Source organism: Scyliorhinus torazame, chromosome 1 (assembly GCF_047496885.1).
Source record: "Scyliorhinus torazame isolate Kashiwa2021f chromosome 1, sScyTor2.1, whole genome shotgun sequence".
Taxonomy (NCBI): Eukaryota; Metazoa; Chordata; class Chondrichthyes; order Carcharhiniformes; family Scyliorhinidae; genus Scyliorhinus; species Scyliorhinus torazame.
Window position 1 is genome coordinate 165,558,559 of NC_092707.1, and position 72,089 is coordinate 165,630,647.

Consider the following 72,089-nt stretch of genomic DNA (forward strand, 5'->3'; position numbering starts at 1 on the left):
TTCAATAGGTTGTGAATCCCTGGATGTTTAAATGCCAGTCCTGAACCCCCTGCAACCATGTCTCTGTGATGCCTACCACATCATACCTGCCAGTCACAATCTGGGCCACAAGCTCATCTTACCTTGTTCCGTACACTGCGCGCATTTAAATATAGCACCTTTAATTCTCTATTGACCGTCCCTTTTTGTTTTCTTAGTGTTCGACCTTGGCTTACTGAGCCTTTCCATACACTGTGTCATATTTTGTGGGATGGGGACTATCGTAACCTCTCCTGAGTTTTGTCTTTTTGTGCTTTTTTGTATACCTAAGCAGCTACGCTTCCCACTGATTACTTCACCTCTTGGTTCCCTGACTTTCCCTTCCCCCCCAATCTTTAGTTTAAAGTCCTATTGACTACCCTATTTATTCTTTTCGCCAGAACACTGGTCCCAGCTCGGTTCAGGTGGAGACCATCCCAACGGTATAGGTCTGACTGTTGCATGACTGTTGTAATAGGAGTGATTGAGTCAGTTAGGATTATAGTCACTGTATTTTGGAAGAATAAGGGGGTTCTCAAAGAAACCTATAAAATTCTAACAGGACTATGTCATGATATCCACATTAACATATCATGGTGCAATCACACACACACACTGATGGACAGGTAGTTGGACCAACCAACACACACACAACATCGCAGCCAATCACCAGTGAGAGCACACGCACTATAAAACAGGGAACACCACAGTTCCCGCTCATTCTACCAGGAGATAGCTCAGAGCACAGAGCTCACAGCGTGCCACTCAGACATACACCATGTGCTGAGTGCCTCTCTAAGATAGTGCTAGGGCCGGGTCCACAGGTTAACTGGTGAAGAACGAACCACAGCCAGAAGTTAATAGTTATTATTGTACAGAATAATAAAACAGAGTTGTACCATCTACAACCGTGTTCGCTTGTGTATCGGAACACCCAACACAACATGATACCAGGACTGAAAACTCGCCAGCGACTGTGAGACCTACCTGCACCTCTTCAGAAACCCGCCACCCTGCGCCATGGAAACCATCAGCCCGCCGCAGGCGCTCCGGATCGCTGGAAATCTTGGCGTCACCTGGAAGCTGTTTAAACAGCGCTTCCAACTCTTCCTAGAAGCCACAGACAGGGAGAATGCATCGGACACCAGGAAGATCGCCCTCCTCCTCTCCATGGCGGGGCAACACGCCATCCACATCTACAACTCCCTGACATTCGTGGAAGGCGAGGACAAGATGAAGTACAAGACGGTCCTGCTAAAATTTGAGGAACACTTCAATGTGGAAGTTAATGAGAGCTTCGAGAGGTACCTCTTCCAGCAGCGCCTGCAGGGTAAGGATGAGCCTTTTCAATCTTATTTGACACACCTCCGTATCCTTGCGCAGTCCTGCGGCTATGAGGCGACCTCCGACTCCATGATTCGGGATCAGATAGTTTTTGAGGTCACCTCGGACACCCTGCGCCAGCAGCTCCTCAAAATAAAGTACCTCACCCTAGCCATCGCCATCGAGACCTGCGTCCTCCATGAAAACGCGACCAGCCCATACTCCCAATTCCAAGCAGCCGAATCGGCACGGCAGGGGTCCTACGAGCCCGAGCGGGTCCAGTCGATCGAGTTCCTCCCGGCCAGCGGCCCGGATGAGGGCGGCCATTTTGTGCGCTTTCCGAGGCCTCCCGCGCTTGTACGTCGATGCAATGCGCATGCGCGGTGGCGCAACGAATGCCATGTCACGACGTGCAGGAACTGTGGATCCGCACACTTAAAGCGGCAATGTACGGCCAAAGCGCGACAATGCCTCCGCTGTGGCAGGATGGGCCACTACGCTGCCTGCTGTCGAGCAGATCAACCTGCCAACTCTCCGCAATTCCGCCAGCTTCGCAGGGACGTGCGGGCCATTCAGCCCCCATACACCATTATTAATGGTGGCATTATTAATTAGAGATAGTATAACAGCTGGAGAAAGGCAGTTCGAGGAGTATCAGCCTACTGAGGTAGTATGGGTTGAAGTCAGAAATAGGAAAGGAGCAGTCACCTTGTTAGGAGTTTTCTATCGGCCCCCCAATAGTAGCAGAGATGTGGAGGAACAGATTGGGAAACAGATTTTGGAAAGGTGCAGAAGTCATAGGGTAGTAGTCATGGGCGACTTTAACTTCCCAAATATTGAGTGGAAACTCTTTAGATCAAATAGTTTGGATGGGGTGGTGTTTGTGCAGTGTGTCCAGGAAGCTTTTCTAACACAGTATGTAGATTGTCCGACCAGAGGAGAGGCAATATTGGATTTAGTACTGGGTAATGAGCCAGGGCAAGTGATAGATTTGTTAGTGGGGGAGCATTTTGGAGATAGTGACCACAATTCTGTGACTTTCACTTTAGTAATGGAGAGGGATAGGTACGTGCAACAGGGCAAGGTTTACAATTGGGGGAAGGGTAAATACGATGTTGTCAGACAAGAATTGAAGTGCATAAGTTGGGAACATAGGCTGGCAGGGAAGGACACAAGTGAAATGTGGAACTTGTTCAAGGAACAGGTGCTACGTGTCCTTGATATGTATGTCCCTGTCAGGCAGGGAAGAGATAGTCGAGTGAGGGAACCATGGTTGACAAGAGAGGTTGAATGTCTTGTTAAGAGGAAAAAGGTGACTTATGTAAGGCTGAGGAAACAAGGTTCAGACAGGGCATTGGAGGGATACAAGATAGCCAGGAGGGAACGGAAGAAAGGGATTAGGAGAGCTAAGAGAGAGCATGAACAATCTTAGGCGGGTAGGATCAAGGAAAACCCCAAGGCCTTTTACACATATGTGAGAAATATGAGAATGACTAGAGCGAGGGTAGGTCCGATCAAGGACAGTAGCGGGAGATTGTGTATTGAGTCTGAAGAGATAGGAGAGGTCTTGAACGAGTACTTTTCTTCTGTATTTACAAATGAGAGGGGCGATATTGTTGGAGAGGACAGTGTGAAACAGATTGGTAAGCTCGAGGAAATACTTGTTAGGAAGGAAGATGTGTTGGGCATTTTGAAAAACTTGAGGATAGACAAGTCCCCCGGGCCTGACGGGATATATCCAAGGATTCTATGGGAAGCAAGAGATGAAATTGCAGAGCCGTTGGCAATTATCTTTTCGTCCTCACTGTCAACAGGGGTGGTACCAGGGGATTGGAGAGTGGCGAATGTCGTGCCCCTGTTCAAAAAAGGGACTAGGGATAACCCTGGGAATTACAGGCCAGTTAGTCTTACTTCGGTGGTAGGCAAAGTAATGGAAAGGGTACTGAAGGATAGGATTTCTGAGCATCTGGAAAGACACTGCTTGATTAGGAATAGTCAGCACGGATTTGTGAGGGGTAGGTCTTGCCTTACAAATCTTATTGAATTCTTTGAGGAGGTGACCAAGCATGTGGATGAAGGTAAAGCAGTGGATGTAGTGTACATGTATTTTAGTAAGGCATTTGATAAAGTTCCCCATGGTAGGCTTATGCAGAAAGTAAGGAGGCATGGGATAGTGGGAAATTTGGCCAGTTGGATAACAAACTGGCTAACCGATAGAAATCAGAGGGTGGTGGTGGATGGCAAATATTCAACCTGGAGCCCAGTTACCAGTGGGGTACCGCAGGGATCAGTTCTGGGTCCTCTGCTGTTTGTGATTTTCATTAATGACTTGGATGAGGGAGTTGAAGGGTGGGTCAGTAAATTTGCAGACGATACGAAGATTGGTGGAGTTGTGGATAGTAAGGAGGGCTGTTGTCGGCTGCAAAGAGACATAGATAGGATGCAGAGCTGGGCTGAGAAGTGACAGATGGAGTTTAACCCTGAAAAGTGTGAGGTTGTCCATTTTGGAAGGACAAATATGAATGCGGAATACAGGGTTAACGGTAGAATTCTTGGCAATGTGGAGGAGCAGAGAGATCTTGGGGTCTATGTTCATACATCTTTGAAAGTTGCCACTCAAGTGGATAGAGCTGTGAAGAAAGCCTATGGTGTGCTCGCGTTCATTAACAGAGGGATTGAATTTAAGAGCCGTGAGGTGATGATGCAGCTGTACAAAACTTTGGTAAGGCCACATTTGGAGTACTGTGTACAGTTCTGGTCGCCTCATTTTAGGAAGGATGTGGAAGCTTTGGAAAAGGTGCAAAGAAGATTTACCAGGATGTTGCCTGGCATGGAGAGTAGGTCTTACGAGGAAAGGTTGAGGGTGCTAGGCCTTTTCTCATTAGAACGGAGAAGGATGAGGGGCGACTTGATAGAGGTTTATAAGATGATCAGGGGAATAGATAGAGTAGACAGTCAGAGACTTTTTCCCCGGGTGGAACAAACCATTACAAGGGGACATAAATTTAAGGTGAAAGGTTGAAGATATAGGAGGGATATCAGAGGTAGGTTCTTTACCCAGAGAGTAGTGGGGGCATGGAATGCACTGCCTGTGGAAGTAGTTGAGTCGGAAACATTAGGGACCTTCAAGCAGCTATTGGATAGGTACATGGATTATGGTAAAATGATATAGTGTAGATTTATTTATTCTCAAGGGCAGCAAGGTAGCATTGTGGATAGCACAATTGCTTCACAGCTCCAGGGTCCCAGGTTCGATTCCGGCTTGGGTCACTGTCTGTGCGGAGTCTGCACGTCCTCCCCGTGTCTGCGTGGGTTTCCTCCGGGTGCTCCGGTTTCCTCCCACAGTCCAAAGATGTGCGGGTTAGGTGAATTGGCCAATGATAAATTGCCCTTAATGTCCAAAATTGCCCTTGGTGTTGGGTGGAGGTGTTGAGTTTGGGTAGGGTGCTCTTTCCAAGGGCCGGTGCAGACTCAAAGGGCCGAATGGCCTCCTTCTGCACTGTAAATTCAATGATAATCTATGATTAATCTAGGACAAAGGTTCGGCACAACATCGTGGGCCAAAGGGCCTGTTCTGTGCTGTATTTTCTATGTTTTCTATGTTTTCTATATTTACACCGAGTCATACCCTGACAACGTGCTGACCGGTGATACCGATGACCGGGAACCCTTCCGCATTGCGGTAATAAACAAGAACGGATGTCCCCAAGTCAGACCCACCAGCCGATGCCAGTGCACAGCATTAACCGGGCGATGAATGGTGTGCCACCCTAACGGTCAACCCGAATTCGTCGCCTACCTAATAGACTGGACTTATGAGCCTGTTTGCACATTGGACTCACGGAATTGTTTTGCAATACTGTTAACGTGTTTCTTTCTTGTCGTTCCAGAAGTTCTCTTTCGATGTTTGATGATTGCACTTGTTTTGTTTGTGGTACAATCTCGTTGCTCTATTGCACCTGACACCTTCATATGTATATAGTTTAGCCTCATGTACATGTTGTAAATATTGCTCAGATGCACTCAGTACACACTCAGACATACACCATGTGCTGAGTGCCTCACTAAGATAGTGCTCGGGCCGGGTCCACAGGTTAGCTGGTGAAGTACGAACCACGGCCAGAAGTTAATAGTTATTATTGTACAGAATAATAAAACCGAGTTGTACCATCTACAACCGTGTTGGTTCGTTTGTGCATCGGAACACCCAACACGAGAGACTAGACATGGTGGACGCAGGAAGGATTTTCCTCATAACGGGGTGTCCAGAACCAGAGGTTGCAGTCTAATGATACTGGGTAAACCATTTAGGACAGAGATTAGGAGAAATTTCTTCACCCAGAGAGTGGTAAGCCTGTGGAATTTACTACCACAGAAAGCAAATGAGGCTAAACTTTGTGAGCGAGATTCTCCATCCAGCGACACCAGAATCTTGAAATGCGATTGGGTGGAGAGTCACGTGTGAGCCGAAAATCTTGGTTGGAGCCGGGCTCGTGACAAAATGCCATGCTCTGGAGCCTCGACAGGGGAGTGAGTGCATTCTGTTACGCACGTACAATAAACGCCGTTGACATATATCATTCAAGGGCCCGATCCTTCTCTGGGTTTCCTGCGATATCTCGCCTCCACCAGGAGGAAGTATCGACGGTGGGGGTTAAAAACCAGGTGCTGTGGCTGCTGAGGGAGACAGATGAGGTGGGGCATGTTCCCAGAGGTGTGCCCGTGGGCTGCCGGTCCTGCCGCAGGCATGGCTGGCTGGGGGAGGGAGGGGCAGGGGGAACGGCTGTCAGGGCCGTGGCGGGGGGCGGAGGGGGGGGGGGGGTGAGGGGAGTAGCGGGGAGTGACCAGGGAATGGGCCGTGGGCTTGGTGTGACTCCCCCCTTGGGACCAGAGTGTCCAGGCACGCACTGCCGTAGCCTGCATCATCTTGCCCACTACACTGAATGCCCAACGTGGCTGCGCAGAGTGACACCGGCTGTATGCGGGCCCCCACCCCACCCCACCATCCCCAAACGCCACTACCCCTGCACTCCACCCCACCGACCCCTCCCCCACAACTGGGCGGCATCCACCAGAGGGACATCTTGCGTCCCACCCAAGGGGGATGTAGACAGCAGCCCCTACAGGAGGGTGCCGGATGGAGGCCATGGAGACTGCCGCCGGCATGGGTAGGGCCAAGCACCACTACCCCTACCAGCAGGGATGGATGTCTGCCAGCAGGAATGGGTGCCAGGTACCGATGGGGCCAGAGGTGTGGAACAGAAGGTAAAGTGCCATGAGTAGCGGCCGGGTGGTGTGGGAGAGGAGGGGACATTTGCGGGCAGGGACTGCAGTGCATGCCAAGGCCACCATGTAGCTCATTGGACCTGGTTGGGCACGGGGATGCGCACCATGCTAACATGTCTGCTTTTTCGCCCCCTGTGGACAATGGACTTCAGAATCCAACCAGGTCACTCATTCTAGCCGCCGTAGCCCTGGGGGATGCACTGAGTGTGTACGAGCAGCAGCTGCTCAGGGAGGACCCTGCAGCAGTGGAGCCCGCCCCAGAAGAACAGAAGCAAGCCAGTAAGGATGGGGTACCTGAGAAGGATTTGGGAAGGAGGTGTCCCATTAGGCCTCGTGTGTCCCGGCAGCGCCTGTCCTTCAAGGACCTGCCAGATCGGGCATGCCGTCGAAGACTCCTGCTGAGCAAAGGGTCAGTACGACATATCTGCCAGATCATGGCGCACTTAGAATGGTGTTGGGGGGGGGGGGGGGGGATCGTGCCATGCATGCATGGGAAACTGCAACACAATAGGGTCTCACTTGTTTTCACGATGCTGACCTCCACCTCGGCGACTGCCCTCTCTCCAGACCCAACGACCAGGTCCAGTGCCACCCCTGCACAATGGTGAGGGGCTGCAGGTCCGCCAGTCCTGCTCTGTTCTTCTCTCACTCCCTGTGGTTGTGCGCCGCCTTCTCCTGGGGTGGGGGGAGGAGACAGCGCACAGTGTTAGGCAATCGAACATGGGAAGCAGAGGGGGTGGACAGCTGGTGGCCTTCGTGGTCAGGGCACCCTGTCATGGTGGCCGTTGTGGGTGCTGGCATGTGTAGCAGAGTGGGGGCGAGCACACTGCTGGCAGCTGGTGCTGGGTGGCCCTCCAGGTGTGTGTGGTGGAGGGGGTGTTATGGGTGTGTGCGATAGGGGTTGGTGCCAGGGGCAGAGGGCTGACTACTCACCCTGGCCGCCCTGAGGAGAACGTGCAGCTTCTTCCTGCACTGCTGGCCGGTCCTGGCGGTGGAGCTAACAGCACTTAAGGCCTCTGCCACCTGCGCCCAGGCCTGGTCTACAGCGGTGGACGACAGCATCCTTCCCACCCTGGGGAACAGGGTGACTGCCTCTTCTCCATGGCACCCAACAGGGTTTCCAGCTCGACGTCTGCAAACCAGGGTGCTGCTCCTCGGACTGCCATCTTGTTGGCTGGGATGAGCGTGTGTGGGGAGCGTAGTGCTGATATGAGACTGTAGCTTGTCAGCCTCTTGAGTGGCAATCCGGATTCCGGCAAATCGGACTCCAAATCCCGCCGTGAATGTTTTCAAGAAGAAGTTAGATATAGCTTGGGGCAAAAGGGATCAAAGGAAATGGGGGTAAAGCGGGGACAGGTGATCATAATGAATGGCATATCAGGCTTGAAAAAGCCTGAATTCTGGCCACCTCCTGCTCCTGCTTTCTATATTTCTATGTTTGTATGTAAGTATATTTCTATAAATGTCTGTGTCCTCTTATAGCTGCTGCATTTTAGCTTGTGTTATGCCTTCAGGCAATAAGAAAAAGGAAATTTCACAAGAAAAGAGGACACGTGAAAGTAAGGGGCAATTTTATCGTAAAATAAAACATCAAATTGTTCTGAAAATACTCAATGGTCCCTTCTGACATTCATTGGATCTTTTGGAATTCAATCTCTTCTAAAACAAAGTTAATTATAATCAATCCTCACTTCAAATAACCAGAAAATCCCATTTATAATGACTATTAATCCTGTTACAGCAAACTGCAGAAGTTTATAGTATTAGCATCCACCGGAATTAACTCAGGCCATCAGCATTGACTGGATTAAGTTCCAGCATTAGTGCAACAATGAAAACTGAGATGAAACCATATATTTTCCAGCAGTTTGTAACTGATGAGTAAACTTGAGAAAGTCTGTTTATGATCCTTTGTGATACAAAGCCTTGTAAGGAGATTGACGTGGTCTTTACAAATACGTTATAAAACATTGCAACTTGTGAATCAGACCTTCCAACTGTCATATCTCTTGTGTGGTGGGTACATTTGTTTTTCCAGTTGCTTCATTTTTATCCCCAATGGTATATATTACTGATATCAGATTTAACACACTGTTCTTTCCTCTGAGGTTGCAGCTTCTGTTGCATAGTAAACTTGCATGTTCATGATGCAAGAGATTTGTGCTGTGATGGAGCAAGTGGAAATCAGTCTGTACAAGTCCCCTTGGGTGACACGATCTACCCTTTCTCATATAGCTAAGGTAGTATCCTCCTGCCTTCCAATTTTCTCAACTATTTCATGGTCTTCAAATAGTGCATACAGGGTGGTAAAATTGATTCCTACTTTAGAGCAACAACTACCCTTCAAAAGTTATTAATTGCTCTGAATAATTTTGGTTCATTCTGAAATCACGAAAGGTGCTCTTCAAATTCTTAAGTCTTTCTATCTGTCCTTCTGCCTTTTCCATAGTACACGTGAGGTCTTCCCTTCCTCTATGGCTTCAATTGACTCGGTTACGTCTCTCAGACCTAGATTAGGGGCGCAATCTAACCAAATTGCAACAAAGTCCCATGATGAGCGCAGCTTCGGGAAACATCATGCTATCCAATGGGACTTGATTGCAATCTGGGAAATATCCCGCCGAGGCCACACTTATCTCGTTTCCTGCATTGAGGAGCTCCGCACGTCGTAAATCCTCAGTGCAGGAAGATATCAGGATGCCATTTTTAAATGGCATCCCGATCTCGCAACTCCCTGACACGCCCTCCGAACCACCCCCAAAGCCCCAACTCCTCGAGAAAGGGGTCCTCAGGCCCCATTGCCCCACCTCATATGGGCTGGGCACCCCCAGGCCCGATCCCTGGCATCGGAAAAATGCCAGCCTGACACCTTGGCAATGGCAGGTTGGCACTTTCAAGATGCCACCTGGCACCAGGAATGTCAGGGTGCCACCCTGCCCAGAGGGCAGCCACCAAGGAGCCTCCGATTCCCTGGGAGAGTCCCCCAAGTGTCATTCTGTCTGGTTCCTATTTGTGGAGGCCAACACTGAATCGCGCTCACCTGAGGTCTCCAAGGCAAAGGGGTTAATTCCCAGGGCACTCAGTAGATCAGGCGAGTGCATACTGGAGTGAGACTAATATGCAGATTTGCTGGATAGTGATCCGGCTCACAATGGGCGGGACTCAGATTGCGATGTGTCATGATAGATGTTACAAGGTGAGGCAAGCCGGGTAGGTCCCGGAAGAGGAATCTCCCAGCATCTATCGACCGCGCCGTGCCTTAGGTTTCAGAAGTTCATGGTATCCCTTTTCTCCGTTCCCTCTGGATTTTTCTTTGCTGCAAGATGTTGATAGTGGTTTTATCAAGTTTTCATTGGCCCCGATATGGCTTTGGATTGAATGGCTGATTGTCTGGAGATTTGCAGAATCTAATTGCACAAATTCAGTTTCAAAATAGAGGTGCATTTCCTCCCACTTTCTTCGATCCCTGAATATGTGGGAGTGCTTATTATTGAAGCTTTCAATGAATGTTCCTGAGAAGCCAAAAAGTAACTCTTCAAATCACGTTGTAATCCTACTCCCCTTTCCGCCAATTTTCAGCCTCCCGTTTTCAATTTGGCCAAAATGCTTATCCTGTGGAGCGGACAACAGTTGATTGTGACATGTTTGGATGATTTGTATAGATATGAAATCATTATTTAGAAACATATTTGAGGGCAGAATGTACTGAATTATACTCTTGTTTACAAAACTGCTCCCACTCTGGAGGTGGCCGAGGTAGGGTGCTCTTTCAGAGAGTCGGTGCAGACTGGATGGGCCGAATGGCCTCCTGTACTTTAGGAATTCTGTGGTGGTTCTATTCTAACTAGAGACCACAGATTCAAATTAATGGGCAAAAGGAGTAGAAATGATGTGAGGAATGATTGGTTCACCGAGTGGATGGGTAAAGTCTGGAACAAACTTCCTGAGAGGGTGGTGGAGGCAGGTTCAATCGAGGGGTTCAAAAGGGAATTGGATTGTTATCTGAAAAGAAAGAATATGCGAGGTTAATGGGATAAAGCAGGGGTAAGGACTGCGTAGAATGTTCTTTCAGAGAACCGGTGGAGACTCGATGGCCCGAATGGCCTCCTTCTGCACTGTAAAGATTCTGTGGTACTGTGACTTGTAGATAATACTGGGCCATGCATGTTATGCATGTCTTATTTGTCATGTAATGTTTTCGGCATCCATATCATGTTAGCCTGCATTACATCTGATTGATTTTTAATGAAGTGAATGGTATATATTTAAAATTAGTCTGAATCTGACTACTTGTGAACTATGCTATCTTCCTGACTCATACGTTAGAAGGATACAAGTGTTTTTGTAAAGTCGATAATTGTTTTTTCCATGGCATACTTTAACTATTCAGCAAAAAATACTGGTTTGGCCTCCCTGATCGCCCGCCATAGAATCCTGTTCGGCTGGCGGTCAGCAGCGTCACCCAAAGCTGCAGACTGGCTGTCCAGCCTCTCGGAATCTCTCCAAATGGAGAAAATCAAATTCGCCATCCGAGGTCAGACGACGGCTTCCACAGAACGTGGGAGCCATTCACCCAACTGTTCCAGGACCTGTTTGTGGCCAACAAACAAGCAGAAGAATAGCCAGGTAGCCAAGAATCAGGGGAAAGTAGCCAAAGCATGAGAGGGAGAGATAGGCCGCGAGAGGGGGGGGGACAGCTGAACCCAAGAGGAAAGAAAGGCGAACCACAGGAGGTGGGGGGGGGGGGGGGGGGTGGGGGGGAGAGAAGGGACAGGGAACAAGAGAGGAGAACCAGGTGGGGGGGGGGGGGGGGGGGAGAGAAGGGACAGGGAACAAGAGAGGAGAACCAGGTAGGTGGGGGGGGGAAGGTAAATGACAGCCGGAAAGAGGGCACGGGATACGATAACAAACTTGGCATCCCCAGGAACAGAGAACAAGGAGAATACAGGCGAAAGACAGGAGGAACGGTTGAAGCATTTAAAAGTTTATTGGATAAACATATGGATGATAATGGCATAGTGTAGGTTAGATGGCTTTTGTTTCGGTGCAACATCGTGGGCCGAAGGGCCTGTACTGCGCTGTATTGTTCTATGTTCTATGTTCTATGTTCTAAGTGGAGGTGAGCGCGAGACAACAACGGCAGCGAGATCCGTCCGGGAGAAGCAAGTAACAACACCAAACCCATTCGAGTATTGCCCACTGTAATTGTTCCTCCAGCATCCAAATGTATATTTACCTCCCTGGTCTCCACCACCCCCCCACAAACTACTTATGTGTTGTAAATAATTTTGCCAGTTATACAGAGTTGCTGCTGTTGAAGTGGTGCACAATACCCTACCAGTTATTCTTTTTTTATTATTACTTTTTTTTTTGTATGTTTGGGTGTGCCCTTCTCTTCTATATATGTGTATATATATATATATATATATATATATATTTCTTATTCCGTATACATAACAGTAAATATACTTTGTTCAAAAACCCAATAAAAACATTTCTTAAAAAAAAGTACTGGTTTGGCAGTTCTGGGCATCACACCTTAGGAAGAATGTGAAAGCATTAAAGAGGATGCAAAACCATTCACGAGAATGGTTCCAGGAATGAAGAAATTCTGTTGCATAGAAAGATTGGAGAAATTGGGACTGGTTTCCTTGGAGAAGAGAATGTTGAGAGGAGATCTGACTGAGGTATACAAAATGATGAGGGGTCTGAGCAGAGTAGATCGGGAGAAACTGTTCCCAGTGGTGCATATAGCAAGAACCAGATGGCGCAGATTTCAATGTGATTGGCAAAAGAAACAATGGTGACAGGAGGAAAACCTTTTCCACGCAGCGAGAAGTCACAATCTATAGTGCACTGCCTGAGAGTGATGGAGTCAATGTTGACTGAGGCTTTCAAAAGGGAATTAGATTATTATCTAAAACATAAACATTTGCAGGGCTAGTGGAGAAGGCATGAGATTGCACAGGATGAGTTGCTCCTGCAGAGGGCCAGCACAGACATGATAGACCAAATGGCCTATTTTGGTACTGTAGCCATTCAATGATTCTACGGTTCTATTTGTCTTGCTGTTTAAAACTATATTATGTTTGATCGTCATCCTTGCTGCAGTTTTGGAGTTATTGAGGTAATCTCATCATTCTTGTATGTGGGATAAGAGGAGTCTAACATTCAGTTTCGATAAGCACATTTTTCAATCCACAATCTCCTTTTAAGGGGCAGTTTCATTGAAATAGGAAGTCTACTCCCTAGAAATGGCCTGAGCCTTTCTGGAGTTTGGTTAGTCATTTTACTTCAGTTACTATCTGTAGAAAATAAATCCCAACCAGTGACAGTTAAATGAGTCTTAACCTTCCCGATGACCAAGGAGATTTGTGCTCGCTGATTAAAATATAACATTTGGGTCAGTGGTGCAGAAAATTCATCTTCTTGCCTGATTAAGTCATGCATTCCATTCAATTACTTGATTTAACTTACCATCAATTGTAAAGTAGCCTGCAAACCAAACATGACTACAATTGCGGCTGTGAAGATAGGTCAATAGCCGTAGACAGGTCGGTATAACCCTGCAGTTATTGCAGTATAACTCTGGTTTCGCTGAATTTGATTAGGTAGAAGGAAGACTATTGAACCTCATATCAGAACCGATAGGAGCATTGCTGAACAAAAATGCAAGTGGATTCTTTCCTCTTACATTAATTATTTTTTTACAGAATGATATAAAATGGTTCTTAGAAGAACATGGATGCGAGTCAATCTCAGCTAACGATAACCAAAACTGCCCACAGAGCAACCGACAGGACACTGGAGAAGGAGGTGGTGGACAGATGTAATAGCACTAGCAAGATCTTTCTCCAGCTGTGTAAGAAGGCAGCAGGCCACCAGGCACAACACTAAAGAAGAGGAATTTCCCTGGGGAATATTCAGGTATTTGTATGTCACACATCAATTGTATGCCAACGTCCTACAGTCTGCAGCCAATCCAGAATCTCAAAAGACAATTGAAAACAGAATTCTTGTTGTATAACTCCAGTTCATGCACAGTCAATTTGATTCATTTTCACATTAGCATATGCAGCATAACCTCGACCATCATAGTGAAAATGGCCAAGGGAAATTGAAGAGGCTTCATGCAACCTGTAATTTCTCCATCCGTTATTCTACCTGGGACAAAGGAAAGGAAAGCATGTTCTTTGTAATTGAAAGGCAAGGGGTTGTGTGGGTATGCCATCCAATAGTTCCAGCTCCTTATTTTAAAATCTAACCTAGAAATAGTAAGATGATATCTTCAGAATAGTTACAACATATATGGAAAAACTGAAATAGAGTTCTTACAGGAAGAGACTGGGAAAAATTGTAATCAAGGTAGAGGGTCAATGGATAGAGTGGACCATTTGTTGACAACCAACTCTAGAAGGGAAGACGGAGAAGCTGAGGAAGGGAAGAATTGGAGATGGACTGTGAAAGCGAGGGGAGGATGTAAATATGAAGCAACACTCATGAGATTTTCCAGTTTTCAACGAGACAGGAAGTGGCATCAATATCCGACTAAAAGAGATGAGGGAGGAGAACGGAGTAGAACTGGAACAAAGATAGTTCCATGTATCCCATGAAAAGTCAGGTAGGCAGGACCCACATGGATTGCCATATGCTGCATATTTAAAACAAATGTTCATTCAGAAGATGTAGGTGTCACTGGCTAGGCCAGCATTTATGTCCCATCCTTAATTATCCTCGAGAGGTTGGGGTGTGCTACCTTCTCGAACCACTGCAGTTTACGTGTTGCATGATAACCCAAAGTGCTTTTATCATAGAATTTACAGAGCAGAAGGAGGCCATTCAGCCCATCGAGTCTGCACCGGTTCTTGGAAAGAGCACCCTACCCAAGGTCAACACCGCCACCCTATCCCCATAACCCAGTAACCCCACGGGCAATTTTGGACACTAAGGGCAATTTATCATGGCCAATCCACCTAACCCGCACATCTTTGGACTGTGGGAGGAAACCGGAGCACCCGGAGGAAACCCACGCACACACGGGGAGGATGTGCAAACTCCGCACAGACAGTGACCCAAGCCAGAATCGAACCTGGAACCCTGGAGCTGTGAAGCAATTGTGCTATCCACAAGGCTACCGTGCTGCCCCCGTGCTATTAGGAAGGGATTCAGGACTTTGACCCAGCGACAGTGAAGGAACAGTGATATAGTTCCAAGTCAGGGTGGTGTGTGACTTGGTGCAGAACCTGCAGGTGGTGATGTTCCCATACATCTGCTGCGCTTGTCCTTCCAGGTGGTGGAGATCACAGGTTTGGAAAATGCTATAGAAGGAGCCTTGGTGAGTTGCTGTGGGGAAACTTGCACATTTTAAAGAATGCTGCCATTGTGCATCAGTGGTAGAGGAAATTAATATTTATTGCAGTGGATGGAGTGCCAATCATATGGACTGCTATGTCCTAGATGGTGTGAAGCTTCTTGAGTGTTGGAGCTGAACTCACTGAGGCAAATGAAGAGCTTGTCACTGGTCGACAGGATTTGGGGAGTCAGGAGGTGAGTTACTCACTGCAGGATTCCCAGGCATCATCCTGCTCCAGGATGGTGAAAGTGGGAGATTCAGTGATCGTAATGCCATTGAATGTCAAGAGGGGGGTGGTTAGACTCTCTATTGTTGGGGTTGGTCATTGTCTGCCACATAGCATGAATGTTATTTGTCACTTATCAGTCTGAAAATTGTCCGGGTTTGTTGCATATGGCCTTGGACTGCTTCAATATCTGAGGAGTTGTGCATGGTGTTGAACATTGTGTAATCACCCATGAACATTCCCAGAGGAATGGTCATTGATGAAACAGCTGATAATGGTTCCGCCTAGGACACTATCCTGAGAAATTCCTGCAGCAATGTCCTGGGACTGAGATGACTGATCCCCAACAATCACAACCATCTTCCTTTGTGCCAGGTATAACTCCATCCAACCAGCGGAGAATCCACCCCCCCCCCCCCCCCCCCCCCCCCCCCCGGGCCAGTGCCCATTGACTAGGGCTCTGTTACTGTAATAGCAAGCATGGAGCAACTGGCTTGCTGTCGATGCTGCAACCTACTCAACTGAGCCACCTCCCTGATTTGTTGGCCCCAGGTTTGGATTTACTTGATTCGCCATGCCACTATTTGAGCGGTTAGATGTATTTGACGCTGGTGTTGAAGACTGGAACCAATACATAGAAAGGATGTGTTACTTCTCCGGGCCAACAACATCACAGAGAACGAGTGGCAGATGGTCATACTGTTGACAGCCACACGTTCGGGGTGATCTGGAGTCTCACGTACTCGGCGGTAGCAGATACGCAATTGTTCGGTCAACCCATGGCACTTGTGGAGCAACACGTTAACCCGACCCTGTCAGTAATTATTCAAAGATGTTGGTTCAATGCAGCAGAGAGGTCCCTCAGTGAGTCCATCACCATGTTTGTGTCACAACTATGGAAGATAGCCGCGTTTTGCGAGTATGGAATTGCTTTATCCAATATGCTCAGCGTTCGTTTGATCTCCAGTATAAACAAGATGGAAACACAAAATAAACTTTGGGGCAAAATCTCTCTGACCTTTCAGCAGGCATTGCAGATCTCCTTATCCCGGGAAAGTGCAGAAAGCGGCCTCTTATCCCAGACATCGGCCCGAACGTGCGCCATAACCAAGATTTGCAAGGGCATTGCCCAGCTCGATGTCAGCCTCTTCGACATGTCACACTTGACGACACGATGTTCATTCATAACTTCAACAACGATGCTCAGTGGTTCTCTGGGATTGTCGTCCACCAAAGAGGATCTGTCTCTTATCAAGTTCGGGCCTGAGGGCAACTGATGTGATGGCATTTGGATCACATTCACTCACATAGTTTGGTCCCTCGTGAGATTCCTCAAAAGAAACCTGTCCTTGATCCTCCGGCCATCTTACTGATCTGGCCTGCTGTGATGCCCCTGGTCTCTCACGACGCTGACATGCCCGACATCGTGTCTTCTGACTCAGAAATGGAGATGCAGACCTCTGAGGTTTTGGATGCCGAATGGTCACCTACCGCCAATCATCCGCCACGGGCTTGTATATTTTGTGTCCAGATCTACCTGGCTTGTGTATTTTGTGTCCGGATCTACCTGGCTTGTATATATTGTGTCCGGATCTATCGGGCTTGTATATATTGTGTCCGGATCTACCGGGCTTGTATATATTGCGCCGGATCTACTGGGCTTGTATATATTGTGTCCGGATCTACCGGGCTTGCATACATCGTGCTGTAAATAAAAATTTTGTTTCTTTAGTTTTACTCAGTGTGGACTCCCGTGTCCTTATTAAAGCTACCACACTCGGTCAAATGCTGCCTTGTCAGGGGCAATCACCTTCGCCTCACCTCTGGAGTTCAGCTCTTTTGTCCATATTTGGTTCAAGGCGGTAATGAAGTCAGGAGCTGAGTGGCCCTGGCAGAACTCACACTGAGCATTATTCTGAGTAAGTGGTGGCACTGTTGATCTTCCATCACTTTACTGATGATCGTGAGTATATCAATGGGGTGGTAACTGGCTGGGTTGGATTTGTCCTGCTTTTTCTGGACAGTGCATTCCTGAGCAATTTTCCACATTGCTGGGTAAATGGCAGATGTTTCATCTGTACTAGAACACCTTGGCTCGGGGCATGGCTTATTCCTGAGCACAATCTTCAATACTATTGCTGGAATGTTGTCAGGATCCAAGGCCTTTGCAGTATCCAGGATCTTCAGCCATTTCTGAAGTGAATCAAATGGGCTGGAGACTGGCATCTGGAGGCGGCTGAGATGGATCATCCACTTTGCACTTCAGCCTGAAGATGGTTGTAACTGCATCAGCCTTGCCTTTTCCACTGAGGATGGGGATGTTTTTGGAGCCTCCTCCAGTGAGTTGTTTAATTGTCCATCACCATTCATGACTGGATGTGGCAGGACTGCAGAGCTTACATCTGATCTGTTGATTGTGGGATTGCTTTGCTCTGTCTATCACTTACCGCTTATGCTTTTTGGCATGCTCTTGGTCCTGTGCCGTAGCTTCACCAGGTTAAAATCTCATTTTTAGGCATTGCTGGTGCTGCCCCTGAAATGTCCCCCTGCACCCTTCATTGAATCATTTTATTTTAAACTTTATAACTGTTTGGACTCAACATTGATTTTAACAATTTCAGATCATAATCACTGCTCCGATTTTTTTCAGACAGCTGTTGCTAGTAATAGTTCTACTGTTGCCATTCACACCTCTTCTAGCCTGACCTTTTCTTTCTTTCATTACCAGCCCTGATTCCTTGTGAGTTAATCATTTCTGTCTTCCACCCTATAACAATTTTGCCTTCTTGTTCTTTCCCTTTATTCTAAAATCTGTGACATTGTAAGAGACCTCTGTTTATTCCCTGATTTCCTCTTTCTTTTATTTTGCCGTTATCATTTTTGATCCAAGGGTGATGAATGGACATATATCTTTAAGTCAAGCAGCAGAGAGAATGAGGAATTCAGATGTTACAGGAGAGTACACTCTGCTAGTTTGAACAAGAGTATCAGACATTTCGACACCAGAGAGAGATGAGGTGGGACTCGGTTTGATTGATTGGCTGGTGGCCAATGAATTAGCCCAAAAGACCGTACTCTGCCTGGAAACAGATGGTGATTAGATCCTATTCCAGTGGAATGATTTCAAAGTCCCAAGGTGTTTCAGTCCGACTCCTGAAAGCAAGGGAGAATGACTCTATCCAGCTACATCCTGGGATATCTAGAGATCCCCGATAGCTTTGAGGATCACCCCAGGATGGCGGGTTCGCTCTAGGGTTCAAGGGTTACCCGCTGGGGTCCTGGCTGATTGCACTAGTGCAGAGGCTGGAGACCGAGGCGGAGACCTGATATAACAAGACAAATATTGTCACCCATGCTGTCATTTAGTAGTGCATCGGACTGCTCAAAATGTCACCCCAATGCCTGGACCACCTAGAGGGTCTTCCAATTTGTGGTGGTTTGCTGTGTCCACCACAACCTGGCACAGCAGCGCAACGACATACTGGAGGATGACGAACATCTGAGGAGGAGCCGAAACAGGAGGGGCTGGAGAACATCCCGGGGAAGAGCCGCAGGAGGAGCCAGAGGATGGAGGACAGGTGGCGGAATAATAATAATCTTTATTTGTGTCACATGTAAGCTTACATTAACACTGCAGTGAAATTACTGTGAAAACCCCACTAGTCCACACTCCGCACCTGTTCGGGTACACTGAGGGAGAATTCAGACTGTCCAAATTACCTAACAGCATGTCTTTCGGGATTTGTGGGAGGAAACCGGAGCACCCGGAGGAAACCCACGCAGACACAGGTAGAACGTGTAGACTCCGCACAGACGGTGACCCAAGCGGGAATCGAACCTGGGACCCTGTCGCGGTGAAGCAACAGTGCTAACCGCTGTGCTATCGTGCCGCCCACTGGCACGAGGGTCTGGCAGATCTGGAGGACCATGGATGCCCTCATTCTTGCCCACTTCTCAGAGGATGAGGTTTTTTCCGTCAGCTGCCCCCTTCCCAGTTCCTCTCCTTTCCCCCCCCCATTCCCTTCCTTCCTCCCCATTCCCCTTGATCCCTTCCCTTCCCCCCCTCCCCCCCCACCCCCCACCACCCATTCCCCTGCTTCCTCCTCCCCCAGCTAACCTGTTCAACCTTCCCAGAGTAAAGGGCCTGTGTCGGTACCGTTAGTGTGTCAATATACAGAGATGTATAAAGATAGAAGAGTGAGGATCACTCACTGTGAGGTAAGCTCTGGTGTTCCTCAGTTTTTGCCAAAGTCTTCTGTACACCCATCCCTGAATGAGTCTGCATCGGGTGCGTTTGATCTTGGACCACTGTATCGGGGGGAGGGGAATTATAGGCAGGCCCACTGTGAAGATTAACGTGACAGAGACTTCACATTTATCAGATGTAACATGTTTTAGTAGTGAACATTGGGCATTTCCATTCCCCCTACTGACAGATAGCCCTTTCCTCTACCGACAGATACCCCCGGCCCCCCTCGAGTGCAGACTCATTAATCCCCTCTCTTCTGGATCTCACATGGTCACCTAGGTTTTCTGCACCCTGCGGCCTTTGATGCCTTTGGCAGATGTCCTCTGGAGGGCCTGGAGCCGGAGGGCTCTGACCATCTTGCTGGTTTCACAGGTGTCGCCAAGCCACCCTGTTCTGCCCGCTGCCCTTGAGATGCGTGGGTGTCAGGAGGGGACATTAGGAAGGATTCAAGACCACCATCGTTTCCTTGGTGGCAGGCCCGGGTTTGCCAACAGCGTTTCCTTCCCCCGGTGACGGTGCCTGTAGGGCCCTGGGCGAGTCAATGCGATCGAGGGACAGCTGGAGTGAGCTCCAGAAGCCTCTCTATCATCTGGCTCTTCCAGTCCTGGTGCCTCCTCGTTGTCTGCACCTTGGTGTCGACGCCCTCAGCGAAACTCCTCAGTGACTGGGCCATGCTCTGCAATGCCCCGGCAGCATCCACTTGGGGTGGGGTGGCGTTGTGTGTTGGACAAAGGTATGGTGGAGGGCTGTCAAGGACAGTCAACGTTCCTCCTGGGGTCGCCTGAGGTATGGGGGCAACATGTGATAAGCCCTACCAGTTGAGTGACCCATCACCATTCACCACCCCCCGTAACCTCCAACCCCCCCCCACCCCCACACTGAACCCCATCCCCACGCCTTCCTAAGGTCTATGGGCCTGTGAGATGGAATGGCCAGAAGCCATGCAGGGATCACCCGGGCAGACAATGGTACTGAAGGTAGGAGTTAGAGTTTGCCAAACGATGTGAAGCACCAGAGCTCATCGCACAGTGGATTATCATCATCCTCCGTCCCATGGACCAGACCCGCTGACACTGCCAACCCAGTGCCAACACCCTGCAGTGACGCTGGTGAGGGGGTTGGAGATGCTGGGGTGGAAACTTTTCTTATCTCCTCTCCCTCAGCAGCCTTGGCGCCCGGACCCCATTTTTAAATACCACAAGTGAACCGCACTGGCATAATTTCAGCCTGGCAGGGGCAGTGCATTGCAGAGGCCGGGAGAATACCAGACCGAACCATGTAATGATATGTTATCACATGCTAATGTGAGTTTTGCATGCTGATGCTGCACGGGGCATGGAGCGCGTTGATGACACTGGCGTGGCACCTGATCGCGATTCATGATTCCCGCGTCGCAAAGCGGAGAATCCAGCTCATGATTTTGTTTATTAGATGTTCGATCCCCTTTATATCACATAAGCTAACTCCTATTTTAAATTACATATCTCTGAATTACAGGAACGGTTCAGCCCAACTGTATTGATGTATTAAACAGCTTTATGAGAGTTAAAAGTAACATATAATACTGTCCTTTTGTAACAATAAAGGATCAGCTCAACTTCTTAATCATGCATGCGTGTAAATAATTAATGATTGGACAAGTGAATGAACAGGAGAATCGAGGGCCATAGAAACATTTCTCTTTTTCCAGATTGCAAGATAGATTCTAGATCCATACTCCAGATTTGGTTGCAAAAAACACCCACTCTCCCCCTTATCTGGAACTTGCCTGTTTCCTTCCTAAACTATTTAACAGATTCTGCGTTCTCTGAGCTGGGTAACATTTCAATCCATGTCATTTACAAGTTTTTATGTCACATCTAACTTTCAGTTTTTCTGAGATTAACGCTTGATTGAACTTCGCATGGACATTAGATAGATTAGAATCATAGAATCCCTACAGTGCAGAAGGAGCCCATTCGGCCCATCAAGTCTGCACCGACTCTCCAAAGGAGCACCCCCATAACCCCACCTAATGTTTGGACACTAAGGGGCAATTTATCATAGCCAGTCCAGTTAACCTGCATATCTTTGGACAGTTGGAGGAAACCGGAGCACCCGGCGGAAACCCACGCAGACACGGGGAGAAGGTGCAAACTCCACACAGCCACCTAGAACAAGAACAAAGAACAAAGAAATGTACAGCACAGGAACAGGCCCTTTGGCCCTCCAAGCCCATGCCAACCATGCTGCCCGCCTAAACTACAATCTTCTATACTTCCTGGGTCCGTATCCCTCTATTCCCATCCTATTCATGTATTTGTCAAGATGCCCCTTAAATGTCACTATCGTCCCTGCTTCCACCACCTCCTCCGGTAGCGAGTTCCAGGCACCCACTACCCTCTGTGTAAAAAAACTTGCCTCGTACATCTACTCTAAACCTTGCCCCTCTCACCTTAAACCTATGCCCCCTAGTAATTGACCCCTTTACCCTGGGGAAAAGCCTCTGACTATCCACTCTGTCTATGCCCCTCATAATTTTGTATACCTCTATCAGGTCTCCCCTCAACCTCCTTCGTTCCAGTGAGAACAAACAAAGAACAAAGAACAAAGAAATGTACAGCACAGGAACAGGCCCTTCGGCCCTCCAAGCCCGCGCCGACCATACTGCCCGACTAAACTACAATCTTCTACACAAAACCGAGTTTATTCAACCGCTCCTCATAGCTAATGCCCTCCATACCAGGCAACATTCTGGTAAATCTCTTCTGCACCCTCTCTAAAGCCTCCACATCCTTCTGGTAGTGTGGCGACCAGAATTGAACACTATACTCCAAGTGTGGCCTAACTAAGGTTCTATACAGCTGCAACATGACTTGCCAATTCTTATACTCAATGCCCCGGCCAATGAAGGCAAGCATGCCGTATGCCTTCTTGATTACCTTCTCCACCTGTGTTGCCCCTTTCAGTGACCTGTGGACCTGTATTCCTAGATCTCTCTGACTTTCAATACTCTTGAGGGTTCTACCATTCACTGTATATTCCCTACCTGCATTAGACCTTCCAAAATGCATTACCTCACAATCATCTATGTGACCTCCTCAAAAAACCTCCTCAAAAAACTCTTATCAAGTTAGTGAGACACGACCTCCCCTTCACAAAACCAAATCTAAGATCAGAATCGAACCCTGGTGCTGAGGCCATCGTGCCCACTCCTCGATATTCAGAATATTTTAGATGTTGGCTGTTGATCAATGATTTACAACATTTCAGTTTGTCTTTTCCTCCACTTCATCTGCATAGTTTGAAGGTAGTTTCCATAATGGTCTTAGAGATCCTATCAACCAAGACGAGCATCCTGTTTATGAGGAAATTTGGGTGGGATTTTTCAGTGCCGCCACCGGTGGGCATTGTCGCGGGCGGAATGGAAAAAGTTAGAGAGCTGCCAAAAGTCAATTGACTTTTGACCGCTCTCGAAACTTTCCACCCCCCCCACCCACAACGATGTCCGCTGCTGGCAGGGCGGAAAATCCCAGGCCTTATCCAGATTTAACAATTAGCCCTTAAATATGGCATATAATTTACTGGAGATAATTTGGGACAGCCATCATTTTTCCCCGTCTCCCCCACCAAACGATAAAGAATGCCACACAATCTAGCCTTAATTGGAACAACTTAGTTGATGCACTGAAATTTTCAGCTCATTCCATTACCATACCATACATTGTGGGATACATTTTCTAACTTGAGATTTCTACCTAAACTTTCACCAGTGACACCACAGTTAGAAAATTTAAAAAATAACAGAAAATGCTGCAAATACCCAGCGGGTCCAGCAGGATCTGTCGGGAGGAAAACAAAGGTTAATAATTCAGGTTGAAGACATTTAATCAAAACTGGGTAAGGGTCGCGTGTAACAGATTTTAAGCAAATGAAAGATGAGAGGGTGAGAAACAGAACAAAAGGGAAGGTCTATGATAGTGTAGAAAGTGTGAAGACAGATCAAATGACTATAAAGATTCATGGTGCAAGGCCATGAGGAGTGGTAACCACAGTTATACTTACTTTGGGGATTAGAATCTTCTATATGTGCTTGTATCATTTCACTAATATTTTAAATTGTCACTGTGATTGTTCTGCACTGAGAATCCTCTATTGAATCAATCAGAAAAAAAGCAAGTTCCTGAAAACTAACAGACCAGAATACTTAGCGATTAGCAACAAAATAAGATAGAATAATAGAATTCTGTTGGAGTATCATTTAGATCCGAGATTTTAACTTTGTCTCTCTCCACAGATGTTGCTGGACCTGCTGAATTTATCCAGCATTTTCTGTTTTTATTTCAGTTTTTCAACATCTGCAGTATTTTGCTTTTTACGGCACTTCTATGTCTGGTTTGCATTAAGGAGTTAAAAATTCCATTCGCCAATTAGCCAGGTATGTGTAATTTTCCAACTTTGATGATTTGAAAAACAAACCCTTTGTGTGAGCTTCCAATAATTATCATCAACGTATGACTATGCTTAATTTTTAGTGTCCAGTCCTCATTTGTTTTGTTGTTTTAATGACATGTTGCAACTCTTTCCATTTCATTGCCTATTCATTTCTACCTAAGATTTTGCTGCTTTGGAAGATTAATTCCTTTGGTTAAAGGTGAAACAGAGATAAGTGAAAAGTTAAATCTGAAAGACTTGGCTCATGATAAGATACCAGGGGTGCCAGTATACTTCACCAAATGGCCACTCAATGTATGTTGGTAGCCTGTATGACACTTTGTGACATTGGTGCTAAGTCGATATTGTTCTCACTCAACATCCATCCATAGAGACACAGGGGTCAGTATAGAATCACGACAGTGTAGAAGGAGACCATTCAGCCCATCGAGTCTGCATCGACCTTTGAAAGAGCACCCTACCAGGCTCTCACCCTCTCCCTGCAACCCTGTACACGAAGGAGCATTTTATCATGGCCAATCCACCGAACCTGCACATTTTTGGACCATGGGAGGAAACCGGAGCACCCGGAGGAAACCCACGCAGTCACGTGGAGAATATGCAAACTCCACATAGACAAGGCTGGAATTAAACCTGGGTCCCCGGCACTGTGAGGCAGCTGTGCTAACCACTGTGCCACAGTGCCGCCACGAGTAGGAGCAAGACGAGAGGCAATTTTCTTTTGCCCCCACTTATTCTAGCTTGTCCACCAGCAGCCCAGGTAAGATTAGCTAGCTAATCATAGGTGAGGAATTAGACATGGAGCTGACTTACCTGAATGAGCTAGTACAACACCAGGCAATACATCTTTGTTTCAGAAGTGTGAAATGTTCATTTAAGCAAATAAAAAACAGCGTAATTGGTATTGCGGTGAGGAACTTTTAATGGATATTCCTGTACTGGATTCTAATTCACATTGTTTCTTGCTGGGGCTACAATAAGAACATTTTCTCCAGCACGTGGAGGACCTGTCACCTTGGATGTCTTCAGACTGAATCAACTACTTAACTCAGAATGAGCAACAATCATAAACAATTGCAAAGGAAGTAAGATTAAGAAGGAGGTGCTACCACACACAGACTTATAAGTGCTCATAGAACACTGGCACTTCAGGTCATTAAAATGTCTTTTCAATATATCTGGAGAAGAGTCAAAGACTGTTAGAGATAGAAGTTTGACTAGTATGTGGCCACACTGTCTCCAGAGGTACCAGACGCCTTTTACTCTCAACAGTGCAGATATTTAACCATTTGAACACCAAATTTTAAAACATGAACTTCTTTTTAAAACATCTGCAGCGTTCAAAAATATATTTGGACCCAAATTGTTCGAATAGTAGGGGCTTCTCAGTACGCATCCCAGCCGACTCTGACAGGCCTGCTACAATTTTTCCACACAAATGAGCATCAATTGGCAGCAGACGGGACTTCCGTCCACATTTGAAAGGAAGTGGCCGTGGTACCGGGGAAGGGATGGTAGAGGACACTCTGGGGGGTTTGCAAGGTGAGGGGACAAATGGGTTATCAGGGGATAGGGCAGGTGGGCAGGGATATCCAGTCCGTGAGGGGAGGATGCCCCTGGTCAGAAGGGGGCTTACGACAGAGACACCCGACCCCCCCCCTCCCACCGCCTTCCTGTCTGAGATCGAGAAGGTTAACTTTTATCTGTTTCCCACCCTGAGGTATCCGGTGCCTGCTAGCCTGAAAATTGTCACTGGGTGGGAAAAGGCCCATGAGTAGCCATTAAGTGGCCATTTAAGGGCACTAATAGGGGCTCCGTCTGCTCCACCATAAAATCATATATGGGTCTGGGCATGTGGGACCCTGGAGGGAACAGTATCCACATAATTTCACACTCCCCCACCTCCCCCCACTGCCTCAAAATCCACTGGGTGGGGGTGGGGGTGGGGGGGGGGGAGGATGAGAAGAGCATAAAATTCAGGTCTTGATATATAAAATCTTACAATAAAGAAAATAATTTTAGATCTTGTGTGAAAGCACAGCATTAATATTATTCCCGTACTGGCTGAGGATATTTATGAAGGCCCACCTTCTCAACCTTGTCCCTCGCCTGAGGTGTGGTGATCCTCAAATTAAATAGCCACCCATTAGTTTCCCATCAAAGGGGTAAGCAGCCGATAGTCATCTGGGACTATGGTGACTTTACTTACTTTAATATTTATGGTTCCCTGTTCAAATGTTGAGATTTAAACCGAAATTTTGGAAAAATGTTTTTATTCTAACAGGTAATTTTCAATGATGCATGATAAATGTATATTTCATAGGTGTGTAAAAAATAATTTCTTAAGCCTCACTTACAAATCATGCATTGTTGCCTGAATGAGTTATCCAGACTGTACCAGTGCTTTACCAGTGTTAAACATTCTGTGAGTACAACTTGACCACGAGTTGAATCTTCTAATAATGAAGGATTGCAATTTTCCACACCAGTCTTCAGAAAATTAGTACAATAATTGTAACTTTTATGTTACATTGAGTAAGCACGGTGAAGGGCTAGATCTCAATACAGAACAGCACCAATATTGAGAAGGGTAAACGACTGTCTGAGGTACAACAGGAAGTAGGAATAAGATATTGTCAGTCTTGAATGTTAAAAAGCAAAGAATTATAGCAAGAACAGACTAAACTAAATAAGAGATTCCACAATTTTATGGTCCTGAGAAATAATGTGTTGTAAGATAATACCTCATGTTTTGAGCTTTAATTTTTACCCAGGGTGTAAGGAAGAGGCAGAGCATTTGAAACTTAAAAAGAAGGCTTTGATGTGGCAGTATTGAGGAGGAGTCACTCCTAAATGTGCGTGAAGACATTGGACAAAAGGTAAGTTCAGATCCATGGATCTTGATGAAAATGGGAACAGTCCATGTCCAAATGCAGCAAGACCTGAACAATATCAAGTGGTATGTTACATTTGCACCACAAAAGTGGCAGGCATTGACCATCTTTTACAAGAGAGGATCTAACCATCACCCCTTGACATTCAATGGCATTACCATCGCTGAACCTCCACAATCAACTTCCTGGGAGTTGCCGTTGATCAGAAACTGAACTGGACTAGCCATATTAATACTGTGGCTAGGTCAAAGGCTGCGAGGAGTAACTCACCTCTTGACCCCCAAAGCCTGTCCACCATCTACAAGACACAGGTCAGGAATGCAATGGAATACTCTCCACTTGCCTGGATGAGTGCAGCTCCAACACCACTCAAGAAGCTCGACACCATCCAAGACAAAGCAACCTGCTTGATTGCTACCCCTTCCACAAACGTTCAATCCCTCTACCACCAAAGAACAGTGGCTGACATGTGTACCATCTACAAGATCCACTGCAGGACCTCACCATGGATCCTTAGGCAGCACCTTCCAAACCCACGACCCCCACTACCATCTCGAAGGACAAGAGCAGCAGATACCTGGGATCCCATCACCTGGAGGTTCCCTCTAAGTTACTCAACATCCTGACTTGACATATATATCACTGTTCCTTCACTGTCACTGTGTCAAAATCCTGGAACACCCCCCACCCCCCCAACAGCACAGTGGGTGTACCTACACCTCAGGGACTGCAGCGTTTCAAGAAGGCAACTCACCACCACCTTCTGAAGGGCAACTAAGGATGGGCAGTAAATGCTGGCCTAACCAGCGATGCCATGGGTTAAGAGACATTCCAATTAGTTGTCTCATTTATGTTAAGTATCCATTAATTGACACCGATATGTAAAGGGGCTAGGTGGCCTCTGTCGGGTGATGTATAGTGAGAGTTTTGTGCAAAGGCTGTTGGAATGAAATAAATGTGTGTTTGTGAAAAAGGAACAGAACTTTAGACTCTTTATATCACAGCAACTAAAACGTCTAACAGCCCACATCCCGTAAATGAATTTTTAAAATATTCCTTCAGGACACATTATATTGTAATCCAGAGAGCAAAAGATCCGATAAAACTGGTGGGTATGAAGCTAGTTGCTGACACTTTGGTTGTCGCAAAGGAGGGAAATTTCAGAGCAAGAATTAAATTAGAGCTGGATGTGAAAAATTAGGCAATCAAATCAGCATTATTGAAAGGGACAAACTGTGCCATCAGGACAGAAGAGAGGCAATAGTTACAAGAAACAAATTTGACTCTGGATTAGAAGAAGCAGCTACTGATGAGCTGAAGAAAATAGAAATTGGCACTTATTTTGACTGAAGTTCATTTAGCAGATCTGATTATCGACCTACGGAATTTACATGCCAGAGATAAAATTGGTTCAGGATGCTTCAGACTAATCAACATGTCAGTTGTGATTTGCAGTCAAAAAACATACTATATCTGACTAAAAATATACTACCAGATGTGATGGAAGGAAAATAAAATGAGGTAGGAAGTTTTCCAAGTCAGCTGAAGGAACATCCAACTATTTCACTGGCCCAGAGCAAAGTGTGGAAAGAGTGAAAGCAGCAGTTGGACCAAAGGGGAGGGACAGGGGCGGGGAGAATAAAATCTCCTAGACCAGTCCAACTGACTGATAAAATAGGATTTGTTTACAGAGCATGATTGTTGACAGGTAACAGATAAGAATGACAGAGATTTGAACAGCGCATTTCACAACTCAGGACATCCCAAAGTGCTTTACACTCCAAAAGTACTTTATTGGTTGTAAACACTGTTGTAATGTAGAGTATTCTTCAAGAGTGACAGTTAACAGAGTTGATTGTTGATGAAAAGGATCCATTGTAAGAGTTAAAATGAAATTAAGAAAAACTTCCAGGAGATGAACTGGAGTGCTGTGATAAATCGAAGGCTTACAAATTGTTATGGCACAATCAGGACAGAAGTAGAGCTGTCATTGATAATGGAGTGAACGCTAACAGAAAATAGGAAGAAAGTAAAAAATACGATGAATAGGAACTCAGTACCGTGTGAACGTTAATTTTATAAAACATAATTTTCTTGTCAGCAAATCGAGTATTTGTTTGTTTTTAATTCTAATTAGGAATTGCCTGAATCCAATTTGAGAACCATCACTTATGCTGCTTAAAGAAGGTTGGGAAGAAGAAGACTCCATGGTTGCTAGAGAAGGATTTTTTTCTAATGCATAATCATCACAAGAATTGGACAAGTTGCAAATACAATACAGCGTTGAATACCATGCAGGTACAAAGTTACAAAGAAAACAGCCTTCTGATTGCTCTCTCCTGGTGAACGACCAGGAACAATGATTTTACTCTCCTTCCCACCAAAATACCTCAAGTTTCTTAAAGTTCCTTTCAGCTGGGAGAACATAATTTGCATATTGTCGACTTCAGGGTTGGTCTATGGGAATTTCTTTCTTCTGTCTGTCATTATAACATGTGTAATACAATTGAAAGGAGCCTGTTAAACACATTACCTTTGTTAACATTTCACGGGTCACCTCAGAATCCTTTGTTTTGCATAACAGACAGGTTCTTTGCCGTTATTTTGCAGTAATATTCTTGCCTTCGTGATTTTTTTTCAAGGTATAGCATGTCTTTCAGAGGTTCAATTGGGTAATTAGAGTGCTGGACACGCAATTCATGCTAACTGTTAGGTTCATTTATCCATCTTGCATCAATGTGTTGTTGGGAGGCCATTTTCACACACCAGAAACGATTTACTGTTAGTCTTTAAAAAGCCGAAGAGTACAGTCAGTGTCTAGTTTGGGCAATGGACATTCTGCCATTTCAGGAAAGGTTCTCTGCATCTGAATTCATCATTTGTCAACTATATAATTTAACTGGCTCCTCAGTTTGCGTTTTCTGTGCCAAACATGCCAATTAAAAATCTTGCACTCCCTAGCATTTAATTATAAACCTTATTCATCATTTTAATCAACAAAGGAGAATAGAGAGCCCCACAATGCCTTGGATGTATTAATCCACATTCTGGACCTAAACAAAAATTGAAGATCTCCATTTATTAAAAAAATGATTGGCTGCTAAAAGTTTCAGAATCTAAAAAATTAATTAAATCCCATTTGATTTTCAGGATTGCTGGACCTGTAACCAATTACTTTCGTTTTTCTCTTATTCAAACTTCATAATTCCAAAATAAAATTCCTATCCTGTTGAAACTTATTTGACCAGCTAATTCCAGGGCTGAGATGATGTAATTACACTCTTTAACCAGCAACTATAATGAAGGAGATCATTGCAGCGGCTGGATGTGACTGTTAATGAGATTTATTGAGCGCTTTCAGTCTTCATTAATTTTCAATATGTGCTGATGACAGTGAACAGAATGTGGGTAGGGGGGGAGGCGGGGAATGGTTGAGAACTGGAGTGAGGTTGGACAATGATAGCCCAATAGTCAAAATTATTTACGATGCAAGGAAATACAAAAATCAAAGAAATCAACAGAGAGAACAAAGAGAAATAAAGAAAATGAAAGCAAAGTTCAAAAAAAGGGCGATAAAAATGTGCAGATGAATAATAGGGCAAAGTAAATTTCAAGATTTTCTGTAAGAAAAAATGTTCGAAAGCTTAATTGCAGGTATTTATTATCATGTTCAGTTTGAAAACCACACACAAATGATCCCACATTCCAACCAGACTTAGACTCATAAGTCCTGCTGAATTGTAGAAACGCTAAGAGCTTCTTATATTTTGTAAGTTATCGGGATTACAAGACAACTGAAGTGCAAAAGAAGTGATCCAGGAAACTATGAAACAGAAATTGTTGTTGACAATAATAATAGATGAACACTTAATGTGTTTGGATCATTGCTTGTTTTCTCCAATACCCACCTAAATAACTCTCCCCTGCGCTCTCCCCTCTCCCCTCCAAAAACAAGTGCCAGGAGATCATGCATTGCTTTGTCACTAAGATTGAGACTATCAGTTTAGCAGCCTCTGTCACATACATTCTTTCTGTTTGTCCAGCAGGCTAATTTCCCCAAAGTTCCCCCTGTCCTAGACTGGAGCTTACATTCCTTTGTTAACTTCTCCACTTTCTCCCCTGCCTCACAAACTCTCCAAACTTATGCTTGGTTCCACTGTTAGTAATAAAATGTAGCCAGAGAGAGTATCCCTCATGCCCATGGTATTCTCCATGGATTTATCCATGATGAGCTTCTTTGCTTCGTCTACATGCTGCCCCTCAATAGAATCATCCACCAATGCGACGTCATGTTCCACATGATATGGGGGCGAAAAGGAGTGCAATGTGGCCGGTAGATACAGCGAGAGGCCTCTTCTGGGATCTACCCAGCCTGCCACGCCTTGTGAGATCTAATGGGATCTCACAACATGTTGTGATCTGGATCCCGCCCATTGTGGGTGGGATCAGTATTTAGCAAATCTGCATATTAGAGTCAGTAGCTAGTTTTAATATGCAACTTACCTGACCAATGTGAGGCTTTGGGATCTAACCCCCTCACCTTGGAGGCCTTAGGCGAGCGCCATTCAGTACTGGTACCCAAAAATGGGGGCCAGGTGGAATGGCACTGAAGGGGGGTGGGGGAGGGGGGTAGGGGGGGGTCAGCCAGGAGACCAGAGGTTCCCTGGGTAGTTGGCCTCTGGGCATGGGGGAGACATGGCACTGCTGATACCACCTGGGCAACTTGACACTGTCTGCCTAGCACCCTGGCAGTGGCAGTGCCAGGCTGGCCGTGCGCCTGCAGCAGGAATCGGGCCTGGGGTGTCCTGCCTGTGTGAGGTGGAGTGCAAGGGGTGCGAGGACCCCTTTATAGGAGAGTTGGGGTTTGTGGGGTCTGGTATTCGAGAGAGCAGGGCGCCATTTAGAAATGCTGTCCGATCTCCTCCTGCACTGAAGAGTTCAGGCGAGTGGAGCTCCTCTGTGCAGGAAACAGGACTAAGTGCAGCCTCGGTGGAGCATTCCCTGCTGAGCCCCCAGATTCCAACAGAATCCCGTGTGATAATGTAGCCTTTCTTGGCACTGCGATCGCCAGGAAACACCTGGCTAAATGCACTCGACACGGGACTTTGTTGCAATTTGGTTAAATCGCGCCCATGGTGATGATATCTAATTTTGCCTTACCACCAGTTCTCTCAATTCCTCCACTGCCTCTATATTATCATCTTGTGGAGTAGGACCGGGGTGGGCACAGTAAGAAGTCTTATAACACCAGGTTAAAGTCCACAGGTTTATTTGGAATCACTAGCTTTCGGAGCGTAGCTCCTTCATGAGGTGAGTGAAGGAGTGAACCCACCTGACGAAGGAGCTGCGCTCCGAAAGCTAGTGATTCCAAATACACCAGTTGGACTTTAACCTGCTGTCATCAGACTTCTCTCTATATTAACAGTCTGATTTTTTGACATTCCATTCAGGATGAGCCACAGCTAAACATTGGTAAGACTGATGTCATTGTCTTCAACCCTTACCATTAATTACATCCATCTCCCTGGTTTCTGTCTCAGGCTGAAGCCCTGAGCTGAGATTTTGATCCCACGTTCTCCTCACTATAAAAACAACACCTTAGCCTCAGTGTGTCTCTTTTTTTAAAATTTAGAGTACCCAAACTGACTTCCGAAGCTTCACCTTCCATATATTTTCTCCCATTACAGTTACTTGCTGCGCATATCCTAACGTTCACCATCTGCTTACCTGCTCATCACCCCTGTACCTGCTGACCTATGTTTTCTACACATTGCCCCCAAGTTAAAATCCTCATCTCTGTGTTCTATCCTCTTCATGGCTTCAATCCCTCCTTACCTTTGTCATTTTATCCAACTGTTAAGCCTTCAAGAACTTTGTGTTCTCTAACTCTGACCTCCTGAGCATTTTCCCAATCCATTTTCCCCAACACTTGTGGCTGTGCCTTCAGCTGCCTAAGCCCTAAGTTCTGGAATTCCTTCTTTAAACTTTTCCATCCTGTTCCCTGCTTTTACGGCATTGCTTTAAACCTGCATCCTTGACCAAGCTTTTAGTCACCCCTCCTAATATCTCCTTTTATGGCTCATTGTCAAATTTTATCTATGCTTCTGTGTGACGGTTTTCGGCATTAAATGCACTATATGAATGCAAGCTGTTATGCCACTGTCTGTTTTTTAATTGAGGCATTACCCCAGTTAAAATAGATTGGCTAACGTCTTTGTCAAGATAGCAGACAAGACCATCTTTCAAGCACTTTAAGTATTCATCAGCCATTATCAGCAAAAGTAATTTCAAGCTTTGCAAGTCCTATTACAGCAAGAAAGAGAGAGAGTCCCAATTAGATGCTTTTCTTGGCAAGGGCAGTTATTTCATGAGTGAATTGAAGATCCACCACACTAACTGCAGGTCAGTTGAAAAGCATTCACCAGCGCCAGCATCCAAAGAATTTAATTGAATGTTCCCTGAAGCTCAAGGTCAAAGGTTGGGTCACAGTTTTAAAAACCACAAACACATCTTGAATATTTGGTTCATACGTATAATACAGATTCTTTTTGTAATTCTGCGCTGGATTATCTATGACTTCTACACTGTGGTGATATGCACAACTGTATATACACAAAGGGTTAATGTAAATACACTACAACTAAGTAAACACTAGAGGGAGCACCGGAGATGTCATGACATACAGACATACAGCTAATGAACACATAGAATAGGACACGACCAATGGGCAGTCTAGACACCCAGAGGTGACACGACCACAAGGGGGCAACCCATATAAAAGGATAGGGCACACATGCTCTGTCTCTTTCCACAGGCGACACTTAGAGCGTTGGACTGGGCAGATCAGAAGCATCACACCCACCACGTGGCTTAGAGCAGACTGGTTAGTTAGACTGAGTTACTATAGCAAGATTAGCAGGAGAGTCGAACTCATAGAGAACTGTGCTAATGGTTCAATAAATCACATTGAACTTATTTCAAAGTCTGGAGCATCTTTTGGTCAAAGCTGCATCGAGTTGCAGCCTGTGTTATCCCAGAGTACATAACACATCATGGTACCAGTAGTGCCTGTTGAATCTATATAGTTCAACTCAGCAAGATCCGTGACTACCAGCAACAGCACCCAGGCAAGATGATCGAGATTCCGGTTCCTCAGCAGTTCAGGTACCACGGCAATCTCAGTGCCAACTGGCGTGCATTCAAGCAGAGATTTGAGATTTACACGGTAGCATCCGACCTAGATGGCATGGCCGATGCTGAGAAGATAGATCTTCTACTCACCATTGCGGATGAAAGTGCAACAGAAATCTTAGCTTCTTCAAGTACTCCAAAGAGCAGGACAAGAGAGACTTCCAGACAGTCCTGGACAAGTTTGAAAACTACTGCAAGGTAAACACAAAAGAAATCGGTTAAACTGGTGCCTATACCCACCATGAGGCGAAGGTAGGCTTGCAACAGAAACAAACGGCAGTTTTGATTGGCAGCCATCTTGCGCAAGGAGCTGCACATGCGCAGTTCCCGAGAAGACGCGATCCGGCAAACCAGTGTTTTGCGCATGCGCTAGAAGCCGCACATGCGCAGTTCCGAAAAACGCGCACAGTACAAGAAAGTCCGTTAAATGCCTGAACGGCCGGGCAACACGCCATCCACATCTTCTACTCCCTCACGTTCGCAGACGACGAGGACAAGACAAAGTACAAGACGGTTCTCCTCAAATTCGATACCCACTTCAGCATAGAGGTCAATGAAAGCTTCGAAAGATACCTGTTCCAGCAGCGCTTGCAGGGTAAGGACGAGCCTTTCCAATCCTTTTTAACACACCTCCGCATCCTTGCGCAGTCCTGCGGCTACGGGCCCACCTCTGACTCCATGATACGCGACCAGATCGCATTTGGTGTTCTGTCGGACACCCTGCGTCAACAGCTCCTCAAAATTAAGCAACTCACCCTAGCGACTGCCATCGAGACCTGTGTCCTGCATGAAAATGCCACCAGCCGGTACTCCCACATACAGGCGGCTGAAACGGCGTGGCAAAGTCCCCACGAGGCGGAACGGGTCCAAACAATTGAACACCTCCAAGGCTGCAGCCTGGATGAGGGCGGCCATTTTGCGCGCTTTTCGCGACCTCCCGCGCTTATACGCGCCAAACGAGGGGACGGTGACGTGGAGGAACGTGATGCGCAGGCGCGCACCACGCAGGACCGCACTGCGCATGCACGGTGGCTCAACGAGCGTACTGCGTCACGACGTGAGGAAACTGTGGCTCCGCCCGTTTAAAGCGGCAATGTCCTGCAAAATCGCGACAATGCCTACGATGTGGCAGATTTGGCCACTCTGCTGCCTGCTGTCGAGCAGCTCAGCCTGCCAATTCGCATCGCTTCAGCCAGCCTCGCAGGAACGTTCGGGCAATTCAACCCACGTTCGCCGAGTCTGATTCCGACTTCCCGCAGATCAGTGACACCGAGGACCCGAGGGAGCGTTTTCGAGTCGCTGTTATAACAAAGAACAGGCTGTGCCCGAATCAAAACCACCAGCCGCTGTTGGTGCACAGCATTGATCCAGACGACGAGTGGTGTGCCACCCTGACGGTCAACCGATCCCAGATACGATTCCACCTGGACACTGGTGCTTCCGCTAATCTCCTAGCATGGTCAGACTTTCAGACCCTTGGGGTTAAACCAACCATTCTTCCGTCGACCTGCCAACTGGTGGACTACAATGGCAACGTCATTCCTGCTACCAGTTCATGCCAACTCGAAGTGACGCACAACTCGCGAAAAGCCATCCTTCCCTTCGAGATCGTAGGCTCCTCGACGGACTCTCTGCTAGGCGCACAGGCGTGCAAACTCCTAAAACTCATTCAACGAGTACACTCTCTCTCTCCAGAGGACACGTCTGCCTTCCAGGATGCGGACTTCAGGGCGCAACTCAATGCCATCATCGACCAGCACCACAACGTTTTCGAAGGCATAGGCACGCTTCCATACACTTACAAAATCCTGCTCAAACAAGCCTGTGGTTCATGCACCTCGCAGAGACCCAGCACCCCTCAAGGACCGCCTCAAGCAGCAGCTGCAGGACCTCCAGGACCAAGGAGTGCTCTCCAGAGTGATGGAACCAACCGACTGGGTCAGTTCCATGGTGTGCGTAAAGAAGCCTTCCGGCGAGCTCCGGATCTGCATTGACCCAAAGGATCTGAATCGCAACATAATGAGGGAGCATTACCCTATCCCCAAGTGCGAGGAGATCACGTGCGAGATGGCTCGGGCCAACATCTTCACCAAACTTGACGCTTGAAAGGATTCTGGCAAATGCAACTAGACAGGTCCAGCAGAAAGCTGTGTACCTTTAATACCCCATTTGGCAGATACTGCTACAACAGGATGCTGTTTGGGATTATATCGGCATCAGAAGTATTCCACCGGATCATGGAGCAAATGATGGAGGGCATTGAGGGTGTGCGCGTCTATGTTGACGACATCATCATTTGGTCCACCACCCCGCAGGAGCACATCAGTCGCCTCCAGCGCGTTTTCAAACGAATACCGGACCAAGGCATTCGCCTCAACAGAACCAAATGTTCCTTCGGCCAGACGGAACTCAAGTTCCTAGGGGACCACATCTCCCGGTTGGGTGTGCGGCCGGATGCGGACAAGGTGGCAGCCATCACGGACATGCAGAAGCCAACGGATAAGAAGGCGGTCCTCCGATTTTTGGGCATGGTCAACTTCCTGGGGAAGTTCATCCCCAACCTCTCCTCAAATACCACAGCTCTCCGGAACCTGGTCAGGAAGACGACAGACTTCCAATGGCTTCCTGCCCACGAGCGTGAATGGGAGGAGCTTAAGACCAAGCTTAACCCGGCCCCGGTATTGGCATTTTTTGATCCCACGAAGGAAACAAAAATTTCAATGGATGCCAGCCAATCCGGCATTGGGGCGGTGCTCCTGCAACGTGATGAGGCCTCATCATGGGCCCCTGTTGCATATGCGTCACGTGCCATGACCCCCACGGAACAGCGCTACGCGCAGATCGAAAAGGAGTGCCTAGGCCTGTTGACTGGGGTTGACAAATTTCATGATTACGTGTACGGCCTCCCCCAATTCACTGTCGAGACAGACCATCGCCCGCTGGTCAACATTATACAAAAAGACCTGAATGATATGACCCATGGCGTCCAGCGCATTCTGCTTAAACTCCGGCGGTACGATTTCCAGCTCCTATACACCCCGGGCAAGGACCTGATCATAGCCGACGCTCTGTCCAGGGCAGTTAACACCCCGTGTGACCCAGAGGGATTAGTCTGCCAGGTTGACGCCCATGTGGCCTTCACGGCCTGCAATCTGCCGGCCACGGATGAACGCCTTATCCACATTCGCTGTGAGACTGCGGCTGACCCCCTACTACAGCGTGTCATGATCCACATGACGGACGGGTGGCTCAAGGGCCAATGCCGCAGTTCTACAATATCAGGGACGATCTGGCAGTAGTCGATGTTATCCTCCTGAAGCTGGACCGCAACGTGATCCCGCACAGCATGCGCCAGCTCGTTTTGGAACACCTACACGAGGGCCATCTTGGCGTGGAGAAGTGCCGACGGAGGGCCCGAGAGGCTGTGTATTGGCCCGGCATCAATGAGGACATCGCCAACACAGTGCTCAACTGCCCCACCTGTCAGCAGTTCCAGCCGGCCTAACCACGTGAGGCCCTACAGCCCCACGAGTTGGTCACGTCCCCTTGGTCTAAGGTAGGTGTTGACCTGTTCCATGCGCTCGGCTGGGACTATGTTCTGATTGTAGACTATTTTTCAAACTACCCGGATGTCGTACGCCTGCACGACATCGCATCTTCGGCGGTTATCCGTGCCTGCAAGGAGACCTTTGCTCGTCACGGCATCCCACTCACTGTGATGTGGGCCAGGAATGGTCCAACTTTGCCAGCAGGTACAACTTTGTGCATGTGACATCCAGTCCCCTGCACCCCCAGTCCAATGGCAAAGCGGAAAAGGGCGTCCACGTCATCAAACGGCTCCTCTGCAAGGCTGCCGATGCAGGATCCGACTTCTACCTCGCCTTGCTGGCCTATTGTTTGGCCCCACTTTCCACGGGCCTGTCGCCAGCCCAGCTGCTCATGGGTCGCACCCTCAGGACCACGGCGCCGTCCATTCGCGTCCCAGACCTCGACCACGTTCCGGTCCTTCAGCGGATGCAACAGTCTTGTGCGCAACACAAGGTGGCGCATGACACTCGGGCGACTGATCTCCCTGCTCTGGCGCCGGATGACAACCTCCGCATCGATCTTCCGGAGGGTGGCTGGTCTGCAACTGCTGTGGGTCTTCGGCAGGTGTCTCCCCGCTCGTTCCTGGTTCGTCTGCCAGATGGTTCCATTTGCCGCTGCAATCGGCGTGCCCTTCGTCTCGTTCCACGCTCGCTACGTGATCCTCCACTGGTGCCATGCCCTCCTGTTGTCCCCAACCTGGACTATGTGGAGATTCTGAATACTCTGCATCCTCCTCACTCTGCCGTGGCCCAGCCCGTACCTCAGCCGGTGGCTCCTGACCCACCCTTGAGGCGGTCAACCAGAATTCGTCGCCCACCTCGGAGACTTGACTTATGAGTTTTACAATGTTGGACTCTTTGATCTGTTCTGTTATCCTGTTTCATCGTTCCAGTAGTTTGTATATAATGTTCATTTCGTTGTTGGTGTGACACCCTATTTCTCTGCACCAGGCACCTTCCCGTGTAAATAGATTAGCCTCATGTACATAGTCATGTAAATAACACGCACACACATAGTCAGGTACATTCACTACACAATATTTATTGTCACGCAGGCACATGTTCTTTATATAAAAGGGGGGATGTCATATTGTACACCAGTATATTATGGTGCAGACACACACACACACACACTGATGGACATGCAGTGGGACCAATCAGCATACACAACACCGCAGCCAATCACCAGTGAGAGCACACGCACTATAAAGACAGGGGACAGGAGAGTTCCCGCTCATTCTAGTAGCAGCCAGCTCAGAGCACAGAGCTCACAGCCTGCAACACAGACATTCACCATGTGCTGAGTGCATCACCTGGTTAGGACTAGGCAAAGGTCAACAGTTAAAGCTGGTATTGCATTCACCCACAGTTCAAGTACGTTAATATGGTTAACCTTATAATAAAATAGAGTTACACCACTTCCAGTGTTGGTGACCTGTGTGTGATTCAGAACACCCAACACATCATCATCCATTCGAGCCTCTCCACAAGAACCTGAAATGGCTCCAGACGGGGAGCATCAAGAAAGCAAAGGTGATTCCGGTGAACCAGAAAGGGCTCCAGACAGGGAGCATCAACAAGCCAAAGATGATTCAAGTGAACCAGACATGACTCCAGATGGGGAGTGCCGAGGAATCAAAGACGGAACGCTCAATGAAACAGCAGATGCCACAAAGGACACTGACACAAGGAACTTTGTGAAGGACTCTCATTATCCACTCGGGGTGGTCATTGAGCACAACATGCACAACAACAAAACCAACAAAGACAACAACAAGAAGCGTACCAGAGGCAACAAACACAACAACAAGCACGTCAATAACAACAATGACAACAACACTGGAACAACAACTGGTACAACATGGTACAACTCTGCAAATGCAGGACAATGTAACAGCACAGCTCCTAACACTGGCAAGAGTACAGCCCTACCATGGCATGACAGCAAATCTCACCAATTCAAGTTTGCTCTACTCCAAACAAGCAAACCAGCCTTTGAGGCAGATGAGTTTGCTCCACTACCAACAAGCAAAGCAGCTTTCAAGGCAGATGACATACTGCATCAATATCAAAATCACAAGAAACAGCCCAGGTCAGACAATACAGATGACATACTGCATCGCTACCACAAGCATAAATAAAAAGAGTCCACTTCAGACAATGAAGTGATTTGACTATTTGAATACCTTCTGATGACTTCTTGGTTACGTAAACATCAGGACACTGATGGCATTCACAAGGAAATGACAACATCAACATCGACACTTCAATAACAAAACAAGAAAGCCACTCAACCGTATAAATTCATGAACTTGGACTCATAGATATTATTTGGTATTGTATAATCATCACTGTCATCATGATTTGTACATGTCATAGAATTTACAGTGCAGAAGGAGGCCATTCGGCCCATCGAGTCTGCACCGGCTCTTGGAAAGAGCACCCTACCCAAGGTCAATACCTCCACCCTATCCTCATAACCCAGTAACCCCACCCAACACTAAGGACAATTTTGGATACTAGGGGCAGTTTATCATGGCCAATCCACCTAATCTGCACATCTTTGGACTGTGGGAGGAAACCGGAGCACCCGGAGGAAACCCACACACAGACGGGGAGAACATGCAGACTCCGCACAGACAGTGACCCAAGCTGGAATCGAACCTGGGACCCTGGAGCTGTGAAGCAATTGTGCTATCCACAATGCTACCATGCTGCCATACGGTCATCACTTATCTACCTGTTTTGTTCAATTTTCTTTATAAAGTACAGAAAATATGTAACACGAAAAAGGGGGGAACGTGGTGATATGCATCACTGTATATACACAAGGGGTTAATGTAAATACACTACAACTAAGTAAACACTAGAGGGAGCACCGGAGATGTCATGACATGCAGACATACAGCTAATGAACACATAGAATAGGACACGACCAATGGGTAGTCAAGACACCCAGAGGTGACACGACCACAAGGGGCCAACCCATATATAAGGACAGGGCACACATGCTCGGTCTCTTTCCACAGCCGACACTAAGAGAGTAGGCCAGGGGGGATCAGAAGCATCACACCCACCACGTGGCTTAGAGCAGACTGGTTCGTTAGACTGAGTTACTATAGCAAGATTAGCAGGAGAGTCGAACTCATAGAGAACTGTGCTAATGGTTCAATAAATCACATTGAACTTACTTCAAAGTCTGGAGTATCTTTTGGTCAAAGCTGCATCGAGTTGCAGCCTGTGTTATCCCAGAGTACATAACACATCATACGCAAGTAAACCGATTAGGATTTGAAGCAAATAACATTCCTCATTGGACTTCATCATTGACTAAATCTCATTAGCATCGAAACTGCAGCAGAATTAAAACCCTGGAGAGGGTGGTGTTTGATGTTAAAAGCATTTCAAAACAGAGCTTAAACTTTAAGTACATCTACCAGTCAATCTGCATATACTGTAGCGTAATTATTCAATTTTCAATCAGTCTTACGGCTCAGTTGCATTGCATTTATTTTGCTCACAACACCATAGAGCCAAACTGTTGTTTATACTCAGGCCTGAGAGACACCAAGGAATCAATTTGCAACGTGAAAGGGAGATTGCTGAGGCTATAATGGGAAATATTTTTACATTTTATGAATGTTTTGGTTGCCAGAAATACTCAATATAAATATGCAGTGCTAAGGAAATAAAATTGTAAGTTGAGAAGTGAAAACATTGGTTTTCCCTCCAAATACAATGGAATAATTTTATTTGAGAGAAGGGAAACAAATCACTGGTTTAAATACTACTTTCAGCGAATTACTGGAAACGAATGGGTTAGCATTGTAATGTCTTTAGTCTACTATTACAGACTAATAAATATACCTGTTGACAGAGTGATCTTTGCTGATGGGATAAACCAGTTCGACACTATCAGATTTCAAAATTACAAACCAATTGAATCACCTCTTCATTAGCATTTGAGATCATTAAAGTGCACGTGAGTGAACTAACTGCTGGCGGTGCAGCAAGGTTTTTGAGCAGAGAGGAATACATTTCTCATTGACTGCTCAAATATCTGCTAATGATAGACACTCATGCTTTTACTACCTGTTCACAACATTACCCCAACGGCAGGTCTACCATATATCTCCCGAAATCGCTGACACAAGCACTCAGGAATGGACACACATATTCGCTTACATTCAGGGGATTACATCCAGTTTGCTACTGAACTAATATTTACTTATCAGGGAATATGAACTCAACAATAATTCACACTGAAGCGTACTCTGTTAAGCACCAATTCACAATAAAATTTTATTAACTTATCAGAAATACACTTAAAGGTAAATCAAGGCTCCCAACACAGCTCATTCAATACACAGGTCCAGTATCCTGTTACCAACACTAATTCATTTTTATTGTTTTATTTTAAAATAATTCAATCATTCTTGCAGAATGTACATTGTGCATGTCGAAATGATGTAGAAAAGGCATACGTGCAAGTAAACGGTCGCAGATACTAATCCAGTCTACATCGTCAGCAATATTCTTTGGTATCAAACAATGTACGTTATGAAAGAAGACATTATGATACGGTGTGTAGTAGCTAAACTGTCAGTAATTGGATGAATAAATGTTAATGTGTATGTTCTATTGTCCCTGGACATTTGCCCTCGTGAAAAGGACTATCTGAGCCATCAAGGAATTAAAGGAAGCTAATTGCCTTGTCCAGGAAGGTGCATTCAATTTATAAATATTTTTATTCGCTTTTTCAATTTTTTTTAACATAAATTACGATACGCATATTTAACTAACATTTATCAATCCCTTCTGCAACCTGAAAACAATTAATCAACTTTAATCAAATAAATCAATACCCCTGTTTTTGCTGCTGACTGAGGCTAATTCCTTAAAGTGAGATATGAACAGACGCCATCTTGTGAAACACCTCCTCATTCCCTCTTAAACTAAATTTAACCTTCTCTAGGCTCATTAAATCTCCCAGTCATATTGAGACACAGGGTGGAGAAACTGACCTCCAACCCAATAGGATCCACCTCCTCGCCACCAGCGAGGCAAAGTCAGAGACATCTGCCCCACACCCCTGTCTGAAGCTCCAGCAAGTTCGACACCCCGAATATGGCTCCCAAGGGACTGGATTCTAGGTCTAACTTTAACACTGTTGACATGTACATGATTGGCTGGCCCCTTCCCGCGCCTTTCACAAATGTGCTAAACCCCTTTGAACAGGATGACTCATTCTCAACCTCGTCAAATGTGTTCTGTGAACTACCTTCAATTGTATTAGTGCTAATCTCGCACACAAGGTCATTGCATAATTTCCTTATAATTCCTCTTTATAATTTCGCACCAAAGCCCTTCTTCCAACGTCTCCCCCAATTCTTCCTCCCATTTGGCCTTAACCCTATCCAAGAATTCTGATCCTGTTTCCATAATTTTCTATAAATAGCAGAGATAACTCCCCCTTCTATCCCCTTCGCCATCAAAACCTCCTCCAGCAATGAAGAAGGGGGCAACATTGGGAATGTAGGGAAGATCTCCTTTATGAAAGCCCATGGGATGGATTCTCCGCAGCGCTTTGCCGAAACCACGGCCAGAGAATCACGGCCGGGGCAGAGAATCCACTTTCACACTAATTGGGCCCGGCGCCGGTTCGGTGATTCTCTGGGCACCGAAATTTGCCGTTGCCACGGAGTACGCCGCGCCGCCGTGGGGACACAGGACCGGCCAGCAATCCTCCGCTCCCGACCGTCCGAGTTCCTGATGGCGTGGAACTAACCATCTATTGCCGGTTGGGATGCTGGCGTGGCGGCTGCGGGCTCAGTCCGCGCCCGCCCTGGTCAGGGGCAGGCGAATTGGAGACTGGGGGGGGGGGGGGGGGGGGGCCTTATAGGCGGCCGGCGATTAAATGTGTGGGGTTTGAGGTTCAGGCGCACGGCCGATCAGTGGCTTTATTTTTTTGGCTGGCTCCGTTGTCCGAGTCCGCCATGGAGTACGGCGCGGCCACTGGAGGCCGCCGCCGTGCGCATGCGCAGACTCTGACCCAGAAGTGGGGGGGGACCGTATCTGCAGCAAAAGCTGCGAGATTCACTCCGAGTCCCTGCTAGTCCCCTGCAGGGCGATGAATTTGTGTAACATTTTTCAAGGAATTTCGGGAGTAAAAAACTCCACTGTTTTTACCCCGGCGTGGGGACATAGTCTCGTTTTGGGAGAATCCAGCCCCATATCTGTATATGTCTAAAGGCCTCCCTCCTTGGGAGTTCATATTTCTCCCTCAAATCTTCAAATGTTGCAAAACGACCTTCAAGAAACAGTCTTTCAACATGATCACATCTTTTTCCTCCCAGTCTTGAAACCCAGTGTCTATTCTTGCAAGTTTAAACAGATGTTTTTTTCAGACTGGCAGTAGTTTCGACCCTGCCTAATTTAAAATGATTGTGAAACTGCTTCCATATCTTCAGTGCTGATACGACAACTGGGCTCTGTAGCATCAACAGGAGTGGCGATGTAGCCAGCACCCACAGCCCCGACCCTTTACATGCCCCTTCCTCCATCTGCACCCACACTGTATCTGGTTCCCTCCCCTGGCATTGAACCTTCTTGGTGTTCACCATCCTGTAATAGTGCCTGGGATAGTGTTCACAACATGACCAAACAAGTTGAGTACCAACTTGCAAACCCTTCCAACATGCCAATGGTTGCCGATAAGAACGGGAGAGTCTCCTGGTCAGCCATGCTTGATGTGGAGTGGTTCCCATCAAGCTATAAGCCTCTGGCGACAGACTTGTGACCTGTTCAGGAATACTATGGAAACAGACAAAGGTTTGCCTTAGTGCACCACTCAGTATGGGAAGAGAATTGGAATTTACCTTTTCCCAGTTCTGAGAGAGGTTCCCACCCAAATTGTTCACGGGTGTTTGTACTTTCAGCTGGCCTATATGTGTTCATTATTCACACCACTTTGGAGTTCCAGCAATAACACTTTTCCTTCCATTTTATCTTGTCCTCATCTCCCTTACCCATCCTTCAATCAGTGTTTTGGAAAGGGGTCCCGCACCTTCAATCAATCAAGTGGTTTATTCACGACTCTATGCCTTCAACCATGGTCTTAATCTACTGAATCATGTTGTCCACACATTACCATTTGGTCAACAAGTATTTCTTGTCAGCTATAATCAGCCCATTAATGTGTGCAATAGATTTAGAGAGGACTATTGGTCCTGTATCATGTTTAAGGCAACCAGATGTCATTACACAAACATCCAGTAGAGGGAGCCTTATGGTGTCTGCCAATCCCTTTGGTTACATTCCGGAAAGAGGTGTGAATGATAAAGAGAATATGGCTGCTGGGGAAAAATAAACTCAGCAATAGGGACCTTGTAAAAATTTCTCTCTGCTTTTATTGATATCTAGTTTTACAAACACTTGGGAAACCCAAGAATAAAGCCAGTATTAAATAAAAATGAATTGACCAGAGTTTTATTAAAGTGGACATCACCATCTGGCCAAACTTAGTTACACTTGCATTGAATTTTGATAGACTTTTATTTATAATTGCCAGGAACAAATAAACTTTTTAAGCATTTGAATTGGATTAGTTTACAGGATTTTGAAAAAAATGAACTGTATTTTCTCAATAGCAAAAGTCTCATTTTGTTTTCCCAAACGAATTTCAATGAAGATTCTTAGGAGAGAGGAATCTGTTACACTTTGCACAATCTTTATTAATGCAGAATCTTCCCAATTAACTTTGCCAATCTCCTCCAAGGGAACCTAGAAGTCTCACTTTATTCCCATTCCAATATGATAATCACAAAGCTGCCAAGCACAATTAAACTCGGGGGAGCGGGATTCTCCATCCCGCTGCACCCGTTTTCTGGTGCGGCCTCCCCCTCCCCCCTGCCGGCAGCGGGATTCTCCATCCCGGCAGACGGCCAATGGGGTTTCCCATTGTGGGTACCCCCCACGCTGCCGGCGAAACATAGGATCCCGCTGATGGAGAATCCAGCCCAGGTTATGTGCAACCCAACACATTGGTGGAGGACTAGTTGATGCAGATGAAACTTATTCATGGGAACCTGATGGTGTTGGGAAATTATTCTTTCATCTCTGGGACCTCAGATTGTGTTCAGGCAATGGATGGGATGAAAAGTTGTTTCCTTTGACAAGTGTAAGAGGCCAAGTAGGATGAGTTTGGCAGTATCAGCCAAGTTCCCAATTGGCATGAGGCCATTGATAAACCTGCCCACAATTCACCAATAATTACCATTACGTTAAAATTTAAATCATTGCGAGCATAAAGATGATTTATGTGGGAAATGGCAAATGTCATACAGGCATGATAGAATGTGTTTTTCTGGGATTGATAGTGAAATGAGTGGATGGTGTCGAGGACACTTTGTCCTGCATCTAGTGCACACTATATCCTACTTAAGTGATCATTATACTGATCCTGGGTGCCATAAAGGGAAGCAGGTTTTGTTTGTTAGCACTGATTTCTCTCAAGGAGAAAAAAACATCTATTCAGATCATGTTAATGAAGGCATGAATGACAATAAAAGTAGGAAGATCCCAAATAAATAGCTGTAAAATTCTATTTAGATAAAAAGAATTTGGGGGAGCTATTGATATATTACAGGATATCTCAGTTGTGATCCTTAATGTTTAGGAGGCTCTATATCACTCAGTGAGATCTATTTTGTAACCCAAAGCTCCGTGACATACATCTTACTTCTATCCACTTACTGTAAATATTTGCATTGATCAAGCAATTCCTAACTGGAACTGACTGCATCCATTATTGGGGGGTCAAAGTCTTTGACTGTTCACTTTGGATCACAGGACAATTAGTTGCTCATTTCCTGTAAACAAAGCACTGATCAACATACCCAAGATCCCGCAGTACTGATTGTTGAAAAGGAAAGGACCCTGCATGTAACGGTCACTTTTGGAATTGTGCAAAGTTGGTGGCCGCCTACAATGCAGTAAGAAGACACTCAGTCCACCTTTGTGTACTGCTGTAGCTTTAGCACATTGCGGTGGATATTCCCTCAGCTATACAAATGACCAGTCACTCTCTTGAGTGATCTGAACATTTAAGAGTGTGCCCATTCTGTTTGATATCAATATCAAAATATTGTAAACCCGAGACATTACAATACAATTCAAATCTAAACTGGATATTTGTGTCTTTCACATGTCCATATTTTCAATCTTTTTGAGCACCAACTGTGGAAATAGTCCATAAAACACGACCAGTTAAGCTATTGAGCAAGTAAATCTCCAAATCAACATTATAATCTTCGGATGATACGACAGTTTAGTTGTCAAGATGAGTAATCCAGATACCTGGGCTATTAACCAGAGAATGGAATTTCAAATTCCTATTGCATGTTTAGAATTGTTCATGTGTGCAAAAAGTAAAAAATTCCTTAAAATATGATATGCATCATCTCTTCACACTGCAATTGCGTATTGCACATTTGGGAACCCCAGTGTTAGTTTTCCTTTTATTTTGTGCTCATTAAGGTTAAATCATGTCACTGTTTGCGAGTGGTGCTTGTTTAAATTTTTTTGCATGTGCTGTTGTTGGTCTATAGATCAAGTGCATCATGGAACAGACACAGATTAAAGTGCCATTACTCACACCACACCTCCACCTCAATTACATTCATAAGGTCATAAGACGATGAAATTCAACGGGGGCAAGTGCGAGGTCTTGCACTTTGGAAAAAAGAATAGAGGCATGGACTATTTTCAAAACAGTGACAAAATTCATAATGCTGAAGTGCAAAGGGACTTGGGAGTCCTAGTCCAGGATTCTCTAAAGGTAAACTTGCAGGTTGAGTCCGTAATTAAGAAAGCAAATGCAATGTTGTCATTCACCTCAAGAGGCTTGGAATATTAAAGCAGGGATGTACTTCTGAAGCTTTATAAAGCATTAGTTAGGCCCCATTTAGAATACTGTGAGCAATTTTGGGCCCCACACCTCAGGAAGGACATACTGGCGCTGGAGCGGGTCCAGCGGAGATTCACACGGATGATCCCAGGAATGGTAGGCCTAACATACGATGAACGTCTGAGGATCCTGGGATTATATTTATTGGAGTTTAGGAGGTTGAGGGGAGACCTAATAGAAACTTACAAGGTAATGAATGGCTTAGATAGGGTGGATGTAGGGAAGTTGTTTCCATTAGTAGGGGAGACTAGGACCCGGGGGCACAGCCTTAGAATAAAAGGGAGTCACTTTAGAACAGAGATGAGGAGAAATTTCTTCAGCCAGAGAGAGGTGGGTCTGTGGAATTCATTGCCACAGAGGGCGGTGGAGGCCAGGACGTTGAGTGTCTTTAAGACAAGTTGATAAATTCTTGATTTCTCGAGGAATTAAGGGCTATGGAGAGAGAGCGGGTAAATGGAGTTGAAATCAGCCATGATTGAATGGTGGAGTGGACTCGATGGGCCGAAAGGCCTTACTTCCGTTCCTATGTCTTATGGTCTAAGACCATATAGTTCTTTCATTGGAGCTGTCTACCCTACTCTCTTTCCTTTTACTCTCTTAACAGTTCTCTTTTCAATAATATAATAACCCCTGCTGGTGGAGTGGCTGGAGTAAATGGATGAGAGGAATGGGGGTGGGCTGTTAAGTGGAGAAGAGAGAGGTGAGATGGGAGATGAGGGTCTGGACAATACCTGGAGGAGAGGGGAAGACCCAGTAGAACAGTGGTATGTGAAATCTATTGCTGTTCAAATAGCCAAAACCAAAATTGAAGGTTGCAGCCAACCCAACATTGTGGATGGCAGCTAATCAAAGCAATGCACAGCAAAGATAAGGAAGCCAGACTTGCATATCCTTCTAAAAGAGATAAAGAGCAGGAAGAACGCTGTGCTTCAGAGTGGGAGGCCTGAAGCCCACCAAGAATGTGATATGGATTCTGTGGCTATGGAAGTGAGCATTATCTTCTTAAAGTTCATTACCAGAGCAGCAAAGGTAAGCTCTCTGCTACCCCAATATTCCAGAACTAGACCATTTCTACAGCTAATAAAGGCTCGATTCAACTAATTAGGAACAAAGTCCCATAGCGAGCGCATTTAGCTGCATGTTTCCTGGCGCTCGCGGCCGAGGCTGCACATAGCCTCGTTTCGTACACAGGAGCTCCGCTCTCCAGAGCGCCCTCATGTAGCGAGAGATTGGGACACCATTTTTAAATGGCATCCCATTCTTCAAGGCCCCCAAAGCAACCTGCCAGCCCCAACACACTAAGGGAGGGCCCTAGCCTCCCTCCCCACCCCACCCCACAGTCCACCCCTAGCCCAATCACACATGCAGAGAAAAATGCCAGCTTGGCAGTGCCAACCTGGATCCTTGCAGTATCATCTGGACACCTTGGCAGTGCCAGGCTGACACCCAGGTGGCACTGCCAGGGTGCCCAGGTGGCACTGACAGGCCACTACATTGCCCAAAGGGCATTTGTGGGGAGACCCCCATGCGTGCTGTTCCATCTTGGGGACCAGCACCAAACAGCACTCATCCAAGGCAAAGGGAATGATTCCCAAAGCCTCAGGTATCTTGGGAATCTGCACATTAAAGTGAGACTAGCTGTCTCGCTCTAATATGCAGATTTTGCAAAAAGTGATCTTGCCCACAATGGGCGTGATTTATATCGCAACGTCTCGCGAGATCCATTGCATGCCGGGTAAATCCCAGGAGCAGGGATTCCCGGCTTTTATCGGCCATGCTGTGCCGCGGGGTGCTCCTTTTCAGGTGCAGAGTGGCCATTGGATCATGCCAATGTCATAATATACACCAGTATATCATGGTGCAGACACACACCGATGGACACACAGTGGGACCAATCAACACACACAACACCACAGCCAATCACCAGTGAGAGCACACGCACTATAAAGACAGGGGACATCAGAGCTCCCGCTCATTCGAGCTGCAGCTAGCTAGGAGGACAGAGCTCACAGCCTGTAACACAGACATTCACCATGTGCTGAGTGCATTGACTGGTTAGGACAAGGCAAAGGTCTTTAGTTAAAGCTAGTATCGTGTAAACCCACAGTCTGAGTATGTTTAAACAGTTAATGATTCAATAAAATAGTGTTGCACTATTTCAAGTGTTGGTGACCTGTATGTGATCCAGAACACCCAACACATCATGATACCAGGGGTGGTGGTATATTAGCACCACTTAGACTTACCTGCAAGTGATCTGCCTTCCGCCAGCATTCCGTCATCCTGCAGCATGGACAACATCAGCCCGCCGCCGCCGCTCCGCATCGCCGGCAACCTAGGAGCCAACTGGAAGATTTTCAAACAGCGCTTCTAGCTCTTCCTCGAGGCCACAGACGGGGAGGGCGCCTCGGATACCAGAAATATTGCTCTTCTCCTCTCCACGGCCGTGCTATCCACATTTTCAACTCTCTCACCTTTGCGGATGATGAAGATAAAATGAAGTTCAAGACGGTCCTCCTCAAGTTTGACACTCACTGCAGCGTAGAGGTGAATGAAAATTTTGAATGCTGCATTTTCCAGCAGCGTTTGCTGAGTATGGATGAACCTTTCCAATCCTTTCTCACGCACCTCCGCATCCTTGCTCAGTCTTGCAGCTACGGGCCCACCTCCGACTCCATGATATGCGACCAGATTGTTTTCGGTGTTCAGTTGGACCCCTACGTCAGCAGCTCATCAAAGTAAAGCAACTCATCCTAGCGACCGCCATCGAGACCTGTGTCTTACATGAAAACGCCACAAGTCGGTATTCCCAGATACAAGCGGCTGAAACGGCACGGCAAGGTCCCCATGAGGCGGAACAGGTCCAAGTGATTGAGCACCTCCAGGTGCTCTTTTCGCGGACTACCGCGCTTGTACGCACCAAACGAGGGGACGGCAACGTTGAGGAACGTAATGCGCAGGTGCGCACCACGCATGACCGCACCACGCATGCGCGGTGGTGCAGCGAACATGCTGACATCATGACGTGTGGCAACTGTGGCTCCGCCCATTTAAAGCGGCAGTGCCCCGCAAAATCTCGACAATGCCTGTGATGTGGCAGACTTGGCCACTATGCTGCCTTCTGTCGAGCAGCTCAGCCTGCCAATTCATATTGCTTCAGCCAGCCTCGCAGGAATGTTCGGGAAATTCAACCCACGGTCACTGAGTCCGATGCGGACCTCCCACACAGCAGTGACACCGAGGACCCGAAGGCGCCTTTTCGAGTCGGTGTCATAACGAAAAACAGACTACCCCCGAAGCAACGACACCAGCTGCTGTGGGTATGCAGCATCGATCCAGACGAGTGGTGTGTCACGCTGACGGTCAACCGGTCCCAAATACGATTCCGCCTGGACACTGGTGCCTCCGCCAATCTCATGGCGTGGTCTGATTTCCAAAGCCTTCTTGTCAAACCAGCCATCCTTCCATCAGCCTGCTAGCTATTGGATTATAATGGCAGCGTCATTCCTGCTAGCGGCTCGTGCCAACTTGAAGTGACGCACAGGTCACGCAAAGCCATCCTTCCTTTCGAGATCGTGGGCACCTCGAAGGACTCCTTGCTTCGCGCACAGGCATGCAAGCTGTTGAACCTTGTTCAGAGAGTTCACGCTCTCTCTCCTGATGACACGTCTGCCTTCCAGGACGCTGACTTCAAGGCGCAACTCGACGCCATCATCGACCAGCACCGCGATGTCTTCGAAGGCATGGGCACGCTCCCAGATACTTGCAAGATCCTACTCAAGCAGAATGCCACGCCTGCGGTGCATGCACCTCGCAGAGTCCCAGCACCCCTTAAGGACCGCCTCAACCAGCAGCTGCAGGACCTCCAAGACCAAGGAGTGATCTCCAGAGTTACAGAACCAACCGACTGGGTCAGTTCCATGGTATGTGTAAAAAAGCCTTCCGGCGAGCTGAGAATTTGCATTGATCCCAAGGATCTGAATCGCAATATCATGAGGGGGCATTATCCAATTCCTAAGCGCAAAGAGATCACATGCGAGATGGCTCGCGCAAAGCTCTTCACCAAACTTGACGCCTCGAAAGGATTCTGGCAAATCCAGCTCGACAAATCCAGCAGGAAACTGTGTACCTTTAATACCCCCTTTGGCAGATATTGTTACAACAGGATGCCGTTTGGGATCATATCGGCTTCAGAAGTGTTCCACAGGATCATGGAACAAATGATGGAAGGCATTGAAGGTGTTTGCGTCTATGTCGACGACATAATCATTTGGTCCACCACCCCGCAGGAGCACATCAGTCGCCTCCAGCGCGTTTTCAAACTCACCAAAGCCCCGGTCTTAGCCTTCTTTGATCCAGCGAAAGAGACAAAAATTTTGACCGATGCCAGCCAATCCGGCATTGGGGCAATGCTCCTGCAACGCGATGTGGCCTCATCATGGGCTCCTGTTGCATATGCGTCACGCGCCATGACCTCCACGGAACAGCGCTACGCGCAGATAGAAGAGGAGTGCCTGAGCCTTTTGACTGGTGTCGTCAAGTTTCACGATTATTCCTCAATTCACCGTCGAGACCGACCATCGCTCGCTGGTCAATATAATACAGAAAGACTTGAATGACATGGCGCCTCCCCTCCAACATATTCTGCTCAAGCTCCAACGATACGACTTCCAGCTGGCATACACCCCGGGCAAAGACCTCATCATTGCTGACGCTCTCTCCAGGGCAGTCAACACTCCGTGTGACCCAGCGGGATTCGTCTGCCAGGTTGACGCCCATGTGGCCTTCGTGGCCTCCAACCTACCTGCCACGGATGAACGCCTCGTCCAAATTCGCCGCGAGACAGCGGCTGACCCTTTGCTACAGCGTGTCATGCGCCACCTAACAGACGGGTGGCTCAAGGGCCAATGCCCGCAGTTCCACAACATCAGAGATGATCCGGCGGTAGTAGATGGTGTTCTCCTGAAACTGGACCGCATTGTCATCCTGCGTAGCATGCGCCAGTTCGTCTTGGAACAGCTACACAAGGGCCACCTTGGCGTGGAAAAGTGCCGCCGACGGGCCCGAGAGGCAGTGTACTGGCCCGGCATCAATGACGACATCGCCAACACAGTGCTCAACTGCCCCACTTGTCAGTGCTTCCAGCCGGCCCAACCACGTGAGACCCTACAGCCCCATGAGTTGGTCATGTCCCCTTGGACCAAGGTGGGCATCGACCTGTTCTACGCGCTGGGCAGGGATTATGTCCTGATTGTAGACTACTTTTCAAACTACCCGGAGGTGGTATGTCTACACGATATCACATCGTCTGCAGTCATCCGTGCCTGTCAGGACACCTTTGCTCGACATGGCATCCCACTCACTGTGCTGTCAGACAATGGCCCCTGCTTCGCAAGCCAGGAATGGCCTAACTTTGCCAGGAGGTACAACTTTGTGCATGTGACATCCAGTCCCCTGTACCCCCAATCCAACGGCAAAGTGGAGAAGGGCGTCCACATAGTCAAACGGCTCCTCTGCATGGCTGCCGATGCTGGGTCTGATTTCTACCTCGCCTTGCTGGCCTATCGCTCGGCCCCACTGTCCATTGACCTGTCGCCAGCCCAGCTGCTCATGAATCGCACCCTGAGGACGACGATGCCGTCCATTCATGTCCCAGACCTCGACCACGTTCCGGTCCTTCGCCGGATGCAGCTGTCTCGTGCACAGCACAAGGCGGTTCATGACTCCCGTGCAGCTGATCTCCCTGCTCTGGCTCCAGATGATGACGTCCGCATCCATCTTCCAGATGGTGGCTGGTCTGCAACCTCTGTGGTTCTTCGGCAGGTGATACCCGCTCGTTCCTGGTTCGTCTACCGGATGGCTCAATTCTGCGCCGCGATCGGCGTGCCCTTCGTCTTGTTCCGCGCTCGCTACGTGATCCTCCATCATTGCCACGCCCTCCTGTTGACCCTGACCTGGACTATGCGGAGATTCCGGTTACTCTGCATCCTCCTCACTCTGACGCAGTCCAGCCCGCTCCTCAGCCGGTAGCTCCCGACCCACCCTTGAGGCGGTCAACCAGAATTCATCGCCCACCTCAGAGACTTAATTTGTGAACTTTGTGGACTTATGGACGTTCTGATTTGTTGTGTTCTTCCGTTTAATCGTTCAAGTAGTTTGTATATAGTGTTCATCTCGTTATTCTTGTGACACACTGTTTTTCTGCACCAGACACCTTCCCATGTAAATACTTAGTTTTTATGTACATAGTCCTATAAATATTTCGCACACACGTAGTCAGGAACATTCACCATACACTATTTATTGCCACGCAGGTACATTTTTTATAAAAGGGGGGATGTCATAATATACACCAGTATATCATGGTGCAGACCAATCAACACACACAACACCGTGGCCAATCACCAGTGAGAGCACACGCACTATAAAGACAGGGGGCATCAGAGATCCCGCTCATTCGAGCTAGGAGGACAGAGCTCACAGCCTGTAACACAGACATTCACCATGTGCTGAGTGCATCGACTGGTTAGGACAAGGCAAAGGTCTTTAGTTAAAGCTAGTATCGTATTAACCCACAGTCTGAGTATGTTTACATGGTTAATGATTCAATAAAATAGTGTTGCACTATTTCAAGTGTTGGTGACCTGTATGTGATCCAGAACACCCAACACATCAGCCAATCAAGTAGGTTCATTTATTTGAAGACTAGCACTAATATGTATAAGTTACAAGACAGCTCAGCAAAAGGTTTAACCTCGAGTTTCAACACACATACAGCCTGCTGGTCACATGCTGCTTTATATCCTGGTTCCACAATGATACGAGTACCAGTATTTGCATGTTCTCTTAAAGCAATATTACAACAATAATAGCAATGCCAAGTATGGAAATGCTGAGGCACAAAAACTATTCAGAAATGTTCTTTGAAAAAATTCCTGAATCCAGGCTCTGGTTTTGACTCGTCTGAGGGACCATGAAACATGTGTCATGAAGCTGCTTGCCAAACGCCACGAAAATTGCAGAGGGTTAGGAGGTGCCTAGGCCTGAAATGGAGCCGGCTGAGTCAGGAGTGCTGGTTGTGGGCTGACGTTGCAGGAAGTGGCAACTGGGGTATGAATCGCTCCATTTCACAAACATTTTTTAGTTACATTTAACACTTATGTTTCTACTTCCCCAGATACCTCTGTTTATCCATAGTGATAACCATATTACTAGCTAACAGGTATGGTTGCACAGTGGATGTGTTACAGGGTGAGTAATCCGGAGACCTGAACTAAAGATTCATAGATATGAGTTCAAATACCATTGTTCCTATTAATTTAATAAATTTTAAGCAAAAAGCTAGCATCGATAGTGGTGACCAGGAAATTGCCATATTGTTGTAAAAGCCCACATGGCTTACTTGTTTTCTTTAAGTAAGGAAATCTGCCGTTCTTATCTGATTTGACAATATTGGCAGAATTATATGCTCCCCCCAAGGTGGATCCTGGGGGGGGAATTCGTAAAATTGATGGGATGGGATTCCCCCTGGGAACCTGCCCGCCAGGGAACCCGCCCACCCAAAACTAGATGCAATGTTATGCTTCGACGGATAGCACCTTGGGTGAGAAACCTGCCCATTCACATACTAAGGCCTTTATGGCCACTTAGGCGCTCTTTTCCACCCAGCCTCAATTTTTAGGTGGGAAATTGGGAGGGGGAGTAGAGGGTGCCTCACTCTGAACTCTACTCAGAGTTGGAGCGCCCTCCCCTCCCACGGGATGTTGGAGCTTGGGTGCGATTCAACTAAATGGGAACAAAGTCACAAAGTGAGTGCGTTTAGCTGCGTGTTTCCTGACGCTCATAGTGCCAAGAAACACATGGCTATACAACAGCACTCGCACTAAATAAGGAGCCGCAGTAGGGAAACTGTGACGAAGGCTGTACATAGCCCCCTTTTCTACATCAAGGAGCTCCGTTCGCCAGAACTCCTCAGTGTAGCGAGAGATCAGAACGCCATTTAAAAATGGTGTCCCAATCTCCAAAGCCCCAGACATGACCCCTGAGCCCCCCACAAACTCCACTGGAGGTCCCACCACCCCTCCTGTCCCAATCACAGCCACACAAAAAATGCCAGCGCTGCACCTTGGCAGTGCCAGGGTACCACCTTGCCCAAAGGGCATGCACCTGGGGACCTCCAATCCCCTGGGAGGCCTCCAGCAATGCCATTCTGTCCAATCCCCACTTGTGAGGACCAGTGCTGAATGGCACTCACCCAAAGGTCTCCAAGGCAAAGGGATCGATCCCAAAGTCTTGGGTACCGCAGGAAACTGCATATTAAAGTGAGAATAGCTGTCTTGCTCTAATGTGCAGATTTGCTAAGAAGTGATTCCACCCTCAATGGATGGGATTTAAATTGCAACATCTCGAGAGATTACATTAGATTTCATAGAATTTACAGTGCTGAAGGAGGCCATTCGGCCCATCGAGTCTGCACCAGCCCTTGGAAAGAGCACTCTACCTAAGCCCATACCGCCACCCTATACCCACACCTCCACCCTATCCTGGAAACCCCACCTAACCTTTTTTGGACACAAAGGGCAATTTAGCGATCTCGCGAGGCATTGCGAGGCTGGTAGTCTCCCAGCTTTTATCAACCGTGCTGCGCCGTGCAGAGCTGTTGTTTGGGTGCAGCTTGGCCATTGGATCACGCCTCCAGGACACACTCACCCCATCCTTCCTCGTCACCCAACTGACACAGCAATCGCCCCCACAATCGAGCGCCGATCACTTGCCATCCTTAAAAGCTTGCCATATGTAACTCCAGAGCCACAGCAAAATGGATGATTATTAACTATCCTCTGAAATGGTCTAGCAAATAACCCATTTGTACCAAACCGCTATGCTTGTAGCAGTTTAAGAAGGGTGGTCATCACCACTGTCTTCTCAAGGACAACCAGGCTCGGGCAACAAATTAGGTATCATGGTTAATTTTTGTAAAAGTTCCATATTTCTACAGATTATCAATGGGTTCTCGTACATCACAACTTTTGCAATAGCCAAAGAAGCTTTTATGTAACTAAGTTTCCCAAAGACTGCATGTTTGTCATCTGAAGATGGATGCGCCAAAATAAAGTCTATTAATATTTAATATTTCCAATCTACATCTCTCCCAGAATTAGGCTCCACGTGGCAGGTGTAGTGGTCTTCCAAGTGTTGAGCAATTCCTGTTGGTTTGCAGTCCCCTTCTGGGGGAATCAAGAACTAGGGGGGCAGAGTTTCAAAATAAGGGGTCTCCCATTTAAGAGAGAGTTGAGGAAGAATTTCTTCTGTCAGAGGATTGTTGGAGTTTGGAATTTTCTTCCCCAACAAGCAGTGAAGACCGAGTTAGACTGATATTTAATTGACCAGGGAGTCAAGGGTTATGAGGGATGGGCAGGAAAGTGGAGTTAAGGTCACAGTAGTGGTTAGCACTGTTGCTTCACAGAGCCAGGTTCCCAGGTTCGATTCCTGCTTGGGTCACTACCTGGGAGAGGTGACCTTGTGGGGAGTGGAGAGGAGTGATTGTTGTATCATTGTGAGAATAAAGAGAGTTGTATCCTGCCAGCCTGGCGTTCTGTGGAGTCTTTGCCTCCGTCTACAACACTGGCGACAAGGATGGGATGGAGCTGCGTAGGCTGCAAGTGCTGAGGACCCAGATCGTTTTTCAAATACTTCAGGAGGTCGCTCTCCAGCCGGTATTTATGGCACACATAGGAAAATGCAAGTCTTTTGGTGCCAACCCTCGGACGATTGGGCCCAGAATGTTGAAAGACTTCAACTTTCTTTTCGCAGAAATGCCATCACCAATGACGAGTGACAGACTGTCACCTTATTGACCGCAGTTGGCGGACTGACTTATGCACTGATAAGGAACTTGACTTACCCAAACAGGCTGGAGGGACTGCTATTCACAACGCTCATCGACCAGATGGACCATCACCTAAATCCACGGCCTCCGATTATGGCACAACGGTACCGCTTCCATACCGCTTTGCAGACACCGGCGGAGTCCACCGGGGAATACTTGGTGCGCTTACGGGGACTCTCTGCCCCCTGTTGAGTTTGGAGCTGCCCTGGCTGAATCACTGCGGGATTGCTTCGTTTGCAGATTCAGGATCGAGAAGCACAGCGGAAGCTGCTAATGGAGACACCACTGGCTCTCGACAGAGGGGTCGACATGACACTCTCTCAGGAAAGCACCGACCGCGGGTTCAAGAACGTCAGGGTCTGCCGGTCCTGAACATTGGATGTTGTCAAGACCACCGGCCGACGAGCACTTGAAGTGAGCTGCCGGGATTGTCCCACAGCGGATGTCACCGCAGGTCCTACAATCACCGCCACGACTTGCCCCGGAGTGACCATGGAGCTTATCGTCTCCACTCAGTGTTCCTGGATGGTGGGCAGCAGTATCGAGCGGGACACCAAGGCCAGGAACGAGGCTCCAGCCGATCACGTGAGGGCACCATTCCCTGGCATCAGACCAATTGGCATTCCCCGCCCCCCCCCCCCACACCCCAAGAAGCCGCACGCATTTGCTGAAGGACATGAAAATCGAGGAGCTACCCCTGCGACTGCATTGTGTTACTGGCCCCAGAACAGCACTGAGGCACGATCAATTGGACAAAGACGATAGTTGAATCCAACTGAGGCTTTATTGCTATCAGATGTGTGGCCTCCCACAGCAGCTGGCAAAATGGCTGCTGGCTGGAGGACACACATATTTATACAGGCAGGGACAACCGGCGAACCTGTAGTACAGGTCCTACCGTACATCACCTAATACAGGTACAACAGTGGTTTACCACATTTACCCCCTGTTAAAAATTGAGTCCAGCGGGGTGGTGGATAACTATATACGACTATGAGTTCATATTTACAAGATTTGAGCAAACAAATGTCCTTTGATGTCCGGTGGACCGGTCAGAGGTTTAGCCGGTCCGGGGTCTTGATGTTCCTCTGGGAGCGACGCCATGGTGTCGGCGATTTTGGTGCTGATCTGGTCGATGGTGACTCCGGAAGCGTGCCAAAATCCTCTTCATCGTCGGGCGTGGGGGAGGGGGAGGGGGGGAATGGTCCTGGGGGGGGTGCTGTTGGGAGTGACGGGAGAGGGGAGGGTGGCGCCAGGGGTGTGGGGGTGGAACCTGCTGGTGCCAGGTCCCCGAGGGAGACAGTATTCTGGCAGCCATCGGGGAACGCCACGTAGGCGTACTGGGGGTTTGCGTGGAGCAAGTGCACCCTCTCCACCAATGGATCCGCCTTGTGGAGTCGGACGTGCTTAAGGAGAAGCACGGTTCCTGGAGCTGCGAGCCAAGTCGGGAGCGACACCCCGGATGTGGACTTCCTGGGGAAGGCAAAAAGACGTTCATGGGGTTTATTGTTCGTGGCAGTGCAGAGTAATGAGCGAATGGAGTGGAGTGCATCCGGGAGGACCTCCTGCCAGCGGGAGGCCGGGAGATTTCTGGACCGTAGGGCCAGCTGGACGGCTCTCCATACCATCCCATTCTCCCTTTCTACCTGTCCGTTTCTCGGGGGGTTATAAATTGTCGTTCTGCTGGAGGCGATATCCCTGCTGTCGTGCAGGGCCCGGAGTCGGTCTACCTGTGCGCTGGCACATGTACCTCGTGATAGGGCGTCTGGAGGTTCATTGAGTTTGCCGGGGCGATACATAATCTCGTAATTCTAGGTGGAGAGCTCGATTCTCCACCGCAAGATTTTATCATTTTTGATCTTGCCCCGCTGTGTGTTGAACATGAAGGCTACCGACCGTTAGTCAGTGAGGAGAGTGAATCTCCTGCCGGCCAGGTAATGCCTCCAATGCAGCACAGCTTCAGCGATAGCTTGGGCCTCCTTTTCGACGGATGAGTGCCGAATTTCTGAAGCATGAAGGGTGCGCGAAAAGAATGCCACGGGTCTGCCTGCCTGATTGAGGGGGGTGACAAAGGCGACGTCTGATGCGTCGCTTTCTACTTGGAAGGGCAGTGTCTCATCTACAGCGTGCATTGTGGCCTTGGCAATATCAGCTCTGATCCGGGCGAAAGCCTGTTGGGCCTCGGTCGTCAGGGGGAAATGAATGGACTGTATAAGTGGGCGGGCCTTGACCGCATAGTTTGGGACCCACTGAATGTAGTATGAAAAGAACCCCATGCAGCGTTTGAGGGCCTTGGGGCAGTGGGGGAAGGGGAGATCCATGAGGGGGCGCATGCGGTCGGGATCGGGCACCAATCCTCCATTCTGGACCACATAGCCAAGGATGGCTAAGGGCTTCATGCTGAACACACACTTCTCCTTGTTGTAAGTGAGGTTTAGGAGAGTAGCAATGTGGAGAAATTTAGCAAGGTTGGCGTCGTGGTCCTGCTGATCATGGCAGCAGATGGTGACATTGTCTAGGTACGGAAAGGTAGCCCGCAACCCGTACCGATCGACCATTCAGTCCATCTCCCTTTGGAAGACCGAGACCCCGTTTGTGATGCCGAAGGAGGTCCTAAGGAAGTGGTATAGGCAGCCGTCTGCCTCGAAGGCGGTGTGTGGACGGTCCGATTTACGGATGGGGAGCTGGTGGCAGGCGGATTTCAGGTCTACCGTTGAGAAGACCCGGTACTGCGCAATCCGGTTAACTATGTCAGATATGCGTGGGAGGGGGTACGCGTCGAGCTGCGTGTACCGGTTGATGGTCTGGCTGTAGTCCACGACCATTCGGTGTTTCTCCCCAGTTTTAACTACTACCACTTGAGCTCTCCAGGGGCTGTTGCTGGCCTCGATGCCTTCCCGAAGAAGCCGCTGGACTTCGGACCTGATGAAGGTCTTCTCCTGGGTGCTGTACCGTCTGCTCCTGGTGGCGACGGGTTTGCAAACTGGAGTTAGATTGGCAAAGAGGGAAGGTGGGTCGACCTTTAGGGTCGCGAGGCCGCACACAGTAAGGGGTGGTAAGGGCCCGCCGAATTTCAGAGTTAGGCTCTGGAGGTTGCACTGGAAGTCCAGGCCGAGGATTAGCGCAGCGCAGAGGTTAGGGAGGACGTAGAGGCGGAAGCCGCTGAATTCTACGCCCTGGACCGTGATCGTGACCGTACATTACCCCCGGAACGCGATGCAATGGGATCCGGAGGCCAGGGAGATTTTTTGGTTGGCGGGGTGTATCGTGAGGGAGCAGCGCCTTACTGTATCCGGGCGTATGAAGACTTCGATGCTCCCAGAGTCTAGCAGGCAAAAGGTTAAATGTCCGTCAACTTTCATGCTGGTGGATGCGTTGGTCAGGTTATGCGGATGAGACTGGTCGATTGACATGGGGGCGAGGCTTGGTTGGTCGTCGGGTAATGGGGCGGCTGGTGAGCCCGAGTCCTGGAATGCTGGTTGTGCCCATGTGCTGAGGGGTAGACAAGATGGCGGCGCCCGAAGATATTGAGGGTTACAAAATGGCGGCACCCATGGAACGCACGTTGCGGGGGTGGAACAAGATGACGGCGCCCATTGAGCGCACGTTTTGCACGGAGGGGAAGATGGCGACACCCACTGGCCGCACGTGGTCTAAGGGGGAGGGAGGCGGCGCCCATTGTCCGTGACCGAGGGTGGTGGGGGCGATAGCGGCTACTGAGCGGGCAGAGCTCAGTGGCCCTTCTTCCCGCAGGCTTTACAAAGGGCAGCGCGGGCCAGGCAGCGTTGGCGGGGGTGCTTCTGTTGGGATTTGCTGGCTGGCGTGCAGCGCAGGCGTATTGGTTGGCAATGCCCCTGCTGGGGCGGCTGTCTGTGGGGTCCACGAGGCGTAGGAGGGGTGGGCCGCGTGGCTGGGGGTGTAGGACTGGACGTTGTGTAGGGCGACCTTCATGGAGAGCGCTAGCGTTTTAGTCTTTGCGAGGTCATGCGTGGTCCCTTCTAGGAGCCGCTGGCGTATGAGATAGAACATAGAACATAGAACAATACAGCGCAGTACAGGCCCTTCGACCCACGATGTTGCACCAAAACAAAAGCCATCTAACCTACACTATACCATTATCATCCATATGTTTATCCAATAAACTTTTAAATGCCCTCAATGTTGGCGAGTTCACTACTGTAGCAGGTAGGGCATTCCACGGCCTCACTACTCTTTGCGTAAAGAACCTACCCCTGACCTCTGTCCTATATCTATTACCCCTCAGTTTAAGGCTATGTCCCCTCGTGCTAGCCATTTCCATCCGCGGGAGAAGGCTCTCACTATCCACCCTATCTAACCCTCTGATCATTTTGTATGCCTCTATTAAGTCTCCTCTTAACCTTCTTCTCTCTAACGAAAACAACCTCAAGTCCATCAGCCTTTCCTCATAAGATTTTCCCTCCATACCAGGCAACATCCTGGTAAATCTCCTCTGCACCCGTTCCAAAGCCTCCACGTCCTTCCTATAATGCGGTGACCAGAACTGTACGCAATACTCCAAATGCGGCCGTACCAGAGTTCTGTACAGCTGCAACATGACCTCCTGACTCCGGAACTCAATCCCTCTACCAATAAAGGCCAACACTCCATAGGCCTTCTTCACCACCCTGTCAACCTGGGTGGCAACTTTCAGGGATCTATGTACATGGACACCTAGATCCCTCTGCTCATCCACACTTTCAAGAACTTTTCCATTAGCCAAATATTTCTGACATACCTATAGAAAGGTTTTGGGTTTTCCTTGATCCTTTCTGCCAAATACTTCTCATGTCCCCTCCTTGCTCGTCTTAGCTCTCTCTTTAGATCCTTCCTCGCTACCTTGTAACTATCCATCGCCCCAACTGAAACTTCACACCTCATCTTCACATAGGCCTCCTTCTTCCTCTTAACAAGAGATTCATTACCCAAAACCAAATCCAATGTGGCCTCGCCTCTTGTTGGCCTGTCAATAAACTGTGTCAGGAAACCCTCCTGCACACACTGTACAAAAAACGACCCATCTAATGTACTCGAACTATATCTTTTCCAGTCAATATTTGGAAAGTTAAAGTCTCCCATAATAACTACCCTGTTATTTTCGCTCTTATCCAGGATCATCCTCGCCATCCTTTCCTCTACATCCCTAGAACTATTTGGAGGCCTATAGAAGACTCCCAACAGTGTGACCTCTCCTTTCATGTTTCTAACCTCAGCCCATACTACCTCGGAAGATGAGTCCCCATCTAGCATCCTCTCCGCCACCGTAATACTGCTCTTGACTAGCAGCGCCACACCTCCCCCTCTTTTGCCTCCTTCTCTGAGCTTACTAAAACACCTAAACCCCGGAACCTGCAACATCCATTCCTGTCCCTGCTCTATCCATGTCTCCGAAATGGCCACAACATCGAAGTCCCAGGTAGCAACCCATGCTGCCAGTTCCCCTACCTTATTTTGTATACTCCTGGCATTGAAGTAGACACACTTCAAACCACCTACCTGAACACTGGCCCCCTCCTGCGACGACAAATCTGAGCTCCTGACCTCTGTACTCTCATTCTCCCTTACCCTAAAACTACAATCCAGGTTCCCATGCCCCTGCTGCATTAGTTTAAACCCCCCCAAAGAGCACTAACAAATCTCCCCCCCAGGATATTTGTGCCCCAATTCCAGTCACAAAAGCGTCCGGCATAAGGAGGTCTGAGTGTTCCGTGGCCATAATGGCCTGACAGTCACAGTCCCGGACTAGTGGGATTAGGGCCCGGCAGAAGTCTTCTATGGACTCACCAGGGAGTTTTGAGCAAGTGGCGAGTGCGTGCCTCGCCAAGAGCGTGTTCGTTTCTGTGCGTAGTTGTCCTTGAGTAGAGTAATGGCTTCGGCGTAGTTCGGCGCATCCTGGATTAACGGAAAGACTTTGGAGCTCAACCTGGAATATAAAATCTGAATCTTCTGAGCCTCCAGAACAGGGGTCGGCGCCGCGTTGATATGCGCTTCGAAGCAAGCTAGCCAGTGCTGTAAGTCCTTTCTGGCGTCGCTTGGGTGAGGATCCAGCTGCAGGCGATCCGGTTTGATACGGAGGTCCATCCTTAGAAACTGATAGCAATAAATTGAGGCACGATCAATTGGACAAAGACGATAGTTGAATCCAACTGAGGCTTTATTGCTATCAGATGTGTGGCCTCCCACAGCAGCTGGCGAAATGGCTGCTGGCTGGAGGACACGCATATTTATACAGGCAGGGACTACCGGCGAACCTGTAGTACAGGTCCTACCGTACATCACCTAATACAGGTGCAACAGTGGTTTACCACAGGCACCTATCCGGGTGATGTTGCTGCTAAATGGACACCCCACCAAGATGGAACTGGACACGGGGACAGTGATTTCTCTTGTCAGTTTTCGCACATTTATGGCCATCCGGACACGTCTTCGGATGTTGGGGCTTTGTGACATGGGGGCCCGACTATCCACGTACACCGGGGAGCCCTTACAAATCAAAGGCACTGCCCACGTGACCACGGCATACGAGAGACCAGTCCGCATGCCACTATTAGTGGTCATCCGCGGTGACAGGCCCAGCCCATTTAGGCCACAAGTGGCTGCATCACCTACGTTTGGATTGGCAACGCTTGTGGCAGATGTACCCCGTGGATGGGAGGGACCACTGACCAAGTTCCCTTCGATTTTCACTGAAGGCTTTGGTACCATTAAAGGAGTAATGGCCATGATAAATGTGGAAGAGAATGCCCAGCCCCGATACTTCTGTGGCCACCCTTTGCCGTACATACATTATGCCAAGGTAGACCAGGAATTCGACCATTTGGAATAACTGGGTATTATTCGCTCCATCCACTATGCCGATTAGGCCGTGCATGTAGTCCCTGTGTTGAAGCCAGAAGGCTCTGTGGGGTCCACAAAATATATCCTGCCTTGTCCGTTACCCAGTCCCTCAAATCGAGGATCTCTACACCCGGCTCAGCGGAGGAAAAACTAAGCTCTGCATAAGCCACTCGTACTTGCAGCTGGTGCTCAAACTGAGTTCCTGGAAATATGTGACCCATTAGGGATTGTATGAATACAGGTGGTTGTCGTGGTAGTCTCCTTGGCTTGTGCGCTATTTTAGAAGGTCCTGGAAAATATCTTACGAGGGTTGCCAAAGGTGGCCGTCTACCTGGACGATGTCCTCATCACCGGGACCTCATGGAGAACCTAACCGAGGTCCTCGAGCAGTTTACTCAGGCCGGGATCCGCCTCGAGAGGGAGGAGCTTTTTCCACTCGCTGGAAGTCACATATGTAGGCCATCGAGTGGACACAGGGGCCTCCATCCGGTGGAGGACAAGGTGCGGGTGATTCCCCAGGCTCCCTTGTGACTAAATGGAGCTCCTCTCTTTCCTCGGCCTGGTGAACTACTATGAGATGTTCATACCCATAATGGCCAATCTGCTCAACCCACTCCACCAACTGCTGAAGGGGCAGAAGTGGGACGGTGGTCCGCTCACACCTGAAGGCGTTTCCAGAGGTGAAGCAGCATCTCTCATCAGATGACTTGCTGACCCACTTGGACCGGACAAACCACTGGCCCTCATGTGTGACGCCTTGCCATATGCCGGGGCAGTCCTGGCGCACTGCATGCCTGATGGCTTGGAGTGACCAATAGCCTTTGCATCCCGCAAGCTCGCAGATGCCAAGCGGAACTACACACAGATAGGAAAGGAAGGTTTGGCCGTTGTGTTTGCGGTGTGGAAATTCCACCAGTACATTTATGGATGGACGTTCATGGTATATACCCACCACACACGCTTGATTGGGTTATTCAAGGAAGATTGGGCAATTCCACCGATTGCATCTGCTGAGGTACAGCGGTGGGCCCTGCTTCTGTCTGCCAATCGGTATACTTTAGAGCATTGCCCGGGCGCAAAGATCCCGCAGATGGATGTGGTGAGCCGCCTGCCCCTACCCACAAAGCCATCAGTTCCTGTCGCAGCTGCGGAGGTGATAGTCGGCCACCATTTCCTGGAAACGCTGCCAGTGATGGCAGCACATATCCGAGAATGGACCCAGACCGACCCTGAGTTACTGAGGGTCTGACATATGGTCCAATACGGGGCCCGACATAGGATGATACCAGATGAGCTGTGTGCTACACCACCAAGCTACCCGAAATGAGTGTCGAAGATGGCATCCTTCTCTGGGGAATGGGGGTGGTTGTACCCAAACGGGGTTGCGCACCCCTGTTGAACGATCTCCATAACGGGCACCCCGGGGTGGCCAAAATGAAAATGTTGGTGCGCATATGTTTGGTGGCCTGGACTGGATGGCGATATCAAGCGGGTGGCCCGCAATTGCGCCCCATGCCAGGAACACCAGAAGGCCCCACCCATGCTTCGAGTTCACATCCACCCAGCGTTTCAATCTCATTCCCACCGTAGTCTATCAGCAGTCTCGGTTGATTGACGACTTTTGGTTTAACCCACAGCCCATGCAAATTGGACAGGCTGAGGAGGCTGGCTTTCGCTCCTGTGTCAACCTTGAATTTCATCAATGTATCGTTCAGCATCACTGGAATTGTCCATTTGTTTTCGATGGTATCAGCTTGATCATCACTATTGTCACATCTGGTCAGTTAAGACTTCTTCCCTTTTCATATTTGGACTCAATGTGTCCTTGATTGAAATCAGATCAATGAAGAACTGTTCTTCAGGGTACATCTCATCAACTGCGTTGACTGATCTTGTTTGGTCCACTGTAGGATGCAAAAAACATTGCTTCGCAAAATGATTTGTACAGCACACTTGGAACATACTTTCCTATATGCTAGACATTGCCGTGGCCCATGAGGATTGCCGCATTGCTGGCATAAGATGGCGGACACGGTCGGCTGCTTAAAATGGCCGCCCGCACTGAGACAGTGCTGATGGCACTGATGTCTTCTTCTATATTGGCGGCAAAAAATTTCAAGCTGAGCGTACTGTGCCAGCTCACTCACATGGCAAATCTTGATAGCATTTTCTGATTTCAGTTCTTCTTTCCGCAACAATCTCTTACGAAGTTTATCATTCGATATCCCAAACACTATCTGGTCGCAGATCATCGATTACTTCAGATTACAGAAATTGCAGGACTGGGCCTTTAACCGCAAGTCGATGACAAAGCTATCAAAAGATTTATCTGCTTTTTGAGTATGCGTGGGAAATGTGTAACATTCAAATGTTGTTTTTTTCGGAGAGCAATGCCAATCAAAGTACGTTATCACCTCATTGTAGTTCTTGCATTCCTCTCGTGCAGAAGGCAAAGGTATTGTATATTTCTATTGCTTGAGGGCCTGCTACCGTGAGCAGCAACGCAAAACCCCTCTCATAAGGCTGTGCCTGCAGGCCAAGGGCTGCAACATAGAATCTAAATTGTTGCTTGAAAACACGCCAATTTTCATCTACGTTACCCGAGACTTGAAGCTGGTGGGGTGCCTTTCAAACTTCCATCTCAAACTTCACCGTCTTTTGTTGCGTTGAGTTGCAGATGGCTGTAGTTTGCCAGGTCTGCGGAAGAATCTTCCCTTTTCGCTCTTCAGCCTATTTCACCTCGATTTCTCTGTCGCTATCTTTAAATGTTCTGCACTCCTGGTACCATGTCGCATTGTATGATATGGCCATGGTAATGATGTGCGCAGAATATCTAGTTGTTTAAATAGAAAGATAATTTATTGACAACTACGTGGAAAGATAACTAACAGACTATAATACAGACAAAGGCTATGATCTGAATTCTGTAAATCCTCCTGCAGCTACTCTAAGCGCGACTATCCTCTTGTACGTCTTACTACCAACTGGTGGTTATCTCAAGTCATGTGATAGATGTCTGACGCCACCAGCTGGTTGGAGGTCACGTTGCTAACTATATGCAGAACTGGCAACAAGACTTAATAATAATCTTTATTGTCACAAGTAGGCTTACATTTACACTGCAATGAAGTTCTGTAAAATGCCCCAAGTTGCCACATTCCAGCACCTGATTGGGAATTCAGAATGTAAAAATAATGTGACAGCACGACTTTCGGGACTTGTGGGAAGAAACCGAAGCACCCGGAGGAAACCCACACAGACACGGGGCGAACGTGCAGATTCCACAGACAAACCAGGAATTGAACCTGCGACCCTGGAGCTGTGAAGCAACATTGCTAACCACTGTGATACCGTGCTGCCCACACTTGATCCTTGTTGGCAAAATTCAGCCCCAACAGTTCAGCATTAATCTGTAATTTCTCCTTCCTCATCGCTGCTGTAACTTACTGCCAATGTACAGATTTATCTTCACAAATGAGGTTGCTGAGGATCCTCTTCCGTTTGTCAAAGGACTGTGTCTCCTGCAGGGATGACATGCAATTTCCAAAAAGAGGACTAGGTATATATGCTGCACATTCAATAAACATGATAGTTCTTGCAATATCTTATTTATTAACTTGCTAAGCAAGCAATCACATTCATACCCATTTTTAAAAAGTTTATTTTTCTTGTGCTGATAGCTGTGTATATACACATGCTTTATGTCCAAAATCTTGCATATTACTTGCAAATTCCTGTAGGCATTAGATAGTGACAGAAAGGGCATAAATATTGTCATTAATGTTTTCACATCGAACACCGTCAGTTGGTAAGTTGCTGTGAAGTATTGACTTGTGCAGATATCTATACCAAGATCAATGCCATTTTCTGCATTCTGTTCTATTCACAAAGGAGATAGCACAGAAACATTGGAGGGATTTAACAATTTGGGAACAAAATTTCACAGCAATCACCAAGAAACGCAGTGCTATCAAACGGCACTCACATTAGATAGGAGGCCTCAGTGGAGAACGCCCAGCCGAGGCCACACTATGCCCCATTTTGTGCACTGAGGAGCTCTGTTCGCTGGAACTCCTCAGCGCAGCAGAGATCATGACGCTATTTGTAAATGGAGTTCTGAGCTCTGGAGCCTTGAAAACAAACCCCAAACTGCCCTGAACCCCAACGCACTATGGGAGGGTCCTCTGGACTACCAACCACACAGGGCATCCCCTGCTGGATCACCACCATGCAAATAAATGCCAGCTTGACACCCTGGCAGTGCCCCTGCCAGCTGGCAATTCCACCGTGGCACCTTGGCATTGCCAGGTTGGCACTCAGGTGGAAGTGTCAGAGTGTAGGGTTGGCAGTGCCTGGGTGCCTGCATGGCACCAACAGTGCCCAAAGGGCATGCACCTAGGCACCTCTGACCCCCTGGGAGACCCTCAAGAGCATCAATCCATCTGGTCCCCATTTGTGGAGACCAGTACTGAACAGCACTCACCCAAGATCTCCAAGGCAAAGTAGGTCATTCCCACTCTTGTGGGTACCTCAGGAATCTGCACATTAAAGTGAGACTAGTTGTCTCGTTTTAATATGCAGATTTGCTGAAAGGCGAGCTCGCCCACAAAGGAGGCCATTTGGCCCACCGAGTCTGCACCGAGCTGTAGTGATCTCTGTATGTGTTAATACATGTTTAGTTAATGTGAAGTCAGTACAGACAGATGATGACCAGATGGCAACACTAACAGGAACTATATAAGGAGTTTCCCGCTCTTTCTTTAGTTAGTGTGTGTAGAACAGCGAGAGTGAAGACGTGACCAGATCAGAGTGTACCGTATTGTCATAATTGTTAGTTTAATCTAATCTTATTTATTTGTTTTACTAGTCCCAGTATTAAAGTGAAAGAACTTACAAGCATATTATTTTATTATTCAATAAATAATCTGTCATGATCTGGAAGACTTTGACTGTTTATCGTCAGAATTCAACACAACCTGGCAAGACAAATGAATAATATTTATATTACAATTTAGTAATATAACATGACCCTCCAAACGGACACCCGACTTAGGCCAATTCCACCACCCAGTAACCCCACCAAACCTTTTTTGGACACTAAGGGCAATTATGCGTGGTCAATCCACCTGACCTGCACATCTTTGGACTGTGGGAGGAAACCGGAGCACGCGGAGAAAACCCATGCAGACACGGGGAGAAAGTGCAAACTCCACACAGTCACCCGCGGCCGGAATTTAACCCAGGTCCTTGGTGCTGTGAGGCAGCAGTGCTAACCACTACGCCACCATGCCATCTTTCTTCTTCTTAATCTTCAGGTTGCATCCTCGATTATTTTAGAGTCACCAAACAATGTATGTTGTGATTTTAACTATGGGGCAGGGTAAGGAATCAAGCCCCAAGTCTATTGCAGTGGGGATGGGGATCGAAGCCCATAGGATTGCTGTTATTCTGAACCACACGCTGGCTGTTTAGCCAACTGAGCATCTCTTTACTCAAGCTAAAGGGAGCATCAGAGAAAGGTGGAGCAAGAAGCAAGTCACAAAGAAAAATATCTTAGTCAGCATTAAAGAAGTAGCTAGCTAAAATATATTTACATTTGCAATCTGGAAACCATTTTATAGTAACAGGTATGAACCTGCTAACAATATACCGACACAGTAATATCAGTGACGGCAGTAGGTTGTAATTTGCTGTGTATTACTATTCTAAGTGTAAATAGCCCAGCAATATCACAGTACAGCTGAGTGATTTTAGCCATTTCGGTAACGAACTGTGTGTCTGCCACTCTGACTGTACCAGATTTAAAAATAATATGAAGTTCAAACCTTTTCTGTTTCTCTGAATATATATCGAAAATGGCAAATTGGAATTACTTACATATATAATCAGGTGGATAATATTCTTCATTAACAATTTGCTGAAATCACCTCAGAGGCTGCCAAGAAGGTTATTTATAATAAAAAATTCTGGCTTACGACTTTAATGGCTGTGCAACTTCCTGTTAGATTGGAAAAATGCTGTGATTATGGTAAGAGCTTTGGAGAGTATTAATCTAGCAAAAGGTATCTGATAAGAAGGGTAAGTGCTGCTGAAATAAAATCCACTCCTATTACCTCTACCATCGTTTGAGAGAAATTCATAGTTATGCGCATTTCAAAAGTAAGTAATTTCCCGGTGAGAATAAAGCAGTAGAAAGTGCAGTAATCACATTTGTATCACAATTTTCATCAGGAAATCTCCACACTATTTCCATTATCTTCATATGATACAGGTCTTTAATCAATTTGCTAGACAATCATTCAGCTGTCACAATATAATTAACCTCAGCTTTCATCTTAACTCTAGAATTTTGCGTGAAAAAGTATTTTTTTCATGAAGATCATGAAGAGAGCTGCAAAAGGAACCTTGGGCTGGATTCTTCGCTCTTCGACACTGAAATCGGGTATGGCGAGGGAGCGGAGAATCCCCAATGACACCAAAATCATGGGAGGTGCCGCTTTCGCAATGCTCCGCCCCTAAAAAACGGCGTACTCCAGGAGTACGCCTCGCCATGTATCCACGGCCTCAGGCCATTCCCACGATGCTCTGTCCGAGTTCCCGACGGCGTGGGACACGTGGTCTCACCCGTCGTGAACTTAGAGTGGCGGCTGCGGACTGAGTCCAGCGCCGCCATAGTCGGGGGAGGGCCGATCCGCGGGCAGGGGGGGTTTCATTCTGGGCTGTGCTCCATGGCCACAAGAATTCAGACCCTGACTGAGATGACAGCGGGCCTCCAGGACTGACATCGCCAGGTGCTGGGGGAGCCTAGGGAATAGCTCCACCTTCATCCCTGCCCCATGAAGTAGCTCAGGGGCCATCGAGCATCCCGAGGGAGGAGGAGGTTGTAATGATATGTATAAGCTATCATGTATATAATGATGTAAATGACCTGACCAGCAGGTCGCAGTGTACCTCAAGGAGTTGGAAGTTAGTCGTGTTAGTGGACAGTCATACTTGCAGAAACTCTAGGATAATTTATCAGTATTAGTGGTTTGTAATATATTTAAGAGTTATCTTTACCACGCATTTGTTTAATTAGTCCAGAACTAGAAGTTCTTCTGTGCATCCTTCCTACTGGCCAAACACCAGAATGTAACAGAGATGATGGGGCCTGTGCTGGTGATTCCCACAGGTAGGTACCGGAACACCGCAGCACCTCGGACTCCTCCTCTCCTGGCGCATCAGGTGGGCAGCGGGCTGAACACCACGCCACTGAGACACCCAAGCAGCAGCCAGGCCCATCCGGGTCCGGTCACCCCAGAAGACCCCATCCAAAGGGGACCCAGGTCGCAGGACGTAAATCACAGCAGGCCGCCTGCACTCCTGATGTACCATCTGCGGATCCACCTAGACAAAGCGTTAGGGCGCGTAAGGCCAGAAAGTTAGACACCAGTTAAGTTGGCACGGGTGCAGGGCAGTTTAGCGATAGTGGCAAGGGCACAAATCTGTATATATGTTTTCACATTAAACACCTGTACGGAATGTTACAACGTGCCTTGGTTCTCTGTCAGAAGGGTGTGAGGGAGTGTGCTGGCTGCAGAGGGGCAGGGTGGGTGGGTGAATGGGCAGACATTGAGGGTGGGCTTGGCTCAGGGACTGCAGTTCAGCCAGTGGTCACCACTCCGGTGTCCCCCCCCCCCCCCCCCCCCCCGTCCCCGTCCCCCGTCCCCCCATCGTTGCCACCTCGGCCATCCCAGGGGATTTGATGGAACTATGTGAGGGAATTGCCAGCTCGCATGCAGGGACCACCCACGGTGGAAAGTGCTACTGTGGGCAGG

The 72,089-nt window shown here is 47.7% G+C and overlaps 1 long non-coding RNA gene across 1 annotated transcript; it reads left to right on the forward strand.

The window, feature by feature from the left end:
• The first annotated feature begins 9,845 nt into the window (after nucleotides 1-9,845).
• LOC140429867 (uncharacterized) lies at nucleotides 9,846-29,327 on the forward strand. The gene is made up of 4 exons (XR_011949226.1): nucleotides 9,846-9,906; nucleotides 13,341-13,554; nucleotides 23,782-23,872; nucleotides 28,921-29,327. It is a non-coding gene; the product is annotated as an uncharacterized lncRNA (long non-coding RNA).
• Nucleotides 29,328-72,089: the final 42,762 nt, after the last annotated feature.